This window comes from Perna viridis, chromosome 3 (assembly GCF_037379345.1).
Source record: "Perna viridis isolate PV_CMFRI_1.1 ecotype Kerala chromosome 3, ASM3737934v1, whole genome shotgun sequence".
In the NCBI taxonomy this organism is placed as follows: domain Eukaryota; kingdom Metazoa; phylum Mollusca; class Bivalvia; order Mytilida; family Mytilidae; genus Perna; species Perna viridis.
The window spans coordinates 27369786-27430733 of NC_142447.1; the positions used below are offsets into that span (position 1 = coordinate 27369786).

General features: G+C 32.7%; 1 protein-coding gene and 2 long non-coding RNA genes across 3 annotated transcripts; 2 read left to right on the forward strand and 1 right to left on the reverse strand.

Annotated features, from left to right (window-relative positions):
* Positions 1-12378: 12378 nt before the first annotated feature.
* On the forward strand, positions 12379-15634 carry LOC148621674 (uncharacterized). Its single transcript, XR_015920855.1, has 3 exons — positions 12379-12583; positions 14645-15166; positions 15503-15634. It is a non-coding gene; the product is annotated as an uncharacterized LOC148621674 (long non-coding RNA).
* A 4504-nt stretch (positions 15635-20138) lies between these two features.
* On the forward strand, positions 20139-27297 carry LOC148621675 (uncharacterized). The gene is made up of 4 exons (XR_015921227.1): positions 20139-20271; positions 23999-24052; positions 26634-26699; positions 27066-27297. It is a non-coding gene; the product is annotated as an uncharacterized LOC148621675 (long non-coding RNA).
* Positions 27298-28803: 1506 nt separating this feature from the next.
* LOC148621676 (uncharacterized) lies at positions 28804-54411 on the reverse strand. Its single transcript, XM_088574085.1, has 16 exons — positions 54301-54411; positions 53883-53938; positions 52952-53109; positions 52487-52601; positions 51863-51976; positions 50829-50942; positions 47191-47304; positions 46038-46190; positions 41729-41842; positions 34716-34873; positions 34330-34444; positions 33674-33787; positions 32428-32541; positions 31448-31728; positions 30719-30998; positions 28804-30523 (listed from the first exon to the last, which is right to left on the reverse strand). The coding sequence occupies exons 2-16, from the start codon at positions 53929-53931 to the stop codon at positions 29937-29939; spliced, it is 2580 nt and encodes an 859-aa protein (XP_088430211.1). The 5' UTR covers positions 53932-53938; positions 54301-54411; the 3' UTR covers positions 28804-29936.
* Between the last annotated feature and the right edge of the window lie 6537 nt (positions 54412-60948).

The following is a 60948-nucleotide window of genomic DNA, read 5'->3' on the forward strand; positions in this document are numbered from 1 at the left end:
AATTTATGTTGCAAATATCTTTGCTCCGTTAATCAGAATTATTGCTCCAATTTGGAATCATGTAAAACATGTTGTTAGCAATTTTCGGTCTCTTTTATATATAAACTTTTTATTGAGGAAAAATAAGGAATTGGTCAGGATAGTATACTTGGCATGACAACCTGTACAGCCCCCTAAAACGACGGGCTACCATGCGCTCGTGGCGCAGCTGTTTATAAGGCCAACTGCTATAGGGTTCGTGTGGCTTATCAGGTTTACTTACTTGCAGTATGACATGAACCGCTGTCACAGCAGGACGCGCACACCACTCTGAAACACCTGCTGCCCCTCCCTTGTTTTTACGGAAGTTCTTACAGCAAAGCCTTATGTTTTTGTGCTGTTTAGTATAACTTACCTTCAGTTTTTAATGTGTTATTGAATTTTTGTTTCGTTGTCTACATTATGTATGTTAATCATCTTAGTTCACAGTCTTCACGCTTTGGCTATAATATTATATTCACTTTGATTTTGATGTCCCTTTATCGTCGATATATATATATATATATCGCTATTTTGATGCGTCGGTACTTTCTAACCCCCCCCCCCAAAATTATGTTCATTTCAGGTAATTTATTCTACTTCTTGTATGAACATTTTAAATATGAAGAAATAGTATATGTTTTGCTTTTTTGTTGCACATTAAAACACCAAATGACAATAAGGCTAACACAGTTTTTTTCTCGCTTGATTTTTCTTTGCCATGCAGTTACAGTTTCCACAGCTACATAAATGTCCGTGTGGATATTTAGTAGAGCGAGAGAGTACAACTCGCTTATCACACGGTAGACCTAAGGCATGTTTTAACGCGTTTAAAGATTTCTAAATGAGCGTTCTGATATGGTGGCATTGTTAGAAGTATTTACCATATTTTTGCATATCAATTCCGTTTGTTACTTTGTATGTATGACTTTAATTATTTCATGTTCTTTGTTGCGTATGTCTGTTTTCCATGTCTGGTTTTTGTCCCTGGATTACATTCTTTTGATTACCGCTATAATCTTGGTTTCCTTGATTATTCTTACAAATGTTTGGGTATAATGCCTTGTTATACATTAGAAAGGTCGTCCGTCCGTTATATTTTTTTTTTGGAAAAGATTTCTCAGCTTCTACTGGAGGGAATACTAAGATATTTGGTATATTGCTTTCTCATGATGACTTGTAGAGTGTCTCCCATTCTTTGTTCGCATTTTATCTACTTCCTGTTTACCGATTTACTTCATTTTTTTACGTTGTGCATAGTGGAAATTTTCGTAACAAATTTCTCAGCTTCTATTACAGGGAACCAAGATCCAAGTAGAAATCAAAGGAAAGTAACCAATTAATAAAGACAAGACAGGGAAAACAGACGCACACATATGAAATAATCAAAATAATACGTACAAAGAAACAAAAGCAAATGAGCAACTCGGACTACACCTAAAACTGGGAGCATGGATAAGGTGCACAGATGCGACCTCTGCCTTTCCAGAAACATCCACCGAATTGCTCACAAAATGTCAAGTTCGGGATAGAGGGAGGACGAAATAATCACTACGACACATATCGGTTTTCATTGTGCAGATGGATACTTATTAGCGCTTCATGACTTCATGGTGACGACCATAGAACTTCTATAGTGATGAGTTAAATCTTATAGCAAGATGACCCTGTTCAAGAAGCCTAAGTGTGAGAAGTAGAGCAAGTTACAAAAAATCCCGCGTAGTTACGACAAGCTCTGGCATAACGCATGAGTTGTAATATGAAAACTCCATATGCAGGAGCTGAAGGGATGTTGCCACAGATGAAAGAAAAGTTGAGAATACGGAATGAGAAGTTTTCGCGTTTGTCGTATAGTTTTGTCGTGAGTTTTCTTTTACCATCCATCTCTGAGGTAGGGTAAGATGTAAGGCTGCCTTCATAATGTCTGTAGTGTTCTTAATCTCAAGTTCTTTTATGAACCGTATGCGACGTATCAAATCACCGAAACTAAGATTGTTGAAAATATAGCGGAAACAGGTATTAATGGATATGGTTGAACGATGTTCCCTCTTTTTGATCAGATCAGCTTTGAAGTAGCTTCATAAGAATGAAGGAACAGGTTAGCGAGAAGCGGAGCACACTTTATACCAATAAGAATGCCGACCATTTAAAAATATGTGTCCACTGCACTGGACAAATATACTGTCGATCGATTATTTGTCCATCCACACATTAGTCCTTCGAACGAATTCTAACAGTTCCTCACTGTATATAACAGATTTTGAAAACCTGAATAGGCGAAATCAGGGAACTAACTTTCCGTCATACAAGTACATATATATCTAATAAATCAAAAATTTTCTGCAATATTCTTAGTAGGTTTCACTGGGGTAATATATACGATAGGGCATGACACTACAAAACGATTAGTCATAAAAAAGAAATCGAAAACTATATTTTACGTGAGTCTGCATATCCTTAATGATTATGCAAAAACATGTGTTATTAATACTTGAATGGCTACTGTAACAGTTTCATAGGCCAACTTGCGGAAATAGGCCATTTTTGAAAGGATTTATATAAGCTTTTTTTAAAAATCTATTTGTTTCTTTTTTACTGGTATCACAAACGACTAAACATTTACAAAGGAAATATCAATTTGGCTTTAAGTACAGATAAATTATTGATGAACATACTCAAACATGGTTTCTTTGAAATTCAATCATAAATGTGCAGTATTATATATCAGACAAATTGTAAAATCATTTTAAAGCCAAGGTCACTGGATCTATTTACAATGTTATTACCTTATAAATGTGTTATTAATGTAAAATCTAATACAAAATTAAACAGAATTTCCTGCATTTTGTATACGAAAAAAAGCCCGTGCTATTAATTACATGTAATCGACAATTTTCGATGAATTGTTTTTTTTTTTTAATTAAATTTCAGTATTAAAAGTTTTTAAACATTATCTATTTAGTTGCATAGAAATAATCATGTGATCGGAATTACTTCAATAGATACAGCTATCAATCTCATCAACGAAAAATTCCATTTAGTTTCATAAGGTAGACTGGGATTTGTGCCCTAGGCAAACTGATAAATACTCTTAAAATTCTGAATTACAAATTAATCTGTCGTCAAAATCATTCTGAAACATTTCTGGCTATTTTTGCCACTATATAACCCCCACTGAAGGAAATTCCTTTTTGTAAATCTTCAAACTTGTACATTTTAATGAATGAGTTAAATCAACACAAATAGAGTAGGTATCAAATTTTAATAATATTTTCAGCTTTCTAACGGTAACAACAAAATTTCAGTCAAACTTGATTTTGAGTTAAATGCAAAATATGAATCCCTATTTCATCGAAAAATCGCTTAAAGTGTGTAGTTTTCATTCAATGTCAAAACAATTACAGTATTTAAACTTCAATAAAAATGTGTAATTTGGTATTATCTATCTACTTGCATCACAGTTGATACTTTTGAGGTTCATTCAAAATTTATTTTGAAAAAGCTTTACTTAAGTAGCAGTCCAGCTAATAATAATTCAGGGGATGATTGACTGGCGTCTGCGATTTCTTCTGAAGTTAGATGTACTCGAAAAATAATCAAGGTTAAAAAAAATTACTTTCACCGTTACCAAAGCAAGAGGCGCTAATCACAAACTAACCAATTTTCGATATGATATGATCGAAATCTATATTATGCAGTGAAACTTATTAGCTATGTCATTAGTCCAATAAGTCCCCCCCCCCAAAAAAAAAAAAAAATATTGGTTTAAATCGGGTAACCATAGCAAATCATATTCAGCATTTTCAAATTATAAAAAAAAAAAAAAAAAAAAAAAAAAAAAAAAAAAAAAAAAAAAAAAAAAACAATTGTAATATTTAAACCTGATTTGCTAGTAAGACTAGAAACTAGGTAAAAAACCTACATGATATATAAATGGTATACATGATACTGTAACATGTCATATAAACACTTATACCCGTATGTAACATTTTGGTTTGTTTTGCTAACCTAGACTTGAAATTACCTCTCGTGCTAGAAAATATCATATCATAGTCAGAGATTGTTAACGCAATTGTGGACTGACTGGTGCATGTGCACATGCATGCAGATGTGGCTACAATAGTTCTTTCTCCAATTTATTGAGACCACCTTATCACAAGCAACAAGATACTAGAGGTTCTCAAGAGCCGAATTAATTCCGCTTATAATGTTTTGTACTATAAAATGAATGAATTTTTGAAATATGTACATTTCAGCATTTAGCAGATTTATACCTGGTTTTAGACACGCCTTTTGACTCTTGAAGTTAAAAAAATTAAAGTTAATCTGATCACACAGTCCACGTTAATATATGTAAATGTGGAAGCTGACTCATGGATGAAAATGTTGTCATTGAATGATGAGAGAATGACTTAATCTCAAAATGTCATTGCGGTATAAAGTAACTCCGCAAGAGTAAGACGGAGGTCGTAAGACTTATATACACGCAAATCCTTAGAAAACCAAAGCGACTGACGTTCACGTAAGTCTTACGTAAGATTTGTGAAATTATGCCCAGGTCTGTAGCTAAGAACATTATTGAATACTACAGTTGCGGTCACTTCTAATCTCTCTTCAATCCTGTCAGGATTCGCTGTCATAGAACAGTTCTAAACTGTCAGAAACTGTTCTAACCCGCGACACATCTTGTCAGGGTCTGTCAGAACTTTGGACAAGCTCTGTCATAATCTGTCATGGGTCCTGACACCCTCCTGTCAGGAACTGTTCTAGGTAGAACAGATACGTAGATTAGAAGAGTTCCTGACAGATTTTGACAGTCATTAGCTGGAGAATACTTCTTTGCCTGAATTACATACAGTACATATACGTGATTCCGAAAAAAAAAGCGTAGCACCCGAATCCCGATTAGTACGACGGGAAGGATGCCTTGCTATGTTTAAACTTGATTTTTCTTTCATTTTTGTACTCGGCTTTTATGTATAGCATGCAGCACCAACAAACAATATTGCCTGCCGTACCTGCTACGCCCCTGATTTTAAAGAATTTGTACTGAATTATTTTGGTTGCAGATCTAGATCTAGACACCGGTATGATACAGAGTACAATGTACCTATATATACTGACAATTTTAAACAGTTTATACAGAAATTTTATACCTTTATGGAACTTTAAAGTGTTCACACTCATACACATTGAAAGAATATGACATTTTTGAAGAATTTTGACTGATGTATATATATGTTTTTGATGAAGTTTGACTGATGTATATATATATGTTTTTGAAGAATTTTGACTGAAATATATAAGTCGCAGTCACCCACATGGTACTTATTTTGAAAAATTTAGCATTTTAGTCAATAATTTTAGACTCTCATGGAAATCGAAAGTCCTCGCATTCATACATTTTGCAAGAATATGACATTTTTGAAGAATTTTGACTCAAATTAATGTGTCGTAGCCACCACATGATAGTTATATTGAAAAAATTGTGCATTTCGGACATTAATTTTAGACCTTCCTGGTAATTAAAGTGCTCGCACTCATACATTTTGCAAAAAAATGACATTTTTGAAGAATTTTGACTCAAACTAAAATGTTGCATCCCCTATTTGATAGTTATATTGAAATAATTAACATTTTTTAGAATGATTTGTGACCATTATGATATTCAAAGTAGCTTTCACTCAAAAAGTACTTTGTCAATCTTGGACTTCGTGAGAATTACCAAACATCTGAAAGTTATCGGTTACCACTTTTACACTTATATTATAACAGAAACATAGACCTTTAATGTTATAATTAAATAATTTAATTTAATTAATATCACATGTGTATGACAGAATGTAAAAAAAAATATACATGTAAACAATGATAATTTTTGAACGATGGGTGACTGGACAGTGATCGACGAATATTGGAACATGAACAACGATCGAATGATTGCGGGATGACCACGACAAGCTTTATATATTTACACTGTAATTGGAAATTCAATGTAAATTTTGAAATCAAGATTTTTTTTCCTAATCGGATTTGCTAAGTTACATTAGTCACACAGTTTCGTTTATTAATCGCGGACTTCTTGTTATAAATTACGTCACACAGAATAGAACATTTAGTGTCAGGAACTGACCAGGGCTATGACAGTTTAGAACAGCTTTTCGTATTTCCTTTGTGACGATCCAGGACAGTTTCTGTCAAGATCTGTCCGGGAATAGGGCAAAACGTGTCCTGACCCAGGACAGCTTCTGTCAGACTCTGTCAGGATTTCTGTTCTACTTGCGCCCCGTGCAGGTCCGGGTGTTAAAAGAATAGGCCTGCAGCAGCGCTAAGCTTGTCGTATAAGGCGACTAAATAGTGATCAGAAACCTAGCCGTGGGCTAGGCGCTCTGCCCACAGAGCAACTGGGATGTGTGCCCCAGGTGGTGGAATGGGGTACCCCTGGCGTGTTACATGCTGGGGTTGTCAGGCTATAATACGGAAAACCTGACCGCAAACCATAGTGGTGCACCGTGTTGGGAAAGATGCCACGTTCCTCGCACGTTAAAGAACCCTGCTGTGGTATTCGATAGGAGTAGGAACCTTTGCGCTCCGCCACAGGAGGCTAAATTGCCCGATCTTACCCATCCCCCCTTTTTCGAGTGGCAATCAAAATTTGTCGACCCTATTATCCTTGTGACCTATCCTTTTTTTTTCATTTCATGTTCATTATATCATCCATTTCATGTTCATTGTCTGAATATAGCTGAAATATTGCTGCTCGGACGTTAAACTCCAACAAACAAACAAACAAACTGTTCTACTTGCTGTCAGATTCTGACAGAATTTAAGAGAGTAAGAGAGGTTAGAAATGATCACAACTGTACATGTACGTGGACTTTTGGAATTTCTGACAAAATAAAAGTCAAAGAAATACAGGTATTTCTTATGACAATCAGTGAAGAAAGACCCTATGTAATGAAGAAATTTCGACAGTTTTCAAGTGCCAACGATATTGATTTGTTGGATTCGGCAAACTAGTCATGACTTTTAAAATATGACAATGTAGATTGGACGCCACATCCGTGCATATTGAAATGGGGAAACATGATATTTTGAGTCCTAGCGAAGATCCCATGTCCTACATAAAACAGTGATTTTATTACAATCGCATCTAATACATGGAGGTTTTGGAATTTGAAAACATAACACGTATAAAGCAATTTATCACTAGGTTGTTTAAAGAAGTGTGGCGACGTGTTTTATATATCACTAGGTTTTTTTAAGAAGTGTGGTGACGGGTTTTATCTACCACTACCACACTGAAAACACTTTATGAAATATGGTAAATAGTAAAGATACAAATACGAAATACTTTTGATCTTTTTGTGGTAGTTATGCACCTTTTAACTAAATATACTTAAGAAGCAAATACTGAATATAAGCGGGTACTCATCTTTCAAGTAGTATAACTCCACTATTTCTCAATGGATGCACTTGAAATTAATTGCATTCTTCCTAAATAAAGAAATCAAAATGCAAAAATTGGGAAATAATAATTGTTCATTTTTTTCCTCTTTATCGCATTCAAAGTCCTTCCTAGTGTCTCTGGTCAGTGGAATCCTGAAATTAGGAAAACTGGTGGTCTGAAAACTAGGGAAAATGCGCTTACGAATCATGTTAATATTATACAAAAAATGTAAATGTCATTCCATGAACTGAAATATTTTGTAGATTATGTACATACATGTATGGGTATTTTCTCATAACAATTTATTTTTATTTTTCATGTATTAATGATCAAAATAGCCGTTGAAGCTGAAATGAAATTTACTAGTAAACCATACAATAAAAATGAATATAAGAATTGTAAATTATAATAGAGAATTCAGCAGTGTTACTGAAAGAAATAACCATTATTATTTCTTGCTTAAAATTAACATGATGAGTAGAAAATAATATAACAAAATTGAAAATATTTCATATAAACTAAGTTCACAAATAACATAATAAAGCATGCTAAATAATTGTATATACGATGAACTTCAATTATCACGTAAACAAAAAAAAAAAACAAAAAAACAAATGAACCTATACAGAAGTCAGAGAAAGCATGATACTAATCATGCAAAATGCATGTATCTGTTTCTAAGCACGGTGTCGGCTACTTACGACATAATCCATCATATGGGGAACCAGTCAGTCTATTGTCCTCCAGCGCATGTGTTAATGCCTTTGTGATCTTAAAAGTAATCTTTAAGTTCTTTTGTTAATTTATCTTGCAAGTGAATTGGTTCTGTTCGTTTATAGAATAATAGCAGCTTATCTTTGAGAATATAAATCCTAGTGGGAAAATCTAAAGCAAACCGATTCCACACATCTAATTTGCATACATTTACCAATATATTACGATCAATGTACATGTAGTAGACAACCTTACTGCTAAATTGATAATTTCAAGTGGAAGAACTTCTAAATCTTCAGGGCAGGTTTGTGTACTTGCAACCTTCTTCCTGATATTAGTTTGCACTCAACATGTTCTGATGCTAGTAATGGTAGCCACTTCTGTGTTACTTCTGACGTCAGCTTCCAAGGCCTGTATATAATGTTAATGAGAGACATATCAAGACTCGCATTTGTCACTGGTTAGTGGTTAGGCTATTAAATATGTGACCAAGTTGAAATACTTAGTTAAAATAATGACAATTTATTTTTGGCAAAGCTGTACACGTGTATTTTATTTAAAAAAACACCTAAAATTACTCCAGTTTGTGTTAAACACTTCTCTAATCATACTAATGATCATTTATTTAGTTTGTTTGTGTTTATTTACACTGAACTTACCAAAATATTGTTTTTCAGTGGGCGGAGCCATCATTTTATTGTAACGAAAATGAGGCAACGATTTCGGTAATTTCCTTGGTATGCAAAGAAAAAATCACATGTAATTTCGATGAAAAGAAATTATGATATTTACAAATATACACATTTAATGATATACATTTCTAAATATTGATGTGTCAGTGGCGTAATGAATCGATTTCATCACGTTACAGAAAGTTCTTCCATTTGACTTTCCCCATTTTTGCTAACTCTAATATTAAATGCTTCCAAGGCTATTACACAGGTTTGTTATTAATTTATTTCGATCCATTACAGGGGTTGAAAAGGCTTCGTTTCTCTCATAAGCGGTGTTTTCACCCCTACCCTGTCGCATATTTTTGGAGAGAAACCCAGAATTGTTCTGGACATTTTACGCGAGTCAAACAGAGTTATCTCCCATGCCATTTTCCATCACTACATTGTAATGTGCTTAAATTGTTGTAAGGTATATAAAGTTGTAAGTTTTCATAGTGCACATCTTGATACTGCAAACAAATCATATTATACCATACAAAATGTATATAATTTAAATGTTTCCATCTTATAATGTACTGCTTTATTTTATGAATAGATGACACAGTAATGTATGTCGCCACGTGTTATTTGTAAATCATTTTTTATTTGGTAATTCAAAACTGAGAAAAAAAATAGCAAAGACCAATTTTTATGAATATAATAATGGATTCAAATTCTTAAAAGATTGGCTTAAAGTGTATCTAAATTTGAACGTACGTTTTATATCATCTTTAGATACCTGACTGGGCCGTGAGCTATTGCCACCACTTTGAGTCCGCCGTCGTCGTCGTTAACAAAAATGTTATCCTCTGAAACTACTGGATAAATTAAAACTTAAGTAAATGTTCCTTAAGACATTCTGCCTAGAACTGACGTGGGAATTTTTTTATCTATTGACAAATATGACCGCTGTTACTAAAGATGGACAACTGGGATCTGTCACCAATTTTTTTGTAGTTGTTGCTTTATTTAAAGAAAAAAAGTAACAGTTAGAAGAATACTAAGACTTCTGAGGCTCGTCAGTTCGATGAGATCTATCTTCCCTGCAAATTGCAAGTAAATCTTCATGCCCTTTTTGTTGCCATTTGTTATCCGGACTTTCCTTTAAGACTACTCCTTAAAGTAGTCTGAAGATTATTTAAGACTACTGCTTAGATTATTTTGTTATAATTCTTTTGAAAGTTATTCTCCCTTTTCTGCAATTCTTACCATTTCGTTTTTTTTTTTGCTATTTCGGTTATTGACGTGAGAAGTTAAGCCGTTTGATTAAAGAAATTAATTCTCCATTATAAAGAGAATGTGACCTTTCGCCAGTCAGAATTTTAGAAAAAAAAGTCGAATGGAGTATATGAAGTTACATGTAATAATAATCTTTATTGCAAAAGCTTAGTACAAGCTATGACAAATATCATTGAAACATATATATTAAGTAACTAGCAATGGTTATAAATGACATAATAGTGATCATATCATAGAAACAACATAATGCATATGACGTATGCAGAGGACAAACCTTAAATCATAAGTTCTGGCGACTTAATTTTTTTATAATGAAATTTCTTTTACAGCCCGTTTTTGTGCTATTTTCTTGATATTATTTCTAAAAATATTTTGTAAGGAAACTACTAGACCAATTGGAGTCAAATTCCATATTAATATTCCTTAGGACATGCTGCCTAGAGCTGATATGGGGATTTTTGACCCGCAAACAAACATAGCAGCTGTAATTGAAATAGACTGAAGGGTGTGGGAAGAACATATTTTGGTGCACATATCTCTAAAGCCTTTAGGTTTACACAGATTCTGACATCGAAAAGAATGTTCAGCAAGATAAAATTTATCCGATACATACAAGAGACCGGTAGTATCATGCCTTCTTTCACATTTTCCGATTGATGCGAGACATTTCTCAGTTGGAAACGGAACTAAGAAATGTCTCGCATCAATCGGGAAATGTGAAAGAAGTCATGGCACTACCGGTCTTTCGTATGGATGTCATTATTAAAAAATAGACAGTAGGATGTCACACAGCGATTATTTGCAATTTTTTTCAAAAACCGAGTGGTTTAGGATCTTTAGAGCCTCTAGTTTTAGATTTATTCCAATTTCAACTATTTTCCCTCTTATTATCCACATGAAAAAATATATATTTTCAATAAAAATAGTTTTAAAATTCTAAGCATCAATAGTAGTCGATATTTATTTTTTATAAATAACGTAAAGGTCACGTTATTAAATAAATTACCTGTATTTATACTTTTACACTTTTTTAATCTAAGCATGGAAGTTTAGACACTATATCAGTGTACCACATCACACAAAAGTTTGTTTAAAATACGGTATTCTGAAAAAAAAATGACAATAACGGGTGATACAGAAGAAATTCTGAAATTCTGAATATACCCATTTTTTCGATTTTATAGGAATTTCCACCCCAAAAAGAAAATCTAAGCGCCTGAATCGATATGATATGTTACATGTAGGTATATCAGTATCTTAATTATGCATGCCTAAAATATGAGTTCTATAGTGTCGTAATGCTGTGAATGAGAATTCTGTTTGATACTGAGGCCAGTTTTCTAGGGGTAGGTGTAATATTTTTAATATTTGTTGAAAATTCTATCTTGAAAATTAGAATTTCGTGGTTTATTTATGTAGAGAATCAAATTATCTATCGAATGATGCCATATTTGAGACGTTTTAGCTGAGCAATAACTTGTAGAGTCGAATTTATGTGACCTTTTACGGAACAATAGAAAATCCCATGTTTAGCAAGGGGAGGGTGAACGGTGGACCTTCCTAGCCCATGGACTACATGTTTACTCAATGACACCTTACAAACTTTTTGCAACTATAATGATATCACAGATGGTTTTTAAAGTGTTCGCTATATATATTTTTTAAAAATCTTTTTATTTTTTTCAGCATGCTTGGGATACTTTTTTAAAAAGTATTTTGTGCAATAAAGCGTTGATTTACGCCATTATTAGACGAAGTTATATAAGGTTTTTATCCTATGTTGATCTTGTTTTGCGTTTAACGTCTTTTCCATGCCACTGAAGATAAAAATATTTAGGACTATGCATATTATGTCAACATTTTACATAAACATAATGTTTTAGATCAATTTTCTTATCAACAGACAGACGAAATAGATAAAGAATAAAGATATGGGAAGCTAACATCATATACATGTAGAAACATTATTTAATTATTAAACTATATTATTATTTCACTAAAACTTACGAGCATAGAGAGTTGGCGTTTTCTGAGTTTGCAGACGGTTTCTGCTTTTAAGAATCATATATACAGAGACACCATGTAATAAAACAACTAAAAAGGTGTTGAACTCGAAATGAGACTTTCGTTCGAGTTTGAAGATGAACAAGAGCGTGATGAAAGTTGCACCAAATATAGAAGAGACATAATGACTTTGACAAAGTGTTAAGTAGTGCATTTTCAGTTTTATTACCTTAAAGTATATCAAGATATCTTGGCTAGATTAAAACTACTGTGAACGAACATGAAATGATGATGAAATGGAAAAAAGGATGGGATACAAGGATAAAAGGAACGACGAGTATCTTTTGCAACTGGAAATACATATGTGGCGAAGCCATTAACAGGGTTCTTTAACGTACTAGGAACGTGGCATTTGTCCAAACACATTGCACCACTACGGTTTGCGGTAAGTTTTTCGGTATTATGGCCTGACGATCCCATCATGTAGCATTCCAGGGTACCCAATTCAAACCACATTGGGCACCTAGCCCAGTTAGTCTTGTCAATTACATTTCTAAACGTTGTCAATATTCAATCGTAACATATTGTTTGTTTTTTTTTCGCGTAACTAATTGATTAATATTCTGATATCGTGATTGATTTGCATCAAATAAATGATTTTTATATGTACTCTCGTATATTAATGAAGCTATAAAAATCACTTACAAGCCACTCGATCTATTCTAAATTCTACTTACTGAAAACATTGTTGACAATTTAAAAAAAAGTTGACGCAAAATTTAACAGAAGTTTGCTTTTATGTAGTATATACAAAATTATCTTATTCAGATGTGACTTATTTTTACAAAAAAAAATGTGTTTTGTTTAAGCGTTAGTAATATTGTTTGGATAAAAATGTGAATAAGAAATACTGAATACAACATTTGGTTTTATTATACTTCATGTCAGTTTCCTGTATTTTAAATGATTCAATGCGAGGATAATACCGAACTAACGATAGACGTTATTTTAAGTCAAAAGGGAATAGGTCTCAGGCAAGCCCGCAGAAATGGGTCTGGAAAGTTAATTCACTGTGAAAGTAGCCTGCAAATTGGTTTAGAATTAAAATAATTTATGCAGATTAAAAAAAAAAGAAAGAAAAAAAATATCTGCTGAAAGTATCTAGGTCCGGTACACTGAATTAAAAAGAAAGGCAACCTTTTACCTATCTTATCTCGCCACTTTCAGCTATCCCTTTTCCCCCATTTTTTCCGAGTTGCTCATTTGCTTATGTTACTTTGTTTGTATGTCTGTTTTCCACGTCTGGTATTTGTTCCCGAATTACATTCTTTTGAATACCGTTATAACATTGGTTCCCTTGATTACTCTTTCAATGATTTTACAAACGTAAGAAGAAATGTATAAGTGCGATGCTCGGTTGTAGGCTGTGCGTTACTCATATTATTGCTTCAGAGGGACATCTATTATTATCTAGGGTAAAAAAAAAGAAAACGGAACATTCAGTATAATAAAGTAAATAAGATATAGCTAAGAGGGTGATATATAGCTTGTTAATTTTGGGTTGATTAGTGCTAAGACAGATTGAAATTTGTTCACCCGTTTTGCATGCCATAACTGAAAAAAAAAAGATTTTAAAAATATATGCGCCAATACGGCTTCATACCAAGAGAACAAAAAAATATTTTTTATGAATGAATCAGGCGTACAAACTATTTTGATATAATTCTGTGTCCTTATTTTACTTAGGTAAATGTCAATTGACCTATCAATCTATATTAAAATTACTTTGTATGTACAGATACACTGACACGAAAACGAGAATGCACTCCTGATTAGTTATTTCTTCAATTGCAACAATGAATGGACCGCAACAAGTGAAAAAATGCCAATTCAAAAATATGGCCAATTTCAGTTTATACTTGGCAAGTGGTTCAAAGAGTAACATCTCATTCGCAGCATTAGAACTAAATACATTTCGTTTTTTGATTGTTTGTTTTGTTTGTTTTGTTTGACACTATTATAGCCCCACGTTTCATAAAAAAAGTATGAAGCCTCCGTTTTTTTAGGGTTTCACCATTTGTACTGCTGCAAATGTCTGTATGGTGTACACATATTGCAAGAAGTATCATCTAAAAGAGATTTGGTTCAAGACATGGTGTATAAGTTTTGTAAGATATGACGTCGGTATTATTATCGTAATTTTATTAAGCGTTTTTTTTTCTGTTCATCGTTGATCAATATTAAAACCCGTTACATCGTTTACTGATGACAATTAACAACCGTGCGACTTGCTTTACTATATGAATATAACAAATTATTTATTACATACATTCATTACAGCGTGTCCATGTAAAGCTTGAAAAGGGTATTCAGTGTTTATAAAAAGATAACACGTTTTCTGAAACGGTAAATGGTTCAACTAAATGAAACAGAAGGCGTATTTTTATATCATATAAAATAACTTATTGGTTATCTGTGATTAATCATGTACAGTTTTCTTTTACAGATGCAAGTGTGGACACAGACTGGTATTGCCAAAAGAGCAAATTTGAACAGACATACGTTTTGTCTTCATCAAAAGTAACCAATGGAACACAGATTCTAGCGGAAATCAAATGAATGTAATCCAGGAACAAAGACCAGACATGGAAAACAGACATACACAACAAAGAACATAAAGCAACTAAAATCATACACACAAAGTAACAAAAGCAAATGAGCAACTCATACTACACTAAACTTGTTACATTTTTGAAAGTTCAACGACAGCTTTCTCCACAATCTCTTAATTAATTTAGATTAAACTTACCCCCAGCATGTTGGACTTAACATTGAATGTTACTTATGTGCATTACAAGATAACTACTTTAAAGATGCTTGCAATGAAAATTAATTCAACTAAATGGAAAGGTACCATATGTATTATCATGCAGAATTGTTTTTCACCATTTCAGGGACCAGCCACCTGCTTGCCTCTATGGTAAAGGACTAATTCAGTATATGCAAACTTGATAGCTAATCATATCAGGTATACACTGTTCTCCAGAATTTTTGTACTCCTGCTTTTTGAGACGGGACATATTATGGGCATACTGGTGTCCGTCCATCTGTTCTTCATACTTTGCACAAAAAATCAAAAGTGCTGCCACCAACTTATATAGAAAGCACTTTATCTGCGTGTCTGTTTGTCTGTTCATGTTATCTTTTAGATGTCTGATTGCAAGTAATTTCAGCTGTTGATATTAGAAATGAACATATATCAAGTAAGAAAAAATAAGATCACTTTTATTACAAATAAAATGGTATTGTAAAATGTTTTATATATTTTGTTTGCATAAAGATTTTTACTTGTTTTATTCTACAGAGACGAGAAAGGAAGCATGTTTCATGGGTTGAAGCTGACCAAGAAGAAAAAGAAGTGCCAAAAAGCTGATTATGGACCTGAATTTAGACTTCCATTAGAATGTTTATAATTTATTTAAATACTAAGATAAAGGTACTGCTCATACAGCATTCAAAGTTTATATTCTTAAACAGCATATTTATAGTCAGAGTGTCTTTGAATATTTTTTTCTATTTCGTTGTTTTACATTTGTGGTTGATAAGTGAATTTTGAAAGTGATTTCATTTCAAAGCCATAAAAGATTAAAAACTTCAAAAACATCCCAATACAATACAAAAAACCTCTCTCTTTTAGTCATTCAGCTTTTTTATTCATACTGCACAGAAGAAAAATGCACTAAGTGAATATGTAAGGCATACACTCTCTATGACTATCATTGTATTTTAACACAAGAAATTAAAATCCCATGGGAGAAAAAAAGTCCCATGGAAGAAAAAAATCCCATGGGAGAAAAAAAATCCCATGGGACACCAAAAAATCCCATGGAATTCTATGAAAATCCCATGAATTTCAAATTGTAACTTCAAATTTGTTTTAGTAAATATTGTAAAACAAAATGCATTTTATTAAATCCCATGCAAATTTGCATCCAATGGTTACTCACATGACATGGTAGGTTTAAGAAAACGCGGCGCAAGATTTGCAATTTAGTGTTTTGCAAATTTAAATGTCTCGTGTTAATAGTGCTCGGAAGCATAACATTACTATTTTCGGCCTTGGAAAGTTCATATCAATTGATCGGCATGCACCAATATCTGTCTTACATGAACTGGAAAATGTTGATTTTATCCCAAAAAGTATTTTGCTGGGTCAAGGATTCAACAAATGCTGCTGTAGGCTATACAACGCTGTATATAGCGTGCATAACTAGGTCACCGATCGACATTCCTCGAATACACAATGACCCACATTCGCGGGTTTGACTATGCCTGGGGACTGTGTGTAAACGCTTTGATGCTTTACACCGTCCGTGAGAGACCCCAAACGATAGCCAAGGACGTTAAGAAACATCCAATCCGTCATGTATTACACATATGTCATTATGAGTGCAAACCGGGTCTATCAGTATTGAGTATATCTGTTAGCATGAAAACGAAAATTAAACCAAGCATTCGAACAGTCAGATGATTGTCAGCGTCACTCATGTCGTGCAAATGATTAGCTAACACTGTGTTACGAAAGATTTTTGGGGATTTTAGTGATTTATATCCACAAAGACAGTCGAATGATCTCCTAGATCAACGATGTTCTAGCTTTATAATGAACGAAAAGAAGGATGTAACGGATATACGGAAAGTGCTATCATTTCGACTTTATTGTTATAGTGTTATTTAACAATTTGACAAAGGCTTTCTTGTTTACTTAAAACATTTAAAATCTTGATTTGTTTTTTTTATTTTTCGTTGAAGATACATTTAAAAGTTTATATAGAGGACGAAGACCTCATAACAGTAATTAACATGAAAGAGTAATTTAGGGAACAAGGATTCCAGCGAAAATCAAAAGAATGTAATCCATGGACAAAGACTAGCCATGGAAAATAGACTCACACAACAAAGAAGATAAAGTAACCAAAATAATATGTACAAACAAAAGTAAATGAGCAACTAGGACTAAAAAAAAGCAAAAACAAAAACAAAAACGAAAAAAACAAAAACAAAACAAAAACAAAAACAAACAAAAAAACAAACAAAAAAAAAACAACAAAAAACAAAAACTGGAAGCATGGAACAGGTACACTGGTAGGGTAAGCGTCATTTAATTTTCTTTTTCAGAGAGCTGCTCGTAAAAAGTCAAGTCCGGGGTTGACAAAAGAGGAAAAGAAAACTTTGACACGTAGAACAAATCGGTGCTCATGATGTAGATGGATACACCGTAACGATCCACGAGTTCATGATGAGCACTATCAAACTTCTGTAATGATGACCTCAATCTTGTAGCAACATAACCCTGTTCCAGAAGCTTAATTGTAAGAAGTCTATCGCGGTACAAAAAGTCTGCATAGTTATGGCAAGCATTGGCATAAAGAATAAACTCCATACGCAGGGATGCTGCCACAGATGAAAGGAAAGTTGACAATACGAAATGAAAAGTCGTCGCGTTTGTCATATAGTTCGGTCAATAGTTTTTAATTCCTATACCAACGATCTCTAAGCGTAGGTCAAGATATAAGGCTGACCTCAAAGTGTCTGTAATATTCTTAATCTCAAAATCTTTGCCATTCGGAGCGCTAATTAAGAGAGCGTTTTCAGTCTGACAGGAAGTTACAGCATGTGAAACTGTCCGGAGTTTTTGTTCTGAATGACAAATGGAAACAAAGTAGTAAGCTAGTTTCGTTAAAAAGTCTAGCTATGAAAAAGGGTAAGGTTTGTCTTGTTTTAAACAGAAAAATAAAATTTTACTATGTAGTGATACTAGATTCCATTCGGGTGCCATGTTCTTGGAAAAAAAACTAAGATTCTATTTGTATATGATTCTCAGAATGAAGCTGCCATGATGCTATTTTTCAGCTCCTTATTTTACATGCACACACCGGATATTGGTGGTTTTTCTGGCCATAAGTATATTGAACCCATTTATCAATACAACCACTCGTACGTATCTCCATGTTTTTCCCAAACTTTTTTTAAAAACACATCATTTTCACTTCTTTTAGTAAGTGGAAAAATAGAAAAGATTCAAAAATCATCAGAGAAGATGAAGTTATTTTTACTGAAGCGTAACCGTAACCCATGTACAATGTATATATTTTGTGTTTCTTCGTAAGGACATTCGAATCCACTTTTTTGTTACTTCCGGGACATGACTTTTTTCGTTGGTACATGTATATTGGGGATCTTTAAGGAAAACTAAGAAAGTATGTGTAATAACCTTAGAATTCACACTGCTTTGCGGTGCTCGATAACAAGGTAAATCTTTAAGGGAAATTTCGAAACCTTCACGCACTTACAAAGTTTACATGTTTAAATTTTTTTAATTTAATTTTTTTTTTATTTCAAAATTCACGATTGTTAATTTTACTTTCACTATGGTAAGCTAATACAAATGTTCGCTTCTGTCCCCTGATAATTATTCATATTCAACAGCAAATTTCAGCCTCGGATTTCGCAGAACACTATCAAGTTCTATTCTTTCCGTGATAAAATAACTCGAAATCAAAACCGATTGATGTATTTGACTCTTTGTATCTTACACTCCTGACTTTTTAAGCGAAACAAATAGCATTCCCCCGTTCGTCTTCATTCATATTACAAATCGAATCTGGTAAGTGTTCAGGCAACAGTTAGAAGTTTTCCTTTTATGATGCGTCATTTCAAAAGCCGTACTGTTAAAAGGTTAGCAATGTACTCTATAATGCTGCATATACATGAGCGGTTATAATTTGCACTTCCCATAAAAATGGCGAGAAAAATACTTATTGGTATCAAAGTGAGCCTCCAAGCTAGACATGTTGGTATACAGATAATAACGTTTTACCTTGCACTTACCCTTGACGTAAAACTTATGACGTAACAATGCTATTTTCAGTTATGACGTCATTACTTACCATCAATTTTACACTTACGACTTTTTGTGAAACTGACGCCTGGTCTGGGAAGTCAACTTGGAAGGTTGCATTACTTTATGTATGGAATTATATCTCTTGATGACTAACCTTAAAGGTTCTGCGTACTTTAATTTTGCTTACATAAATTGTTTTGTTCATATTTTTATTAAGTTTATCTGTGAACAGTAAAAACAACATGTTTGTTACGAAGTATAGTAAAATATTCATTATCTATTATTTTGTATCGTATTAATAAATTGTATATTCATCAGTTGTTTTATAATGTAATTTCTTCAGGAATTTAAGTTTTACGATATTTTGACAGATGTTGAAGTATGTTTTAAGAAAAAATATGTGAACACATTGTTTATTCTAATATATGTACATGTACAAATAATAAGTAAGCGTTTGTATTACTAACTTTTAAGAGTCAGGAAGCATTATTATGTGACATAAATCGTTAAAAGAGGTTCGATAAAGCATTCCTATCATGCAAGAAGGAAGAGTAGTTGTATCACTAGTGATATAAGTACTTTTTGTCTTTGTACTTTAAAAGTTTGGTTTAGAAAATTGTTACTTTTTATGCCTGTCACTACTCCCGGAGTTATATTTTTTCCCACAAACGGATTTACTATGAAGAAATTAAGCCATGAGTTTCGACAAGAGATACCAATATGATTTGTAATGTATGTTGCGTGTTTTCTTGTAATAGTTTTAAACAAAAAAGCTTGATCGTCAAAGAGGTTTCAGTTCATAGACCAGACAGTCAATGAAACTGGCTTGTAAAGGCTTTCGGTATTATGCTATGACTTCCCGAAATGTAATTAAAGTAACATTGCATGTAAAATGCAGCATTATACATGTACATGTATGTATAGATTGAAAACCTGCTTCAACAGTATTTACAATATTGTTACTCTCTTTATTATAATCCTACTCTTAAGTCTTGGCAGTAATAAACCGTTATGGTTCAGTGCGTTGTACGGTATAGATTTGAAGCTTTGTTTTCCTGTTGTATGTGATTGGTTGAAATATATATCTAAATATCTATGTAGAGATTCTAATAGCATAACAAAATCTTGAAACGTCAGAATACACATCGACACAGCCTAATAAATATCCGAAAAGATGATACGAGCTTGTGTTCTTTTAGCTGCGATTCTTTTTTTACAACATCAAGCTGGTAAGTTAGTTTTTGATTTTTTATGTTGCCTAAAATTATGATGAGTGAAAACCTTGCCAAAATCTAATACGTATATTCGTTTTTTGCATGATTGTACATGTACTCAGGTGTATGACGACGACAGTAGCATACCATTTACATTAGCTTTGATTCACTGTACGCAGCTTAACTACGTGTCATACATGTAAGTGGGATGTTTCCGACAGTGGCATGCCATTTAGACTGAACATGCATATTCAATTCCAAATGAGGCATACGAAGCTGGTTTGCACTTTAACGAAAACACACTGATTGATTGAAAATTAGCATTTTATTTAAATGCTGTTCAATAAAAATTAAAAACATACAAGATAGGAATTACAAAATATATACATGATATACAAACAGTATAACTTTTTGCAATTATAAGAATTGTGCATTAAGCACAAACTTACTGTGAATTTTAAAGAAGAATAAGGATTTATCAAATAATCCTGCCATATGAATTTAAGAAACAGCGAAGGTGGTATATAAAAATTTGGCCTTCCGCATTAAATAACGACTAAGTCAACTGAGTACTAATATCAAGGGAATGGGCGGGAGGGTAAAAAGTTTTTTTTCCACCAAAATGGCGCTTGCGTATGCAGACGACTGATCATACTATCCAGACAGAAAAACGCGCGGCTGTCTCCTATTCTTTGATTGGTTGACCAATTAACATTGCGCTTCCTTATTTGGCCATAACTGTATAATAAATACTAAGGAAAATAGTTTGCAGGTGTTGGTCATAATTTGTTATTATTGTAATAACAGACAGACACACACACAAAAAGAAATAACCAACGAAGCAAGAAAAGTTAATGAGCTCCACTACAAACTGGAAGCATGGACCAGGTGCGCCTCTAGGATAAGCATTCTCTTCTTTCCTGGAAACACCCGCCGAGCTGTTCATTAAAATTCAATTCAGGGGTAGACAAAAGAGGAAAGAAAACTAAGACACGGTGAAAAAAGTTCGTCTCATGGTGCAGATGGATATATATACACCGTCACGACCCATGAGTTCATGATTACGACCATAAAACTTCTGTAGTGATAACTTCAATCTTGTTGCAACATATAACCCAAAATCTTAATTATATGAAATGTAGCACAGAACGAAAGTCTGTGTTTTTACGGCAAACTTTGGAATAACGTTTGAGTGATTTATAAGAAAATTCCAAAAGCAGGAGGTAAAGGGAGGTTACCAGGCATGAAAGGAAAAGTCATCGCACTTGGCTTATTCAGGTGTACTGGTAACTCATTATTAGTTCTCTACTGACTGCTGTATACAGAAGCATGTGATTTTATTGCCGAATAAATGAGATGGAATTGGAATAGGAAGACTTCAGAAAAATACATGTAGAGGAAATCAGTTCATCAAATATTTAGTTTTGAATGCCTTTCACGAAAAAAGATGTGAAGAAATGCTAACTAGTTCCCTATACAATCACACGCACTTGTACCTGTACATGTACATTTCTCTGTATTTATTTCATTAAAATTTTGTAATTGAAAATTGCAGGTTTACTTTGCACTTCATGACTTATACAGGTATATCAATCAAATCATTTTATTTCATGAATATATGAAATAACGGAGAAATTAAAGCTTTCCTCAGTATCATATATATTCCAATCTGAATTTTTATCTTCAACTTGAGAATTATATCTTCCAATTGGAAAGTATACTTCCCATTGGAAATAAAAAATTCCTTTGGGAAAAATTATTTTCACATTGGAAAAAAATTTTCTCCAATTGGAATTTTTTTTCCTATGGGAAGAATTTTTTTCAATGGGAGCACTCGTTCTCCAATGGGAAATTATGAATTTCCAATGGGGAAATTGGTTTTCCAATTGAAAAGTCGATATTCCAATTGGAAATCAAGTTTTCCTATTGGAATAAATTTTCCCATTTTTCTTTTTTTTCAAAACTTAAAGAATATGTTTACTATCTTCACAATGAAATTATTATATTTGTTTTTCCAGTTTAATTCCGCACAGTTTGGTGTATAATATAATATGTTAACTCTAAAAATGGCAATTTGGGGATTTGCAAAAATTAGAATTGCATATTTAAATTAGAAAGAGTTTTTAAAGCACTTATGAAATTAAATTAATATAATTTATTTTACATCACAAATTCATTTATGTCCAAGGACATACATACACTTAATAAATTTATTACTAGTAAGGAGATTTCCAAAGTCAGTAAAAAATCTCGAAAAAAATATGAATTCACGAAATAAAGTAGGTTTTTCAATTTGAAATCTTAGGATATCTGTCTGATTATGGATATTTCACAGTTAGCCAAGTTTTTGCCTTTCTTTTACCTCATGTCATTTATAAGTTTCTTGGATGTAACTCACAGATATGTAATTTATTGCATGTTTTACCAAATCACATGTGAGCCTAAAAATAAAACACATTTCAATTTAGTTTTAATACTGTTAAAATCTATGTCAAGTAAAACAACACTTCTTTTAGATCTACTAATTATTAATGTTTTAAGGGACAGATAAATGGAATAAAGTATACAAACTGTCATTAAAAAGTGCCGAAGACATTTGACCTATTTCAGACTTGAATTGTTTTAGAGTGATAAACACATGCCGCAAAGGAATGGTATTGGAAAATGAATTTAGTTACATGTACAACATGTATTCTGTGCGAATTTAAATTTAAACACTTCTACCCATTTTCAATCAAAGTTAATATTGAATCTAACAAATATTAACAAATTAACTATAATAGTTTAACTTGCATCACTTAAGGAGACAGCTGGCTATGTAATCACTTGATTTTGTCCATCTCTAACGTTAAAGGTGAATTTGTACTATAAGTTAAAAACAAACAAACCATTACATGTACACAGGCAAACATTTTTCAAGTGAAATTCATGTTCATCTAGCTTCACATAAAATTCACATGAACTTCACCTGAAATTAACGTGATTTTCACGTAAAATTCACTCAAAATGATTTTCCATTGAACAAATCACGTGAAATTCTCCTGAAGGCTCGATTCACCCTGTCATAAAGTTTATTTACTCAGTTCGTGTGAAAATCATGTGAAATTCGTGTGAAAATCATATGAAATATTTTTCCCGTGTAATTATGCAAACTGTGTTTAGTGTTTATATACATATTAATACATACACAACCTAATGTTGACAAACAAAACAAATACTAAGTATCACTGAACTTTGTCATTAGTATGTGATGTATGCTATCAGTGGTACATACTTCAGTTTCTCTCGCTATCGTTATTGATATTGATTGAAGTCATTTCGTCATTATATATAGTCATCATAAAATCAAATGTGTTTATTGTATGATCAGTACTAAATTGATAAAACATTTAAGAATGGGCAATAATAAAAAAAATGGTCTATTGAAAAATAACATAAATTTTCCATGTGCATACTGTTTATTCCGCGAAGTGCAATAAACAAAATATGCACATGGAAAATTTATGTTGTTTTTTAATAGACAAAGTTTTTATCATAGCCAATTCTTATGAATTAATTTTAAACCATATTTTAATCTTTAAACATGCGGAAAGTAGCTCTGAATTTAACTGAATAGGGCCGTGTCAATATTTTTTTATCCATTGAGATATAACAACATTATTTTAACCAATCAGATTACAGTTTTTTTTTTATCTCAAATTAATTTATTTTGAATTGTTTCCACTTGTGTTTTTGCTTTCAGTACTTGCAAGACACTACAATCCTTGGTACTCTTTAAAGAGGTATTTTAAACCAAGTAAGTTCATTCTCGCGCAACGTTTTAATGAATTACCTTTAATATTATTTTAAAATACTTTGCTTTAAAATGAACACAAAAGAATTACAAAAAACTGTTATCAATTCTATGTATATATGAATACATAACATTTCATTGAAAATAAAATGATTTATGTGGCCAAATTCCCCCGTTTTTGACCCTTACTCCGTTATCTAATGTAGCCCATATCACCAGCTGCATTTAATTTATGCATACCAATGCAGATCATCCAATCAAATTAGCGCGATTGATCACATGTTCACTTTTTTAAAATTGATCAAGAAAGCTTTGATTTTTTTAGTTGATTACCCACCCCCTCCCCTTACTACCTCTTTATCTTTTTCAATATTGGCTATGGCCGGTTTATTTTGGCCATACCTTTTTTGTTGTTAGGCCGTTTTTTCGGCCATACCTTTTTTGTTGTAAGGAATTTCGTATACTTTTTAGGGAGTGAAAAATAACAATATATTAAATAAACCTCTAGACATGTTTAACATCACAAGAAGATGGTAAATTTACATTGAATATTTCGGATAAATGATGTCCTTCTTCAGCATAAAACTCATAAAACTTTATGAGCATAAAACTCCTAAAGTTCAAGATCAAAACAGCTTCAGAAGCTGACTCACGTACGCTGTGGGTGATTGTACCTTTATCAAAGGCACATAAGCAAATGATAAGGAGCCTGAACGAAAATAACGAAGGGGGTCAATACAGAAGGACATACTATTTTGTCACAGGACAAAACTACGCCTAAAAAGTCTCGTAAACGCAGATTTAAGAGAAAATCCAACTTCAAACGAATTTCCACCACGACAATTGTCAACCTCTCATCTTTTGCTCTTTCTGAAATGAAAACCAGGATTTCATCTAAAAGTTTGAATTTCTGTCCTACTCCTAACAATATAGATGAAATTGAACTAGAAGATGACCTAGACAAAATTGCTAGATCCCTCAGGCTCAAAGAACATTTTGCTAACAAACATGAAGACCAGGATATGGACCATGACATTTTTACTCCGACCATGATGAAAGTAATTTATACACTCGAAAATTTAAAAAGAAAAATCCATGGGTTCCTAAATCGAATAAAGGTGGCACGCTAGAAAATGTCATTTTATATTCCATCTTTCTTCAACATCACGCCCGATGAGAAAAAAGCAATACAGTCGTTGAAAAACCGTGACGACATAGTTATAAAACCAGCAGACAAAGGCAGTGCCATAGTAGTTATGGATAAAAATAACTACATCTCAGAAGCAATGCGTCAACTTTCAGATGAAAGATTTTATAAAAAGCTACCCAGCGACCCTACTAAATCTTTTAGTGAAAAATCACTTCAGAATTGAACAAAATGTTCAAGGACGGCAGCATTACTGAAGATCAATTCGAATACTTAAAACCAGAGGATCCAAGACACGGACGTTTTTACCTTCTGCCAAAAATTCACAAAAAAGATATCCCTGGACGGCTCATAGTTTCTGCTAATTGTCACCCAACCGAAAAAAAATTCTGAATTTGTTGATTACCATCTCCGACCCCTTGTTCCAACTCTCCCGTCATATTTAAAAGACACCACGGACTATCTTAGGAAAATGGAATTCATGAATACTTTACCTCCCGAAGCACTTTTGGAGTCGAAACAAAATTTAGACAATTTTATCACACATGCAAACAATGTTTATCCATCAATCAATTTCATCCTGAAATTTCTGACACTAAAATCACATTTTTGGATACTACTACGTTTGTAAAAGACGAGGAAATGTCAATGGATCTTCACAGCAAACCAACTGATAGTCACCAATACTTATCTCCTAACAGTTGTCATCCAAAACATTGTACTAAAAGCATACCATTTTTAAAGTCCTTGTATCCCATCCCATTTTTCATTTCATCATCCACTTCATGTGCATTGCCTGAATATAGCTTACATATTGCTGCTCTGGCGTTAAACCCCAACAAACAAACAAACAAAATCTTTCCTGGGGCCCCATCCTGCCATTCGTAGACCTAGGAGCCGGATCAGTCCTCTTCGTAGGATTAATCTAGGGCTGTAACTTAGAACACGATGTGTGGTAGTACGGGACAGTTCATTTTAGATGTTATGTAGGATAGAGGATCAGACTAACGATGCATGTCATATATATATATATTACATCACGAATAAAATGTCAAAAAATATTGCTGCTCGGGCGTTAAACTCCAACAATCTTTGTTGACTATTACTATCGTCACCATTGTAAAAAAAAGATGGCGATTTTTTTCTTGCATCAGGTCACCCTTTGACAAAAATATAGAATTTGTCGATAACAGAATATATTCAAAATTAATTTAGTGTGTGAGTGAATTTGTCTAGTTAATACACCAAAATCTTTCGCCAAAAGGAGTATTTCACTCTATACTAAATTATTTATTGAGTATATTTGAGGACCTATTTTTTGCGCGATATTGTTGGAAGTTGGGCTTAGTTCAAAGTCTGCATACTGTATGGTTGATTAAAAAATAATATACATGTGCAACGACAAGCCACATTACATAGTTAATGTCTTCATTTCAGAAGCAGGTGATGAAGCTGGAGCTATCGGCACTGTTCAGAATCAACCATGTAAAGATCCTCCAAAAGGTAAATCTTGACTGGGAAGATTTGATAGATAAATAGTGAATTCATGGGTTTAGGGAACTGTTTTATTCAATGTAAGTAGCTTTGTGAACGAGAGTTGATTTCCTCCCTTGTAAATATCATGCATTTTACTTTCCATTTCCGGATTTTCCTTACAAGGCAGATTTGAACAATCATTACAATATAATTGAACCTTTCGTAATTTAAGAATGTTTCAAAAGTAGCATATTAACAAAAAATAAAAATAATTATAATAAAAAAATTGAAAAAAATAAAAAAAACAACAGTTCTCATCATGTACTTGAAGACATCATTTATGTAAAACATTTATACAATCGGAAATTTTTTGATAATATATCTATATTGTAGGTCGTCTAATCAATTGTGAGATACGATTTCGTCATTATGCTCCATGTCTTTCTGTTTAGTAGACTGATAATATTAATTATGGCTAACTGACTGCGTAGTGATGCCAATGGTAGATTTATATTTTATGGCAGTATTGCACCTCAATAAGCGTCCGCAGTGATTGTGATTCAGATTCAAGATGTAAATTTGTCAATAATTGTACTCCTATAACTGAATGAAGGATAAGATTTTATGAGTTTTGTGATTTTGTAAAACAGATATCCGCTCATAATGTCAAACAAGAATAAATGATCATGAATAGATCGATAACGATATAAAACATGGACGAATGATGTCAAATATCATGCACCACCATTTTTACAGTTGATCAATATCATTTTTATCAAATTGATACATTGAAGATAATGTAAGCATAGAAGGGTCTGATAAATTCCCAACTATGTTAGAACATTAGAACTGTCAAATGTGCGCCCTAGACCACTCAGTCAGCTAGGCTGTCCCGTACTACCATACATTGTGTACTAAGTTACAGCCCTAGACTAATCCTAAAAGGACGAATGACCCAGCCAACGAAAGTTTTTCTCAGAATGTGACGACTCTATTTGCTACACTGCTCCATCGGATCAAATTGATACAGGGAAGATACGTTTGTATAACATTGATTTGTTGTGACATGCATCATTAATTTGATCCTCTATTCTACATATTAACATCTAAATGAACTGTCCAGTACTACCATACATCGTGTACTAAGTTACAGCCCTAGATTAATCCTACGAGGAGGAATGACCCGGCCAGCGAAAGCTATATTTTTATATAGCCTAGCTGGCCGAGTGGTCTAGGGCGCTAGACTTAGTGCAGGCGGTGTTGCCATAGATGTCACAGCAGTACGAGTTCGAGTCCCGCGGAGGGAACGACCGAAAATTTGCATCGCAAATTTGACAGTTTAACATCGTTGGGAATTTTTCAGACCTTTCTATACGTTTATATATCTTTCCTGTATCAATTTGATCCGATGGAGCAGTGTAGCAAATAGAGTCGTCACATTCTGAGACGTTTATATATATATATATATATGCTTTTCCGTTTGGAGTTCGAGTTGTTCAATACGTTGCTTTGTTCGTATTATTTTGTTTTTTTTCATGTTGTTTTGTGTGTGTGTTTTCCTGTCTTGTCTGTCTCTGGATTACGTTCTTTTGATTTCCGCTACAATTTTGGTTCCCTTGATCACTCTTTCAACAATAATGGATCTTGATGACACGCCTTTGTCTATATTTAAATTTAGTATATACAGTGCGATGTAACTTTATAAAATGAACCTAGTACACCACTTATAGTACACAACATTGCTGTATTCGTTATGGAATTTATTTTTTACACATTTCCCGACAATGAAAGTGGAAAATTTGAAGTACGAAAAAGGCAAACAGCATAGACGTTAGTCCATATTGAACAACCAACCATGGATTAATGAAAAAGTAACCAATACCTAATACAATTTTGTTCTTATTGATGTCTTTTTTTTAGCAGACTTATTCGGCAGCGACTTCACAACGCTATCTTGTCATAATTAAATTATCTGCATATGTTTCCGTAGTTATAAAACAAAACAGTGAAATAATAATAAATCATTGCGACTAAGAAATACTAACATGGTAGATGTGGTTATGGTATGTTTAAATATTTGCAACTACTATATGTAATTGGGTATGTAACCGGGGTTGTTTCAATACAAACATAAGTTCCTAGTAGTTGTTTATTCATTGTGAAACTAACCAACCCTGTTTATGAGACTAAGGTTATACAACAAGGCAAATTGCCTTGAATACAACTGTTATAGGTTTACTTATCTGTTCTTTTTGGAGCAACAGGATTCGAAATCGCAAAAGTCCCACATGCTGTTGATGTGAGGTTTCTCATTGAAACACGTGTACAGTATTCCGAAATTTGGAATGTACAGCAACTGTATATGATTGCAAATGGTATGTTTGTACTTATTTGCAGTCGTGAGACATGTTCCATAAAAAGCCATCAAATATATCGATGAACAATAACACTTGCAACACTATGAAATACAAATGAATGTAATTTACTCTAAATTCCTCCAATACTCTCAATTATTCGCAATCACTCTTCCAGACCTCATGACCCATTCAACAAATGACAACTCATAGACACCACATCACGTTATTACGCTACAAAGATTGTTTTGTCATCACTAATTCACTAGATCTAACCAATCAGACCACTCGCTCAGATATATATCATACAATCTTATTGCACACCAAACTGTAAATTCATATCATACGCAGAATGACCCTTTATAAATCACATGACCAATGTATGTTCATTCTATACCTGTACATGTAGTAAAATCAATGAATTTGTAATTATAATCATGTTAATTGAAGAATAGCAATACACATTGTGATTGCTTATACTAATAAAAATCCTCCCACAGACCAATCACAGTTGTCAGCACATTAAATCAAGCGGCTTCCATCGTATTAAGTACTTCCCTGTTTGAGAATCAGATGAAGTATTTATAGGTTGTAGCACATGAAGAAAAAACTGCAGATATTTTGTTACATTATCCAAGTATATACACCCCATAGCCTGTAGGATTAACCCTTAAAGTATTAGAAAAGTTTGCCTTTATAAGATATAGGTCGGGTTAGTACTTCATGCACATTTTCCCTATTCAAGCAGTCAAAAATATATTCGTCACTGATGCTTCAATACAAATTAAAATAGCTGTTATTTTCTAGATGCATTGGATATACTTGAGGCAAAAAGGGCCAAATTCAGAAAAATTATGTGACACCAAATGCCTGATTCTTAGGTAGAGAAGTCCTCAAACATTTCTATCTATCACTGACGTTTTGTGAAAATATTATTGACACAAACATAACGTTTTGTTAGTGCTGCTAATGATTGTAAGGCAGAAAAGTCGTCGTCTTCGACGAAAAAGTTGTAACTTGGATCTTTCATTACCTCTTTGAAAAAACCAACATCACTGTCCTGTCCCATCATGATGCTAAAGACGTCAATGTTGTCATTAGAAAGCTTCTCTATCTCATAATTGACAAACAAGCTATCGGCCCAATCACCGTTCGATAAAATAAGGATTATTTTTCTAGATCCTGGTGAAAACAAGTTACTCGTTCTAATATGATTGAGTGCATGGCTAGTGTTAGACATCGATAAAAGACCGTCTCGGCTTACTTGAAGAGCAGCAGCTATAAGTTTGTCTTTATCACTCGACCAAGACAACGGGAATACTTGTTCAGGCTCATTAGAGTATGAATACATTCCAAAATTTGTAAAGGGATTATAGGACAACAACATATCTATTGTTTGTCGAGTTGCAGTTAACCTTCTGTTGAAGTTTTCTATTGTTTGGTTACTGGATGCATCAACGAGTAAGATAACCTCTGTTGTCGTTTCAACAGTGCAATCTGGTAAAAAGAAAATTAATAGAAGTGTGCTGGCATCGTGAATAACTAACATTTCACAAAAATATAAAAGAAAGTTTTTAAGCGTTAAAATAGTTAAGTTTGAAAAGAATTATTTTCTCTCGTTTGAAAAGAAAAGACTTGTTGCGAGTTTTGTAGTTTCATTAGCCAAAGTATGATACATTTTATGTATCCTACCTGTGCAGTCTTGATGGGCTGTTTCTTTCATCATTTGATGATATAAATCGCCTGACTTTAAAGGGCTAAATGTATAATACTGATGCTTAGAGATCATGAGCATTTCGTAGTGTGATATTGAATCGCCAATAGCTACAGTGTAAATGCGCATGCCGAGGGCATTAATCTTCATGGCCTCGTGTACAGCGTCGTTTCTGTCGGAGGATAAACCATCATGGAGAAGAATTATATACTTAAACGTGGAACCGGTTCTTGCTCCATATGTAGTTGATGATAACATCTGAAATAATAAGTACATGTACAATGTAAATTTTCTTATGATAAAATGTGAAAATGATATTGTTTCAGTAGTGGTTGTCATGTAATTAAAATATATTCAAGGATACACTAGTTTGGACAAGCAAAATACCTCGAAGTTCATTCTCGTATATACAGTTACGCATGTTAATCTTTTACAAATTTACAAAATCTATCTGGGTGCCTGTTAGAATTAACAAAGATAATAAAATGACTCAAAACTACACACATACTCGTTTATAACTAAATAAGTCTATGCTGCAAGCATTTTGTTGAAATGACAAAGCATTTCGTTTTTTTTCGAACGTGTAAAAATTCCGAACTTTTGTTTATTTGGATTTGTCATTTAATCTTCCAATTTCTTATTTCGTTTTAATCATGTTTGGCCTCGACCTTAATTTTTTTATATGAATTTTAAAGTGTACAATGTACCTCATACGCCTTTTTAAGTGCTAGAGCTGTATTGGTAGGTCCTTCTCCTTTTATTGTCCTTAAACTTGTCATGATATCAAGAGTGCTATGAAAATCATCAAGATCAAACAGCATCGTAGCGTTTGAATTATAAGTTACGACGCCCACTTGGAAGTCATTTTGACCAATCGGAACTCTTTGAATAAATTGTTCAATATAATCAATACTTTTATTAACATTAGATTCCATACTTGTGGAGGTGTCTACGATGAAAGCTATATCAACCGGGCCTGGTCTACAATCTACAAATATTTGTACCAAATAATGATGACAACTAAATGTTCAATAAGATCTGAAATTTGCCGCACCTTACATAATCCTACTCTACTATTTCTGAGCACTAAGTCTTACTCAAGCTTTATATTTTAAATATGAAAATCTAGTATTAGTCTTACAGCTCGAAAAACACCGATTTGCCGACCGGACTGACTGATGGTCGCCGGTAAGGGACTAGTAATAATTCGAATGGTTTTATCCATTTAAACAATTTATGGTTATGGGTACATGTATAAATAAGACAACATAGTGATGTCATGACCAGCATGTTTTTTATTCAATGTGATTGAATGCATACCAATTTATTTCTACATTCAAAACTTCAATTGTCGATAATCTGAAATACCCGCGCAATTACTTTTATAAATATGAATTGTTAAATGCACACGTAGGCAAAACTGGGAAAACCGTGCTCACTAAATCCCCTTGGTCCCCGCACCAGTAACCATACAGTCTAAATGTTGTCGCTCAACAAGATGTATATGTTGTATCTCAAGATATTAAGTGCCTCCATGAAATTTCTGTCAAAATATGAAGCGGCTGCGTGAAGTTGTTGTAGATAAATCGATTACTAAAACTCATGAACTGACAAATAGAGGGACGGACGCCATAATATAACTTCCACAATGCAGGGAGTATAATAGAAATCATGAAACAAAGCATACCTTTCTCGCACGTATTTCCTTCGAATCGATCAGTACAGTCACATGTGAAAGCATTAAACATATTGTTGCAGGATCCACCGTTTAAACACGGTATCGACTGGCATTCGTCGTAATCTGCAATACACATATTAATGATAAAATCATACAACATGCAGTAGGAAGATTCATAAATATCATTTTTAGATATCTCTAAATGCGTATTAATCAACACTTCATTTTCGGACTTTTTACAAATTTTGGTACCTTAGATAATTGACAAACATATTACTAACAATTTCCCGTGGAACATTACGAGCTATTTAGCACTAACACAGTGTCCACTTTAAAGATATGGGAGAGATTTACGATTGATACTGACTTAAAGCACTTGGAAAATTTTCTGGCAAAATGTAAAACGTATTTTCAAATATCTTTACTTAAATCTGATACTACGAAAGACGGATGTGATTGTTTGCTTTCATGACAAACTATTTATGAATTACCACTGCTATGCAAACCTATGGTGCCGAAAAAAGAAACTCTTGAAATCTTGTATTTTGGTGACCTGTAGGTAGAACCCTGTACTTGAAAAAAAAACGACTCGATTTTCTCAAATTCGAAACAAAATCGAAATAATTAGAACGTTACTTTTACGTCGCTCCGTTTTTGTCATCTGAGTGAAAAAAAAAGATATTTTTGAAGTAATATCCGAGATAACTTCGTTACATGAGATGATATCCGTAGATATTGGAATTTTTTACAACCAAAGTGTCAGTGTACACCCTGAGGCATATATGTGTACATCCTCAGGGCAGTTAATACCCTTCGGCTGTGCATCATGACGTACTTTTGTACTTCAGGTATAAGAAAAAAACGTAAGTAACTTATAATGTCCACTGTTGTCCCATTTCTATATACCACTTTCCTACTAGTAATTGTTAGCGTTAAATATAACTAAACTAATATGTATAGAATGTTACATAATACCGAACCAGAAGGAAGACTGTTTCTATACAAATACTTTATTATACCATGTAGGTGATGTAATCCTATGAAAATAGCATATGCAGGATCTTTTTCCCAGTCCAAAATGTAACAGTTTATCACAGTTTGTCAGTAACCTTTTAAACACAAGAACATAAGTTGGTATCAATACATACGACTAGCCCAGTCAGTGACAATATCCCAGCAAAACCACACTGGCACAGCTTTAACAAACATGTAACAAATTGTGTTGCATATTCCACCCAGAGGTATCATTACCAACCTGTTGAACAGTCGGTAGCACTATCCCATCCAGGAACACAAGAACAGGTATGTGTTGTTCCCATGTCTGTACAGCTTCCTCCATTGTAACAAGGTAGAGACATACACAGGTCATCTGCAAGTTTTTTAAGATGTATAACAAGCCGAATCGAACTTTTGAACTAGACATGCATTTTTGATGTATTTTTGTTTAGATAAATGAGTATTAAGTCAAAATATGTGGCTCTGTACTTGACTTATTATTTGAATAAACAGTATCATCAAAGTTATCCTTTTCTAGCAACAACTACTATTCACTTAAAGAAAACAAAAGCTATAAAGTCAATTAAGATATTTATGATATATCATATGAAGATAATAATCTTCCCATTTACTCTATAAACCACCTCCCATTGTCCCAAACCCAATTCCAGGTAGGGAATTCCCTATTCCCCATAAAATATTTACATAATCACAATGAATTTTATACTTATAAATTCTACAACATTTAAACTGTTATTTTGTACACAAAAATACATAAAAACATAATTTTTTCCATCCTTCCTATTCAAAATTCACATCCCCATTACACTATCTCCATTCTCGATCTCCCCATTCGCGATCTCCCATATACATTGTACTATATGATGGGAAGTTTTCTCCATAAAATTACTGTACTTGAGCATCCTAGAGTATAATGAGCAGGACATGGTGTAGATAAATAACAAGCCTGTGTAGCAGTACAACTGTGACCAAGTCCGCAGTAATACTCTCGTGACTGTTCGTTATGTTGCTGAAATCATTATAAACTCAGTACAATCATGTAGTTTTATGCAGCTGCGTTTCTTCGTAATAAAATGTTACAAAATATAATTGTATCTTAAGTTCAACATGCTTTAAACGATAATTCCAATAAAAGTCAGTATCTTAAATTTAGGGTTATCTCTAAAAACATTTTTCAATCCAAAACCTTTTAAAACAAAAATAGAAAAGAAGATGAAATTTAATATTTGTCTATTCTTTGTCTTTAAATATATATTGTGATATCCATCAGCGAAAATTACCATGCAAGATGCCATGTTATTTTCACAATAGACCTCGTCTGTATTACACTTAGGATCACTTCTCTTAAATCTTGTCGGTTTGGTCAGGAACGAATGCGCCACATGATGAGGAATTCGCCATGGAGCAGAAACTTCAGCATAATGGGAGTACACACCATCTAGTAAATATTACTACAGAAATCACTATATTTACATTAATGGCAAAACAAAAGAGAATTTTTAACAATTTAATATGTTTGTTCACATTATACATGTATTTTCTATTTCTGTATGTGCATCAAGTACGTGGATCTTACTAATTAACTAAATATTAATATCAAAATCCAGATTGAAGATTTCATGTTTCATTATATACTTGAAAGAGTAATCAAGGGAACCAAGGTTATAACAGTAATCAAAGAGTGACCAAGGGAACCAAGGTTATAACGGTAATCAAAAGAATGTAATCCAGGGACAAAGACCAGACATGGAAAACAGACATACACAACAAGGAACATAAAGTAACTAAAATCATACATACTAAGTAACAAAAGCAAATGAGCAACTCGCACTTCACTGAAAACTGGGAGCATGGACCAGGTAGGGTAAGCATCCTCTGCTTTTCTACAAACACCCGCCAAGTTGCTCAGAAAAAAGTCAAGACCGGGGTAGACAAACGAGGAAAGGAAAATTATGACCCGTTGAATAAATCAGTTTCCATGGTGCAGATGGATACATCATAACGATCCATGAGTTTATGATGACGACCATAAAACTTCTGTAGTGATGACTTCTATCTTGTAGCAACATTATCCTGATCCAGAAGAAGCCTATTTATTAGAGTTCTAGCGCGATAGAAAAAGTCTGCGTAGTTTCGGCAAGCTCTGGCATAAAGTATTAATTGTGATATGAACACTCCATACGCAGGTTCTGAAGGGATGAGGCTGACTTCACAGTGTCTATAGTATCCTTTATCTCAAGTTCTTTGGAGTAGATGCGATGTATCAAATCCCCGAAATAGGATTGTTTCAAGACAATACGTCATCTATATAGCGGAAACTAAGATTTAAGGATCTAGCCAAACGATATTCTTTCTTTCGGATTAGATCAGCTATAAAGTCAGCCTCATAAGAGTGAAGGAATATTGTCCATTAAAAGTTACAGCACTTTGTAAACATCTTCCTCTGTATATTTGGAAGATGATTTGGAAATATTTCTTACAAAGTATGAGGAATCTCTACCAAGAATTATATATTTGTATCTAGGTGTACCATGTTTTTTTTTAAAAGCAACAATGTATAATGTTTTTAAGTCGGGATTTTAACTGAGTATGAGGAATAGAAGTATACAGTGTTGACATATCATAGGTTTTAATGCTATTATATTCAGATAATAGTCTTGAACTGATTGTCTCTAAAAGATCTTTTGAATTTTTCAGGATCCACGTTGAAATAATACCACTACGGGAGTAACAATTGTTATTGTTTTCCGACGCAGTCGGTATTGCGTTCAATTTGACAAGGCAACCTATAGGATGTAGCTTGTAAAATCGAATTTCATTGGACAAATGTTATAGCAGTCGTGAAATTTAAGGCTCCGTTGTGGGCATTGGTGTCTGGAATATTTTCAATCACTTTTATATATTGAATAATTGGTTTACTTGGTGAACCAATAAAATAATCATATGTTGAATAATTGGAAATACATGATGTAGTTTACTTTGTGAAGCAATAAAATAATTGAAATATGTAACAAAGTACAAAGATCACACAGTTCACCAAATAAAATCTTCAGATTTTGGTATTTCGCTATTTTTTTTAAAGATAGAACTTGTTTTTTTTTCATGTAGAAACTTTTGACACCGACGAGCTTATTTACTGCATCATAAGTAGTTCCACTAAATTCATTCTTACCTAATGCAATTAATGATACAACTGCGATTAAGTAAACGGACATGATTGTCTTTAATGCATGTAATCAGTTAAAATCTGAAAGTAAAACAAATTACGAATCGTTTTAGTGAGACACATTTAAACAAGCAAAACACAGATCACGTAGTTTTCCAAATTTCTCTTCCTTCCTAAATATGTTGATGAAAGGTTACTCTTTGACACCCTTGCATAGTATACCAAATAAAAATTGTACTTATATTGTTTTAGTATTTTCGTATAATCTAACTTGTTAAGTAATGGGTAAGTATTTAATATAAGTTTTTTTTCCACCGCTGAGTAAAAAACAAGTATTTGCTCAAATTTGGGACATTTATTTCTTCAAAATAATCACATTCCAACAACCCCAATCATTTCGGTATAAAAAATAGTCGGTGTCTTAGGCGTTCATAACCTGGTGGTGTCGTAATTGTGTGCAAAAGTTTAAAATTCACCAGCACAATACACGAACTGAACCCATTATCATAAGCCTAAGAAATTTCCCGAAACAGAATAATTGTCTCCAAAATGATGTATACAGAATTATATTAACCAATCCCCAGCCATAGTTTATACCAATTAAAATATATATCACATGTCTTTCTAACAAAAAACAAAGCAAAACAAACACACAGAAACAAAAAACAAAAAAAACAAAAACAAAACAAAACAACAACAACAACAACAACAACAAACAAACAAACAAAAAGTATGGTCCCTAATGGGTCATTAAATGATACCCTGCCTATGTATATATATGTAAGATTTTAAAAGAGTATAAAACTCTAATTTTTGTTATGGTTTTTTGTTTTTAATTTAGCTAAAAACTGAACTTAACCTGTATTTCATAGTATTAAACTGTGCAAAGTTTAAAAGGATTACTTCTTCGGTTCTCAAGTTATTATCTGGAAAACATATATCTCTAAAAAAGGGGGATGGTAAAAAATTGAAATTCCATAACTCCAGAAATAACTTTTGAATTTACATAAAAATTAAGCTTGATCTGTATCTCATAGCAGTAACAATTGCGGAAAATTTCAAAACAATTCATTGATTCTTGCTCAATTAATCATCTGGAAACATTTTTCGGTAAACAAGTGAAGTATCCCCCATAGATAATGGTTATACTTTGCTTGCTTAAGTTCAGTTACAACTCTACAAAAGTGGCATACATAAAGATATGTCAGATTAACAATGAATAAATAAGACGCGTCCCGGATTTTAACTCTATTCATTTAATGGTATATACATGTATGACACCACTGTAACATTTCTTTTCGCTGATAAAATAAAAAGGCTATATGTATGTTGTCAATTCATTCTGTATTGAAGAAAGTAAAATCATAATTACTTACCAATCTCAACTTGACCACTGAATGATTATCCAAACCACTAACAGCAGTTAAAACGGTGGATATGAAATTTCGTGAGTATAATTAGAAACTTCCTTATTCATTTAAAAGGAAAAATGAGTATTATTACACCTTATAGAAATTAAATACCGTTCTATTGGTCTGGACGTATTTGACGATTTGGGAATACCTAAATTTAAATACATTTGTATAGAAGACGATGGATTTGAACTTACAACGGGACAAAGTATTGGATAAAAACTTTTAAATCGCCAATAATAAAATTATTGTAATATTTACATTTAAATTGATTGAATGATCATTGAAATCTTCACATTAAAAGGAACATAAATTATAATCATTTCATATGTATTATTATCTAAACATCATGTTTATTGATAAATGTATGCTCACAAAATATACATTGTGATACGACATTTTTCAAAAGTTCAATGCATTGAATATCCCTTTAGTCGAGCAAAAAATAGCAGCAGGATAAGACAAAACATAGCTAATGAAATTTAACGTACTCCGATTCAAGCCAACGGAAGTGTAAATCCTAAAACCAAGTCAACCGACGAGCACCTTTTTTTATATATAAAGCCATCATTTTTTTTATTTTGGTAAAGGTTTAAGATAAGCTGTTCAATAAAAAAGAAAAATAATTGCTTAAAAGTAAGTAAAACTCCAACAAACAAGAAGACTGGATCAAGCAGTTTTGCTTTTTGAAAAATACATAACAATGTATAAATCAATACAGTCAAAATATATAACGATTTAATCCATGTAAATGTTAAGTTCGTCGTTTTATTCAAAAGTTTATAAACGCATTCATTATTAACTGTGACAATAAAAATCGTTTTAAAATCTAAGCAATTATGTTTTTCCTAATAGAAGCTAAGTTTTACCCCGTCACCTACACATAATATTTCTTATGAATTTCTTATGAATTCTAGCGAATCACCCAAGTTTACTAGAGTGTTTGACGGACATTGATGGTTTTTCAATGGATATGCAATTTGTCATGTAAACTCGAAAACTGGAGCCATTTCTTCAATTAATATTGGGCATATTGAACAAGTCAAATAAGTCAACATTATACCCAAATTTTTCCGACTCCTCCGCTAACTGGCACGGTAATATAATCATCCTGGACAAAGTATTCGTACTCGTATATAATTGAAAAGTGATCGCATGTGTTGGCGTTTATCCGTTAATCCACCGAAAAGTTAACACAGACACCTAGCAATAATTCGTAAAGGAATCGTAAAACAACCAAACATTTTTTGCAATCGGTTAACGATGCCTTATAATTAGTTCAGAGTAATTTGCGATCTTAATGAGTAAAACACTGAAAAAGATTCATGGACATTCGTGTAAAATGTTATTTCCTTTTATGAATCGATTAGAATTATTAACGAATGCCGACGAATTAATTATTCATAAGGATTCATAAGAAAGATTCGTTTATGTGAATGGCTATAATTACGCCCAACTACGAGTGTCTTACGATTGATTTCGGGTATGAACGATCAATTTACAATTGACAAAAAAAATGAATTAGAAGGTTTATCATGAAACTTCATGATTCAAAACGAATGGATACAAATACTTTACGAATACATACGTGGTTTTTATAAATAGAATAGATAACGATAACCTAAAGAGTTTGTTTTGTCGAGAAATGCATCATAAAATGTTCTTAAACTACCCACAATCATTTGTAAAGGAATCGTAAAACGAACTGTATAATAAATAACTTTATTATATAGATAGCAGTGTTTTATCGAATGTTCCCAGTGTAATAAATTTTGATAATTCGTCACTGTAAAATAAATTCGGTAATATCACTATCGGACTTTCTCCCGCCAAACGCCACAACTTTGATATTAATACGAGGTTCACAAAATTTGAAATTTATGTTGAATATAGCAACGAGTAGTCAAGGAAATGTATACAAAACATAGGATATGCCAAGAACTGACACTCGTTAAATCTAGGCGTTATTCGGCACTCGTGATCATATTTTGATTATTCACTCGTGATCATATTTTGATTATTCACTCATTCCAATTAATAATTCCAATAAGCCAAGCTATTCACAAATTATTTCCGATGCTTTACGAGTTGTTTCGGTCGGTAAACAGTGTCTCACGGATTTATTAAAGTAGTTTTCGAGCTCTTTACGAATGAGATTATCAAATCAAGACGGGTGAACATTCGTGTAAAAAAAAATAACGTCATAAAAAAAATCATGAATTGTTACAAATACCTGCTTATGTGTACACATTGTTAAGAGCTATTTTGGATGCGACGAATTAAATATGAATGCTTATGAATAACAATGGAAGGATTATTCGTATGGATTCGTAAGAAAGATTCTTGTATGTGATTTAACCATCTGAGGATAAAATTTAAGTGACGATATTAAAATCAATAATATTTTGATCTTACAGTTTTTTAAAAATGTTAAACTATCAAAAGTAACCACATTTGAATAAAATTCAGATATTAAAATCAAAGTGCATCTATTTGGAAAATAAACACAAACTGCTCCTTCTTATGAATAATCTGATTCGGCCACATGTAAAATTTTGTCGACATTTTGACAAAAAATATACAAATCAGAGCAACCTCTTGTTAGAGAATGACGTAAAAACATTATATTTGCTTTTTGCTTTATGTATTCTTAATACCGAAGAATTGGTTGTACTGCATGTATTACACTAATTCCGTCATTTGTAATATTATGTCTATATTATAATGTAAACGCAATAAGAATGGATCATACTTAAGTCGGTAAAAAAGTATTTCTTTATTTCTGAAGCAATTGTTTTCACTTCAATAGTGCTCCTGCAGGTGTATATTCTGCAGGTGCATGTTACCTTTGCAACGTTTTATAACATATAATGTGTTAATGTATCAGAATCAATAATATTTGTAATGAATACATATAGCATAAGTGAATTTTATTACGTACATAGCAAATCTTAATCATAAATCTTAGTGTCTTAATACATAACTTCCCATGTCTTACATGTAAAGCATACACGAAATATTTGAGACATTTTTGTTTAGTTTTGTTAATAGAGAGAATGGATATGGTGAAAATGTCAAGGAGGCAATAACCCAACCGGTATGAAAAATTTCAGCTTAAGGCCACAAATGCTTGATCTTAAATGAACCATGTGTAACCCTAACATCACTGAACAGGCTATTTGTTTGTGGTGTGTGTGTTTTGAGTTGACTGAAGACCGCGTCTTTATGAGTTCCTTTTAACTAATACATTTAAAAAAACATGACTATATAATCATAAATAAATGATCAGTTAAAGACCTGTTATACTTTTTAAAACCAAGTGTACTTAAAGTCGTAAATAAAGAAGAAGCATTTATTTTACGGCGAAATGGTAACAGTTAACACAACTTCAGTTATCTCCCAAATTGCTTAATGTTAAACTTATACTAGGGGATCTGGTCAGGACAAATGTGTCTTCCGGATACTTTAAGATAATGTTTACAGATTTACTCTAGAATCACACGCATATAAAAAAGAGAATCGTAAAGCCAAACCTATTTGTCCTATCAGAGCTGTAACAACTTTTATTATTCGGAAAGTAACAAGAAAAAATAGTTCATTCCTTACCTACCAGTACGTGTTTGACAATATTCCATTGAAGAACACTTACATCTGTGTTATGACCTCCAGGTAATATAGTTTGTAGCATCCTTCTTTTAGATGTATAGGTACTTACCTGCTAAATAGCCTGTGACATTATCCAATACAGCAACATACGAACAGCTATGTGTAGTTCCCATGTCTGTACAGTTTCCTTCATTGTGAAAATGTAGAGACATATACAGGTCATCTGTAAGATATATACATAAACGGATCAAATTGATACAGGGACGAAAATGTAAACAAAGAGAAGGGTCTGAAATTTCGCATCGATGTTAGAAATGTCAAATTTGCGATACAAATTTTGTTGGTCGTACCCTCCGCGGGACTCGACCTTCTACTGCTGTGACATCTGTGGCAACACCGCCTGCACAATACACACACACACACACACACACATATATATATATATATATATATATATATATACGTCTCATAATGTGACGACTCTATTCGCTACACTGCTCCATCGGATCAAATTCATAAAGGGGAAGATAACGTAAACGTATAGAAGGGTATAAAAAAATTCCTGACGATGTAAGAACTGTCTAATTTTCGATGCAAATATTTTGGCGTTACCTCCGAGGACTCGAACTCGTACCGCTGTGATATCTATTGCAACACCGCCTGAACAAAGTCCAGCGCCCTAGACCACTCGGCCAGCTAGGCTTTATAAAAATATAGCTTCCGCTGGCCGGGTCATTCCTCCTCGTAGGATTAATCTAGAGCTGTAACTTAGTACACGATGTATTTTAGTACGGAACAGTTCATCTAGGTGTTATTGTGTAGGATAGAGGATCAAATAAATGATGCATGTCACAACAAATCAATATTATACAACGTCTCAGAATGTGAGACTCTATACGCTACACTGCTCCATCGGATCAAATTGATACAGGGAAAATATGTAAACGTATAGAAAAGTCTGAAAAATTCCCAAAAGTTCGAGTTCCGCGGAGGGAACGACCAAAAATTTGCACCGCAAATTTGACAGTTCTTACATCGTTGGGAATTTTTCAGACCTTTCTAAGTGGTGCTAAAAATTGTTAGATATCACAAGACATTAAGAACAATAACTCGGTCAACAATTTTTACGCGAAAGCAAGGAGCTAGAAAAAAAAAGTAATTTTAACCAGTAAAACTATAATTGTAGAATCGTATCGGTCAAAATTCCGGACAGATTTTGTCTACAAACCACTAATGTCATTTCCCATAGGCTCCAATGCTAATTTCACTAAGTTAATGTGTTATGGAGCTTTTAACGGAAGAAGACTTTACATCACCTAAAAGCTGCATGTTTACACTAATAGTCCTGAAAATATTATGTGGGGTTTACTACCTTGTAGTGCGGCATCGGCTCCTGAAAGACAATGAGCTAAAAATAGAAAGGGAACCCCCCCTCCATTTCACAAAAGGGGGTCTTCATGCAGAACTCATAAAAATATTTAATTCCGTAAGTTACATTGACCAGTTTATGTAGAAATGAAGAAAATAAAATTTTGTGCAAAGTACAAGCTCACCTGTGTAGATTTGATGTGTAGTGTTTCCACAGCAACTTAACACAAGTGCACTTAAACTATTGTTGGACTATTTTTGCGTATGTTCTAAAATCTCATTGGTTGAATTAGTGGTATGTAATCTTCTTCCGCCTGGAGCCTCCGAGGTTTTTCTTCGATGTAACTAGAAATGCTGAGGAGTTCCGATTTGTGTGAAAGTGGTACCTGTAAAACAACAAAAGAACAGTAAAAGAACAATTAATTGGAATAAAATGAAAAGAGCGAATACTTGCTTTCGTCAATTAATACTTAAATTAAAAAAAAGAATTATGATCAGGAATTTGATACGTATAATACGTCATGGATCCTTCACTGGAAAATTGTCATGACATATTCTTTGTTTGCCTCATAGTAAATTTCGTCTGTGTTACACATATGTATTACTTCTCTTAAATCTTGTCGGTTTGTCAGGGAAGAATGTTCCTCATGATAAGGAGTTGCCACGGGGCAGAAACCTCAGCAAAGTGGGAGTATACATCAACTTGTTAAAACATTAATTAAAAATTTTAACACAGACATCACTTTTTGTACATTATTAAAATATATGGCTTGTTTTGAGTTACACGTATACATAAGAGAAGATTTTAAGATGTTTGTACTAATAGAATTGTCTGATTTAGTATCTGTAAATGTGTGGATCTGACAGAATTAAAAGTTATCGAAATCCGGATTATTCAGGTTATGTCTTTTTTGTAAGAATTGTATTTGCCATCTTTCTAAAGGTCGAATTGAAAATCAAACGCACAAGGCGTATATATTTATACATCCGGTGGCATATTCATGTTTAAGCTCAGTGCCATGTTCCAATTTAAATGGCATCTGAGTTGCGCATTTGCAATATATATTTTAATAAGTATTCATTCAGGTTTGCATGTTTTTTCTTTTGCTTTTTTGTGTCCTGCTTTGTTGATTACATTTATTTCTGTACTTTCTTCATTTTTTATGTATGATACAATTATAGTCATAGATGATTCTCTTTCCATTCGGTATTAGACAATAGCAAAAACTTTCGTACTTACCAATCTCAACTGGACCATTGAAATGATAAACCAAATGATTAACATATTTTTAAACATTTGATATGGAATTTCTGGTGTGTAAATTAGAAACTTTCTTGTTAATTTTATACGAAAGGTAATAATACACGTAGATATAGAAATTAAATATCTTTGTATTGGTCTGGACGTATTTACCGATTTTGGAATTCCCTAGATTCAAGTACAGAAGACGATCAATTTATTTGAACTTGAATGGGACAAAGTATTTGGAATCACCGGTTATACATAATAAAAGGTTATAATAATTACATTCAAATTGAAATAAGGAAGTGTATTAAATGAATATGTAATAATTTCATATGATTGTATTACTAATTAAAATCATTAGAGTTAATGGTATATATATATATATATTTATATATTGTGGTACAGCTTTTTCAAAAATTCAATTTACTAAATCTTTTTACTAGAATAAAAATATAGCACAAAATAAATCAAGTCAATAGATGATGACATTCTACTCAATCTGCTAAAAGTCAACAGAAGTATAAATTCCCAAACCAAGTTACCTGATGAGCCTTTATTCATCTTAAAGCGCAATATTTTTTTTTTATATTTTGGTTCACATCTCAAACTTTACGGGAATATGATGCCAGAGTAAATAACATTATGTAGACATTATATGATTACTCCTGAATACCAAGCACATCTCAAACTTTACGGGAATATGATGCCAAAGTAAATAAAATTTGTTCGCTTTCATCTTTGAAGTTTGGGAACAGAAAATGCGAAATTAATTTAAAAAAATGTCTTGACTTAACTTAATATTGAGACTGAAATGAAGCATTTTCACTATATGAAGTACACAGCAATGTAGACATTAAAACAGAATGAAGTGAAAACATTAAACGATTTATAATCATGTAAATGCGTGTTAATAGGTTTATTCAAAAGTTTATATGCTTAGTTATAAATAACTAAGACAATAATCAGCCGCCTTAGAATCTTAGCATTCATGTATTTCCAGATAGTACGCACATTGCCTTATTATAATTTGATGTTGTTTTTGTTTTTTGTTTTTTAGTTTGTTTTTGGCTTTTCCGAATTAAACCATCCGAGGATAGAAGTCAACCAACAATATTAAAAAAAGACTCTGACTCTGACTCTGATTAACTGAAATAATACCGTATTTAACATACGAATAATCAACTGAACGTCTCATTAAATATAGATAAATATACAGGAATATGTGCCATACAATGCACTGTTGATGTTAGATTATACATACTAATAACAGACACATACAAATGTTAATAAGCTAATCAATACAAAACTACTTTATTAGTATATGTATATAAATACTACTGGTGTACAAAAATACTTTCTCAGACAAAGAAATAAGGTTATAAGGCATTTGTTCATAGTATTGTCATTTTAAATATGTTAAATGGTCAAACTAAGCTACATTTGTATAAAATTTGCATTTAAATCAAAGTGCATGTTGATGAACAATTAACAAACTCAGGTCTACGTGATTGACAACCTGATTCGGTCACGCAGTATGTATTAACTTGACAAGCTTTCTGTTAGAATGAACAACTGTAACTGTGTTCAAAACAAACAGACGTTAGTTACAAAACGCTGTACGAAATCCAAATAGCAATATAACATGCCTATTCATACTTCCTAACACTGATAACACATCCTTCCAAAATTGGAAGCCATCCGCCGAGCTTGGAAGAGGAGTATTAAAAATGTGTGGTTTTCATTTTTCACAATGTGAACCCTACAGTGATGGCAGTGAAAATTGTACTTTTCTTTATTTATATCAAAAGTATTTTTTTTATTCTCTTAATTAATAAAACTGTACCTGTCTGACAATTATTGCCCGCATATCCAGGTACACAACTACAACTGTATTTATTAACGTGGTCATTACAAGTGGCACCATTTTGACAGGGATCAGAGGAACACTCGCTTACATCTATCAATTGACAAAATGTATAAAAATACACCCTAATTGTTGAATGTCTTCAGGTTGTATAGTAGGGTTTATATATGTTTTTAAAGGGTACTTTTTTAAATATTTTAAATGTATCATTTTGATTAAATACATCTAAATTCATCTCAGAGATGTCTTCGATCGTTGTGTCTTATGGAATGATTTTTACGTTTGATTGAGGTTTTAGTTCAGTTTTGTTTATCGTGTTTTGAGAGAATTCGAAATTTCTATTTTACATGTTTATTCAAGCATACATTGTTGTATGTCTGTCTCTTTCAATCTGTTCGTAAGCTCTGATTTTGTTTTGACATATTGTTTACTTTTGAAGGATATTAAAATAAAAATAAGTATCTTAATACATGTCTTAGTACGTATTTCCTTTATCAAATTTGTTTATGTTAAACAAATGGCTCCTTTCTCAGAGAAAGTGTACTTGCTGACTTTGATTGTAATTCAACATTAATTTTAATTAGTTAATGCAATATTTTTTTTACCCGAATTCACGTTAATGTAATTATCTTTTACGAATTTTCTATTTCAAATTTACTTGCAGAAACATTCTATTCCCAATTCCAAAAACCTTAAAAATTAAATTATATCTGTCTTATATATTAAGCTGGTTTTACTTTAATGTGGAAATAATAGGTTACATGTATGTTATCATTTTAAAATCACTTTTTACAGGTCCTTCTTTCAAATTCTTATTTCTTATACCTAACCCCTTCTCCCTACCCTGTATGTAGCATGAACACTTTCCTTTTCTGTAAAAATGAAATGTCTAATGACTATAAATGAACAATTTACCAGTTTATGAAACCTTCGACTTTAATAGAGCTATTCGATGGATAATTTCTTTTATAAGTTTTAGTATGCCTCATCAAGCTTGTCGTTGTTATATTACTAATTTAAAAGTCATTAAATCCATATACAATAATAAAGGCATAGATTTTATCTATACACGGACTATATCATTTTGATATACCTGTCTGACAATTAGTGTCAGTATATCCCGGTATACAGGTACAGCTGTATTCATCAATCAGGTCATTACATGTAGCACCATTCTGACAGGGATCAGATGAACACTCGTTTATGTCTGTTAATAAATAAATAGGCGGTTTTTGTTATTATATAAACGAATGGTATCGAAATGCTTATAAAACGGCTTAATTATATTTATTATATTTTTGATTTCTATTTACCATCAATACTCGATTTAAGCTCACAACTCCTGTATAATATATATTATCCATTTCGCCGTTTCCTATTCCTATTGTCCAATTCTTCATGCACTTTTCCCTTTGTTTCATTCCCCCATTCATATTCAGCATCGCTTCATACGAAATGAACATGGATTATGCATGTTACAAAGTTCATTATATATTTTTTAAATTTATAATAAAAATAAAAATGCTTCATCATTAATGTGTGCTTTAAACCGATTCCCTATTTCCCTCGCCCCACACCCAATTTTTAATTACCCGAAAGCCCATTTTCTATTGAACCAATGCCCCATATCCTTATGCTTTATACAAAATGTACCCCAATAAATAAGATGGTTATCAAACAGAGTATAATCAAGGGATAACAACTAACCAAGAAAATAGAACATGAAGTTACCTGAATAACACGCACATAGACACAAAAGCAAGTGAGACTTAAAACTAAGAGCATGGACCAGATGCATCGAAATGGTAACGATCCTTTGTCTTTCTAACTATGATATAATGAACCAACCTGTTATCATGTTGCAGTTTGATACATGACAACAACAATACATGAGTTCATGATAACGACCAAACAAATGTTTTAGTGATGACTTATATCTCGTAGTAACAAATTTACCTATTCATAAAAGTTAACATTTTTATGGTTATTTACGAGTTTAAATTATATACACAAGCAACAGTATATGTAAATAATGTCATTTTCTTCCTGGAAAATTTCAATTTCCTTTCTCTCTCTTTGTTTGTTGATTTTCAAAAGATCAAAAGAAAAACGATAAGACTCATTGATATGTCTCGCTCAATATCAACAGTATGGTCAAGTGATAATAGCTCAAAAAGGGGATTTCGGTAGCTTCTACAACAAATAACAGCTTATGTATTGTATAATATGCTCGTTACTATTAAGTTTTACGTATATAGTCCTATAACTTCAGTAAAAATGGAGATAACGGCTTTACCTTAATTCAGGATGCCTGGCATTTTTGCCTCTGGGAAAAAAATATTGACTGAATGGATAAGACCGCTACATTTTGAACATCAAATATTTTTTTTAGGATTGCAAATCATGTCTATAGTAAGGTTTACACGAACTCGAAGTTGTCATTATTTTTAATAATTTCTGTGATTTGTAAAACGGAACAAATAAACAGGCAAACAAAGAATTCAAGCAACTGATATGTCCGATCCAGTAATGAAATGTCAGTGTCAAAAAAAGGATTGTACGAGTTATACGAAAGTGTATACCTTGACAACTCTGCAACATTACTGTGTGTTTTTGTAAAAAATTGCAAACACAAACAAATATACCTGTTCCACAGTTTATTCCAGTGAATCCAGACGCACATGTACAGATGTATTCGTTTAAATGGTCAGCACATGTTCCATCATTCATGCATGGATTTGATGAACACTTGCCTACCTCCATAATTAAGCGAATCTTACATAAAACAACGCAAGATTATGAACCATATACTATGTTATGGTATTTTCGGCTTGTTATGCAGTTTTTAGTAAATAAAACAAAATTTAACTCTTGCATGCAGTTAATAGACATTGATTATTATCAGTTTCCATGGGGAATATCTGAATGACAGATGAAAACAACTAATAATCAGCAAAATATGGGCCAACAATGGAAAAAGGTTCAATATTACAAGAAACTCGACTGAGACTTTGAACTCGATCGGATATGCAGACAAATGCACAGACAGCAGTTCCCGACTACCGGACCAACATTTTGTCAACAGTTATCTCCCTTTGGAGCAGGTGTCTATTCGGAACACGTAAGGTTTTCCATCCGATATTGACGATACTTTAGAAAATCTCGAAAGTCAAAAGGGAATTTCTCGTTCTACTGACCCTGCCATAAATTTTCTTCACCCGGGATACAAATGAAAACAAAGGTTATAGCTGTAATCAAAAGAATGTAATCCAGAGACAAAGGCCAGACATGGAAAACAGACATACACAACAAAGAACATAAAGTAATTAAAATCATACATACAAAGTAACAAAAGCAAATAAGCAACTCGGACTCTACTAAAAACTGGGAGCATGGACCAGGTGCACCGGTAGGGTAAGCGTCCTCTGCTTTTCTAGAAACACCCGCCGAGTTGCTCATAAAAAGTCAAGTCCGGGGTAGACAAATGAGGAAAGGAAAACTATGACCCGTTGAATAAATCAGTTTTCATGGTGCAAACGGATACACCATAACGATCCACCTACCAACAAAATGAAACAACCTGTAAATTTTAAAAACACCGTTGTGTTTGTCTGCTGGAGATTCCATTTTCATTCGAGTTACATCTTTTTTTCTGCACCCGAATCCGAACATCGATTAGAGAGACTTCGAAATTATACCTGCTCTTATGGGAGGTAACTATGCAAAAACAGGACAAAATATGGCTGTATCCCGAGATCCGCAAGTAGGGAATAAAATATAAGGGTGAAAAAAGAAGTCATCACTTATAGCTTTTAGAATAAAAATGTATGGTAAATTTTTGGTGTGAGAGTATTTTAGTGCTATGCCTAGCCACTTTTGTTGTGAGAGGTTTTTGGTGGGTGTTCAGATATTGGTGATACTGCGGAATCACTTAGAATGAACTGCATTGTACAAAATGTACCAAAATGGAATCTCTACTAATGGCGCGGTTGAGACCCGTCCATATGATTCAAATGCATCGTACACAACACTTTCACAACAATGTAGACAGATAATAACGCCTTAGTGAAGCACTTAAAAAGATCCAAGTAAATGTTTACCTTACATTGCAATAAGGTTAAATAATCCATACAACGCTACCTGTTTGACAATTAGAACCAGTGTAGCCAGGAACACAGGAACGGTGATATCCGTTAATGTTGTCAATACACCTGGCCCCATTTGTACAAGGGTTTGATGCACACTCATTTATATTTGAAAAAGAATTCTCGTATCTTACAAAATCAGTTTGAACGTTAGATTATATTTATTTTTGCTAAATTTCAAATACAGAAAATTTAAGATATAAAAGAAAAGTATGAAATAAGGGTAACATCAAAATAACCGAACACTTATCCGATCCATAATCAAGTCTTGTCCAAAATAAATCTGGAAAATAGATTTTACACCAACGCAGCAGCTAGAACCGCAATGTTCCCGACTTAGTACGGGCATGTCAAACGAAATGGTGGGTTAAATCTAGGTTTTACATCACGCTAAACCTCCATCTTCCGTTGAGCATGAAAATACCGGCGGTGATTAAATAGTATTTACATGCTATTGCATCATAATCGGTAATTCAGAGGTCACATCAGCACATACAATAACAATCATCACTCATTATTTTAGAAACAATCTGAGTGTTTTTCCACCGAGGACTAAATCGGGATAGCGATGAGTTAGCATTTATACCTGTTTCACAGTTGTTTCCGGTAAATCCAGACTCACATGTACACGTGTATCTATTTAACTGATCAGTACATGTACCACCATTTACACAGGGATTAGATGAACACTCGTCTACCTCTGAAATTACATAAAACACAAGTTATAATGATTGAATGCTGTCAATGGAAAAAACATGATTTTTATCCATATACTATATAGCATTTCAGTTTTGTGATCATTCTTATTTTTGTCTGTTTGTTTGTTTGTTTGTGTTTTTTTTTGCTACATACCTTGGAACCCTTGATTTCTATTGATACGTGGTTGTTGTATCCAATAAGTACACAATGGCAGATTTGTGGAGACCTTAGTATTAGGGATGTCAACGAGTAATCTATTATCGCTCGATAGTTACGGGTATCGAAAAGCAATTAAGCTGCTCGAGTACTAAATAAAAAATCGTTCGTGTTAGGGTTTACCCATCTTTGTCTTTTTTATGAGAAACAGCGAACGAGTCATATAATTGTTTTTTGGCCATTGATTGGAGCACCGCTATCCAATAATTCTAACCTTTGCAAGCATGCATTGTTGTTATGAATGATGAGGTGAAATCACCTAAAACCTGTCCAATTGTCACAATGACAATGTTTTGGTAATACCTTCAGACTAATACCTGTACATATGTTTGTTCAATAACTATCATTGAATATCATTCATAGCCTTCAGGGAAGTTAATTGAATACCGTAAGGTATTTTTCTAAAAAAGTACATTTAGGTAAAAAATAGCTTACAGTTTCCCCCTAATAGCCGATTTTTCATGAATTACATAATAACATGTGTGTTGTTTATTAAGAAAAAAATGAAATTGGTCTAATTATAGTACACTTTTTCTATCTAACACCTAACGTCATAGTCTAGTATGATGTAATATCAAAGATGTTATCACGGCATACCGATCGAGTACTCGAGTATTCGATCGATAAACCTACTGAGTACTCAATTAGCAAAGTCGGTGGCACTATCCCAACCTGGAACAAATGAATAGCTGTGTACAAACCTACCTGTATAACAGTCAGTAGCACTATCCCAACCTGGAACACATGTACAGTGGTGCGTAGATCCCGTCACTGCACATGTTCCCCCGTTGAAACAAGGTAAAGATAAACACAGATCCGCTGTAAATAGCATAAAATTAATTAATTTATTATAGAAATTATAAGCAATTAAAAATATGTGAAAACAAAAATGCTCTTGCAATTATGAACCAATTGAGAGTATGATATAAAATTATATACATGTGTATCTTAAAAAAATCAAATAAATCCCAATTTAAAATATCAAAACAAAAAGTCATGTTAATGGCAACCAAAGTCTCATTGTTTTATTATGCTAGTTAAGGTGGTACACAACACCTAAGGGAAATAGCTCTGTAAAAATCAGCAAAACGTTTTATTTGTGATATTCTGATATCAAACTCAAAGCATCTGAGTGGTCAAAAGTCTTGTTGATGAAGCTGCTATATGTTCTGTGAAATTATTCCTATGAAACATGTGATAAAAGTTTCTTGAAATTGATATATTTTCTTCATCAATTAAATCACTGAATAAATTTCAACAAATTCAAACGAGCCAAATAAAATTTAGAGAAGATGTTAGGTACGAAAAAATGCATGACAGATACGTTACTCGAACATCCTAGTTCATAATGAGCTGGACATGGAGTAGATAAATAACAAGTTTGCGTTGCATTACAACTGTGCCCAAGTCCGCATAACTGTTCACGTGACTGTTCGTTGGATTGCTGAAATATAATAAATCAAACAAATCAATGATACAAGGAGAACTATGATAAAATGATAACACCATATCTATCAAAGGAGTTTCCTAAAGTTTGTTTCGGTTTTTTTTATATTTGGTTTTGGTTCAATTTGGTTTTGATTAAATTTTTAATTGTATTCTCTATTGTCTTTTTGTGGTGGGAGTAGGATTCATTATTGTGTAGAATCATATAAAAATATAATTACCAAAAGTCATGTGTGATCACTTGTCGACAAGATAAATTATTATATATAACTTTCCTAGCATCGTTTCAATGTTCGCACTAGTATATATAATTGAACTTAAAATCAAGCAAATATACTTCTTATTTACCCTGCATGATGCTTTATGAGTTTCACAGTAGTATTCATCCGTGTTACATCGAGGATCACTTCTTTTAAATCTGGTTGGGTTCGTTAGAAAAGACTTTGCTTCGTGGTGTGGAATTTTCCAAGGAGCTGATACTTCGGCAGAGTGTGAATATACACCAACTAATAAGTAAACATATTTGATATTGATCCTATTTGAATTTCTAACTGAACACAACTACATAACGACACGCAATTTATTTCCGACTTGCGGACCAACGTTTTGTCAACATTTGTCTCCCTTTCGAGCAGGTATATATTCGGAACACGTAAGGTTTTCCATCCGATATCGACGATACTTTAGAAAATCTCGAAAGTCAAAAGGGAATTTCTCTTTCTACTGACCCTGCCATAAATTGTCTTTACCCGGGATACAAATGAAAATCATTCTTATAAAACCTACCAACAAAATGAAACACCCTGTAAATTTTAGAAATATTGGATGGAAAACCTTACGTGTTCTGAATAGACACCTGCTCCAAAGGGAGATAAATGTTGACAAAATGTTGGTCTGCAAGTCAGGAATAAGCATCCTCTTATATTTTTCCAATTTACTTTTCCACATGCAAGCACAATATTTGACAACAAAGGGAAGAATTTCAAATAATAAAAAAAACATGGCGTCAGGCTTAAACAGTTAAAGAAAATTTACAAAGCGATAAAAGTACTTATTAACAAATATCTATACTTAATGGCAGTTTAGGTGTTGTATGAGGTCTTACCCAATCCCATATCTAAATCTCAGGTAATTAATTCATTTACTAATAAAACGAATACAAAATGTTTATTTTGTAATTTCATACTATTGACTAAAATACGTTAAATGAAATGTTACGTAAAGAATAATTTGACTGTTTCAGGTTACTATATTTCTTTCCTGTATTTAACATACTTACAAAATGTAACAGAGAAAACAACGACTTTGATGAAAACAAGCATGATCATCTATCTACTTCAAGAAAAAATGCTCCAGTTAAAATACAACCAATTTCCTTCAAAGCTTATACGTATTATATACAATTAATTTTTTAAAACAGGATGGATTCAATATAACGTAATTCAAATAATCAGTTGTGTGTGAATTGTGCTTTAATAAAATGAAAATGACACTGATTTATATGACTTCGTACAAGGATTCTAATTAATGTTAATGTTTAATCTTCTCTTTGAAAAGGGCAATATCATTGAACTGACCTCTAAAGTATCATACTTTCATTACCATACTACATGCCAATACACATTAGCTAACAACAAAACTGACACTAGAGATATAATCAATATAATAATATGACATTCAAGGCATTTTACACTTACCACTTTTCATACGACAAATGTTAAAAAAATGATTCAATATAACTACCGTCACTGTTTTTACTTTTCTTGGGAAGTAAAAATTAGAACTTCCGCTTATCTTTTATTATATGTACAATTGGACAACCAATAAATGATTGAAATGAATAAAACGATTTTGGAAAACCCAATTTTAACTAAAAGGAAAATAAGGTGATTTTTAACCAATAAATTATGATGGTGGATACACATTGCCATTGTAAGTTCTGGCATTTAAAAATCAAGGTATTATAATTATTTGTAAATTTAAACCTACAATTTATTTTTTCAATGCTTAGCATAAAATACAAAATAACCTATGAAAGCATGAGAATGTCGGTCATCTAGGATTTTTTCAACAAAACTCAAACTCTAGGGATAATTTTACTTGTTAAATCCATCCATTTATTTAAAATATTGAAATTAGTTTAAGTAATATAATTAGAAAAATTGTTTTGTTCCCACAAATGCCTGAACATGTTTCATCCTCCTACAAAAATTAACATATTTCAATGGTATCCGAGCTCATTTATAATGTGAATTGTTTTATTTTGGAGACAACTGTGGTATTGAAGAATTTTATCAAAATATAAGTAGTATCTCTGTAAAAATCAAGCATATTATGTAATACGTGATACACCCCAAAATATGCTACATATTTTTATTTTTGTTATTTAGTTGCTTTATATGTCTTTATGATGAAATATAACTATAATTGTTAATTCCAATATGTCTCCTATTATGATATAATCCACAATGAAAATCCGACAGTTTCTTGCGTATTTAAGTGTCATTTACCAAGTTATCTCCCTTAATTTTGAATTATAGAGTACATTCAATACATCTTTTATCTCCTAAGTATATAAGAACAAGGGTTATATAAAATATCACATATAAATATCTGTTTACCATAGAAAATTCAACAAAATATCAAAAATAATAATATGTAGGCTTTCAAACCATGAACCACATTTTGCATGATTCTTATCTGGAATGTACATAAAATGTTTAAATCTCGTTTGTAATGTTTGTTTTTATAAGTAGATGTTCTCTCAGGAACCATTCAAATAAATAATAGGCGGTATTTAAGGTTTGTTATTTACTAAAAGGCTTTAATTTCTGTCGGAAGGTCATATAGCAATTGTAGCGACCGATTTATTTCTAATGATGGTAGTTTTGTCCTTTTGTCGTTATATATATTTTTATCGTTCTAGTATAGTGTAGGTTTTACTGTTATTTTATTACTACTAAGTAAATTCATCTTCAGGTCTGGAATACTGAGAAACTAGCGGAACTTATATATTGTGTCTAACTTTGTGCTATAAAAAAATTTCAGCTCAAGGCCACCCATGGGTCTTCAATGAACGACAATGATTCCCTCACAACACTATATAATTTGCAGATGGCCCGAAGCAACATTATACAAGGTACAGCGACAAGGTTGCCTCTATATACCCTAGCCTCGTGCAGGTTCGGGTGCCAAAATAATAGGCCTGCAGCAGCGCTAAGCTTGTCGTAAAAGGCGACTAAAAATTGCTCAGAAACCTAGCCGGGGGCTAGGCGCTCTGCCCACAGAGCAACTGGATGTGTGCCCCAGGTGGTGGAATGGGGTACCCCTGGCGTGTTACATGCTGGGGTTGTCAGACTATAATACGGAAAACCTGACCGAAATCCATAGTGGTGCACCGTGTTGGGAAAGATGTCACGTTCCTCGCACGTTAAAGAACCCTGCTGTGGTATTCGATAGGAGTAGGAACCTGTGAGTTCCGCCACAGGAGGCTAAATTGCCCGACCTTACCCATCCCTCCCCTTTTTCTAGTGGCAAGCAAAATTTGTCGACCGTATTATCCTTGTGTCCCATCCTTTTTTTTTCATTTCATCATCATCATTTCATGTTCATTTTATCATCCCTTTCATGTTCATCGCCTGAATATAGCTGAAATATTGCGTTAAACCCCAACAATCAATCAATCAATCTATATACCCTAACAACATAAAAGTGAACTAAAAGCGGAAACTACATTTAAGGTGGGGTTAAAGTACTTAGAGGTGATCATTACCGTCTTCTTTTTCAAAACTGGACACTGTGGAAAAATATTACACAATCAAGCATACCTAAAAGTCATTTAAAAAAAAGTTTAGTCCCTTTGCAATAGCCTTTCTTAGATGCACTGTTACTAGTTTTGTGCTGAAAATTGAAATACGTTTCCATTAGAATCAAACCTAGTTTTGTCAATATTTTCTTTATATCTGTTTTGAAATAAATATATATACAATAGTACATCTAGTAAAATCTAGAGAAAAACTAAACCTTATGTATGCCCTTTGCTGTAGTTTAATTATGACCTAGCCGTACGGCAACACAAATAAATTAATAAATTTTATCAGAAAAGATCAAGACATTTTGACAATTTTTTTGACAAACAAAAACAGTCCACCAAAAACAAAACTTCAATACATGTAATACGTTTGAGTCAAATATGCAAGATCATAATACAAAAATATATTTGATAATTACTACGACCTTAAATATAGTATAAATTTTCGAGTTGTTTTACAAAACCTGTAGTTATCTATTATTACTGGTAGATACATGAATGTAGTATTGATCATCAACCAGTATGAATAATTAATTATTTATGCTAAACGTAACAGTGGCTGCACGCTACGTCGTGTGCTAAAAATACCCCACTCTACGATTTCCGTCAAAGGAAAGGGTGGACACAAAATATATTAACCAAATATCTAAGAATTAATTCTGCTACATAAAATGTAGCGGACTGGTAGATGGACGGACAAGGAAATTATAAAATAGCCACGCTTTTTGGAGTGGGGGACATAAAAATGTCTTATACATGTAGTTTTTTTTTTTCAGACATAACGCACGTCATTAATGTAACATCTCAAACATGATATTCTGTGATTGAAAGAATGATCAAGGGTTAGAAGTGTAATTAAACTACTTAAAAATTGTCGATGTTTAGGTTTAAATGCAAACCCAGTCTTTATATTCAACTTACCTTGATCACAGAAAGAACTGTACATTTATATAAGGTGACAATTTAGAAAACATTGAAATGTTTCACTCTTGTATGATAATAACGAAGCCTATTTACAAGACAAAAATTCTCCTTTCTACATAAAAGTATGATTCATTTCATAACCTTATGGATTTATCTGTAATTTACACTTAATTTATAACTTCACTCATTAAATCGTGGTATTCCAACGTTAATGTTTGATCATTTTTTTCATATTAATTATCCTATAACGACTGTTACCATATTGAATTACAAAAAAAAAAAATGAAAATGTATAATATGATAAAATCGTAAATCACTGATTTTAAATACATAAAATCTGATTTCTTAAGCAACAATGTCCTTATTTTATAATATTGACAAGCAATTAAATTACGCAAGATAATGTTAAAATTAACAGTGTGCGATGGTTATGTTAAACAAACATTTAGTCTTTAAATCTCTCATACCTGTGATGGAAAACAATGATATTAAAAACGTTTTTTGTTCAAATAATGACGAAGGTAGCATTATACACCAAAGCAATGCGTTTTAAAGGGAAATCAATTCTTAAACGTATTCTATACGTTTTGTTCACTAATCTTATCCGTACAACTTTGCCCAATTCATTGGTACAAAGGATAAATAGATGATATGAAATACATTTGCTTAAAGTGCTTCGTACACATATCTTACTGATCTTAGCGATATTTTGTATTTGTATTTTATGCAGTACATTTAGTGTGAAGCCAAAGACAACTAACTAAACTTGAGCATAGACTTGACGAAGCTAAAAAAAAATAAAATCTTATAAAGCAAAGTAAATAATATATTATGCTCCCAGTTTTTAGTGGAGTCCGTGTTGCTCATTTGCTTTTGTTGCTTTGTATGTGTGATTTTGGTTACTTTATGTTCTTTGTTGCGTGTGTCTGTTTTCCATGTCTGGACTTTGTCCCTGGATTACATTCTTTTGATTAATGCTATAACCTTGGGTTCCTTGATTTCTCTTTAAATAACTTATTCAAGAAAAAAAGTATAATTTTACATCAGAACAAATGTTATTTTATCACAACGTCAGTATCGGTTTGACACGTGGAAGATGGGTAAATTATTTTTATTTTGTAAAAAAGTAATTTTCTCAATATAAGGCATACCACAGTCATTATGAAAAAGAAAAAGAGAAGAACAGATAAAATGGCTAGTCCTTAATTTTAGGTGTTGTTGCTACTTATAATGTTTGAATTATAGCAGAAATACAAAAAGGATAACGGCATATCAACTACAAGCTCATCAAGTTTACACACAGACCTATAACAAAGGGGTTCAATTATGCAAATGACAAACCGAACAAAGCTTCGTATCTGTTCATTCGACAAACAACTCTCTGACGTACAGATAACGATAATTAAAATTGAAAATGAAGACGCACAATACACATTTTACCCTAAAAAATGATATTTTTGACATTAACACACTATAATAAAGGTTAAGAATTCAACATGCATTGAATATGGCATTATTACTGTCGATTGCTATACATGTCATTGTCACATATGTTTCGTTTTTTCATGGCTGCCAGGGATTCTTATACAGCAAAATCGACATAAAATTGGTAACTTGGGTATTTGAAACCATATTTGAATTTTTGAACTATTATCATCATCTGTTGTAAGTCTTACACCAATATTTGACAATGATGCTTTTTCTGCTTTGACATCGTCATGATCGGAGCTAAATTCCATTCGAAAATATAACAAGTTTTGTTATGATGTAAACAGACCGTCTGTCCTGAAATAGTGAAAGGCGTGGGAGTTATTTTGTGTTAAAAAGTATAATCTCGATTTTCGGCATGGCTGAGCTGATTATCAGGACAATGCTGATCAAGGAAGTACATGGAATGACTTGATCAATGTCATCCGAGTACGATAGCATTCCAATTTGTATGTTGATATTATACGTCAGTAGCCTTTCTATAGTCTGGCCCAAAGCAATTAAATGTTAATAATAATTATTTTGCGTTTGGTTGTAAGCTTAATCTACCAATAAAATCACCGCTGCCATAGTTTCCAATACACAATCTGCAACACATATCATTAAAAATATCAAATAACAAATCTGTAATTCTATTTAATTTTTAGGGTTCTACCACACAAGAATGTATGCTATATGACAGGGAATGCTGTTTTCCAATCATTCTGAAATAAACTACATACATCAACACACAGGTGTATGCATTTTTTCTGTTTAAAAGTGTTTGGGTTTGTTTTCTTAAAACGTCATACAAAGGAATATACGATTTATAGTTCACAAATTATGTTGTTTTACGCGAACAAATATCACTATGCTGTCTAAACTTTGATACAGTTGTTTAAGCAAAAAAAAAGCTTTTTACGAAACCAAGCAAGCTCTTTAAATGATTCTTCATTCTTCATTCTTAAGCGTCGTATAAATATCGGAATAATAGGATACTGTGAAGTAAACTTGCTCAAACAAGTGTGTGTTCAGTCTTTTCTTGATGTCATCACTACAATTGTTTGTCATACTTTGATTGGTCGATATAAAATTTGAATTTCAAAATTAAGAAAAGAAATCTTATTTAGATTTTACGTCTTCAGGAATTTGAACCTCATGTAATTTTTTAAAAAAATTATTTCGATCTTCATTTGTATTTTATATTAATGCTGCTGATGATAGGTTACCCATAGAACTACGTGCACAGCATATCATAATTTGCAAAATAAAATAATTGGTACTTTTGTATCTAATAATCACTGGGTCGATGCCACTGTTTGTGGACCAAAGGTCCAGATGGTATTCACCAACCATAAATTCAGACGTGTCTTACCAGGAATCATTTCATATATTATTTATTAAAATGTGCAGTATTCCATATTTTAAAATTCATAAAACATCAAGCCTTCATTTTTTTGTTTTGCTTATGGTAAAAAAATCTAACTGCTGGATTTGGCTTTCTTTTGTGGTACTTGGTTTTGAGAACGTTTCGTAAACATCTTGTAAAGATATGGATCTCCTTTGTAATTGATGATATGTTACTCTTTGAAACATATATATTGTACAGTATATTGAAATTTAAAACGATAAGTACACTGTATTTGCTTGCGAGGGGTGCTGCTGGCGGAGAAGGGCGACAAATATGTATCTAACTAGCACTTGATTTCAACCCATAGGTTTGTTTTATGGGAGTTTATATTTTATAATGCCTTTAGTAAATTATTTTGCTGTCTTGTTTTCCGTATGGTCATTTTTGACATATATTATATTTAATTATGTTTTCTACATTGTGTATGCAGATCATCTCCATCTCTTGTTTTTACGTTCTGATCAAGTAGTTCGGTAAAATTGTATCTGAACTGCCTTTCATATTGATGCTTCAATATTTTTGGGCGCCATTTATAGTTTTGTTGCAAATGAAAATGCATTTTTTGTATGAAATGCTTGATGTTTATGTTTCGAACTTAAATTCATCAAATCATATCATTGCAGTCGCTGGGCTCTGTTCCCTTAACAATTGAATAAACCATTTCATCAGTTTTAAAATGACAAAGGTAGACATCAGCCTTTGCGATTCCTATCATCTCCTAATGAGAAATTG

What these genes read in the sequence shown, in the direction of transcription:
- LOC148621676 (XM_088574085.1), bottom strand. Translation starts at nt 53,931, where the DNA reads ATGATCATGCTTGTTTTCATCAAAGTCGTTGTTTTCTCTGTTACATTT. An exon ending in TGTTTTCTCTGTTACATTTT is followed by an intron (nt 53,110 to 53,882) that starts GTAAGTATGTTA and finishes TTTACTTATTAG; the next exon opens with TTGGTGTATATTCACACTCT. An exon ending in TGTCACAGGCTATTTAGCAG is followed by an intron (nt 34,874 to 41,728) that starts GTAAGTACCTAT and finishes AATATTTACTAG; the next exon opens with ATGGTGTGTACTCCCATTAT.